We start from the raw sequence: 72,089 nt of genomic DNA, 5'->3' as shown, positions 1-72,089 counted from the left end.
TAGTACATACCATGTTCAAAGGACAGTGAAATCCTTTGCAACTTGATTTTTAGTTCCTATGCTGGCCTTGCAAGTAGGTGTTCTTACTTGTCCACTCCTACCTGTTTTACAGAGGAAACTAGGCCCAGTGAGCAGTGATTTGCATCTGAGAACACCAGAGTTAGAATTGAAATACCATTCTGGTTTACTCCAACTCCCTCTCTTCATCCACCCAGATTCAAAAGATTGTCCAGGGGTCCAAGAGTTACGGCATTATGTTAAACAGTTGAGCATGGCAGTATCTGATGCATTTGGATGTTGGTGGTGATCTTCTTAAAACACCCCAATCCCCTGAGAACCCTTGTAATTATTTTGGAAAGACACTTAGGCATGGGATCTCATGTAAGTTAGTGGAGGTAAAGAGTAGTAGTAATTTGGTATTAATATTAAAGCAACTCTTTTGAACTCAGCTGGGGAATCTTGAGATGGTTCCATGATAAGAAGGACAACTTAGGAGGTGAACTGGAAAGTGTGGGCTCTAGAAGCAAACTTTACCCAGGCTCCTGCCCTACCATCTATTAGTCCTGTGACTTTGAACAAGTAAGGTGACCTCCATGAAATTCAACTCAACTGTACAACAGACTAAGCATCCTGGCTTCTTAGGGATCTTGTAAAGATAAGTGACTCATGGGTGGTCAACATGTGGCCTGGTGCTTGGTGTGGGAGGCCCACAATACATAATGGATTCCTGCCTCCAACAGGGCCAGTGATAGACTTGACGGGAATTTGAGGTTCCCATTTGTGGTGAGGAGGTGGGGGGAGAGAGAGACATTGAGAGAGAGAGAGATGCTGCTGTTTAGAGCACCTCCCAGGAAGGAGAACTTATACTTCTCTGCCTTTCACTGCTCTTTAAGTCTGCTGCTCCTAGATCTGCTAAACTAGAGCAAACAAACTCAAACTGGGAGTGACAATGCCATTGTATAGCAGATGTCCCCAAAGGAAAAGGATGCCCAATTCTCTCTGTAGCATCTTCTCTCCATCCCTTCCCTGCAACAAAAATGGCCAGGAAAAAAAATGACAATTAGATAAAAATGAAACAAAGGCAAACTAGCACTAGGTTACTGGAATTGGCGGGGAGGTGGACACTAGCAACTTCTACATGCTACTGGGTCTTCCTGGCAAGTGCCGTGTTGTGCTACAGGGTTTTCATATGAGCCTCTTCACCCACAACCCTCACTGAGTGTCTGAAAGTGAGGTGCCAGGCATGCACCAGTTTTTTTCCTCGGGAATCCCAGTCTCTTCGGCGAGATACATACCTTAGCAGATGGTAGCTCAGAGTAATTGCAGACAGCCTTGGTGCCAGTCAGGGAAAGCTTCTTGGAGGAGCTACTCTCTTCATTAAAAGTCAGAAAATGAGTAAAAGCCAGGTGATAGGTAGAAGAGACTTTTTAGGCAAAAGCTATACCAGGTGTGAAGGAGGGTGGACACACTGAGCAAGCATGAGTTGAATGAGTCACTGGAGGACAAGTGAGGACAAGTATGATGGTTGGAGTGAGAGTAGGGGACAATGTGAGGCTAGAGAGAAATTCAGGGTCCAGGTTATAGAGAATTTGGAATTTTCCCCCCCAAAGCCCATCCTGGAGCAATTGGTAGAGTTAAGCTAGGAATGGGATGATCATATTGGCCTTTTAGAAAGAGATCCTTGGCGATGATGGATAGAGAACACATGAGGCAGAAACCAATTAAGAGATTTCTATAGGAATCCAGACCCAAGGATGACAAGTCTTGAGAACAAAGGCTATGGCCATGACGATAGAATGAAGAGGTCAGATTCCGGAGAGAGGGTGTAGCACTGGTGGACATGGTGCCTGGTGGAGCGTGGGTATGAAGGAGAGGGAGGAGTTGGGTTTCTGTTTTGTGCAGTTGGAGAGATTGTGAGGCATCCCCAGAGCCAGGTGTGTGGGGGAAACCAATGACTTTAGTTAGAAACGTGTTGCCTCTAAGGGTAGCTGGGGATATTGACATCTGGATTTGGAGCTCAGCAGAATGCTCAGCGTTCAGAATGTGAATTTGCAAGTTGTTAGCACTCAGGGTCTGGGTAAGGGAGAGTATATGAATAAGAAGAGAGAGGGGGTGAGGAATAGATACTGAGACGAGGCATTTGGGTTGGGCAGAGGAAGAGGAATGGAAGGGGAGTGAGATGGAAGTGAGGTGGGAGTGTTATGTCCCAGCAGCCCAAGGTGGAGGGGTTTAGAGCAGGAGGGCTGGTCATCACTGCCTGCTGTTTCTTTGAACATCATGGGAAGACTGGTGCTATTTGGAAGAGCTTTAGGCTTCTCTCCATCCCAGGTAGAGCATCCTACTTGACCCCCACTCCAACCTGGATGGGAAACAGCTGAGGTTTCTGTAGGGGAAGCTGCTACGGGCACTTAGCTGAAAAGGGAGGAAGCCTTGTCTGTGCCTCCTTCTCTGGGACTAAGTGGAGATTGCAGTCTCCTAATAATTAGAGGCTCGAAGAACACCCTTGGGCCTTGACATCCCCATAAAGAGCTCCACAAGCACAGTGGAGCTGGTGACTATGACAAAACAGATGGTGTGACAGAGATTGGAGTTACTCACTGGAGGGCTTATATTACCTCCAAGAATGAGGCTGTAAACAATGCAGCACCACTTCCCACCTTCCAAATTAGCTGGAAAAATAAAAGAGAATGGAGCGTTACTATAAGCAGCGGGCTCTTGGGGAGGCGGCTTCGGCGATATGTCATGGGCAACATCTCATCTTGCCTGTCTTGGGGAGCCCGGGCTGATGAGATGCACCGAACATTATTAACGCCACTTTGCGGAAAGTGCTGCTCACTCAGACTAATGCCTTATGGCATTTGCTGCTTTCCTGGGTCTCCAAAGCTGGAGAGAAAGTCCTGAAATAGCAACTCAGAACTGGTCGTCAAGGCAACAGAATCCTTCAGGATGCACTGTGAGGTGCTGTGCTTGGCACTGGGAGGGGATGAGAGAAAAGGAATTGCAAATGCAGATGCTACCCTCCGTGAGCCTACATTCTTCTTCGGAAGACAGGTTTTTTTTTTGTTTTTGAATCTCTCAGGGCAGAATTTTCCTACCTAGGTCCCAAGGAACACAAGTCCAGCAAGATATTAAGTAGTGTTAATAAAAAAGAGAGTTGTGTGTACAAATAATTTTGCAAAACACACTGGGCAAAGTTAAACATTGCTATGCTTTCTGTAGTCTTTACAAAGCTCATGTGTGTTGTGCTGTTCAAGAGGGAGAGATTGTTTGCCACGTTTCCCCAAATTGTCTGACGAAGGAAATGCTTGTTCACAGGGCATTTCAGAGGATTAATAAACTACAGAATGGCTCTGGGGACCCTGAATTAGAAAGTAATACAAAACAGCGTGCAATTAAATTTCTACAATGTGTGGAACAGCTCTGGAGTACAATAGAATTCAGAGCAGAGAGAGTTGGTGCTGGCTGGGCAAATGGGAGGCTTCGTGGAGGAGAAGCTGAGCTGAGTCTTGCAGATTCTGAGTGAAGGATGAGAGTGGGGAGTGCACTATTTGGGGCATGTGGATGATTATTCTTCTGGAACACAGAGAGCCCTGCTGGGGGAAATAAGGTGCTGCTTAGGGTTCCACAGGTCATATATATACCTTATTGCCAGCAATTGTAAAAGGCAAAACCTTTCACATGCTATTCCTGCTCCTGCTATGACCTTCGGCAACGCACATTCAGTTGTCACCTCCTCCTAGCAGCCCTCTCATGCTCTGGAATGAGTTAGCTCTTCTCCACTCTGGTCCGCTTTTTTTTTTCTTCAAAATACCCAAACTCTGCAGTTGCCAGTGTCATCCATCCATCCCTGATTCTTCTTTTTTCTTTTTTGAAATTTTTTAATTCTGGTAAAATATATAACATAACTTTTTGCAATCTTAACTATTTTTAAGTGTACAATTTAGTGGCATTAATTACATTCACAATGTGATACAACCATCACCATTGTCTAGTTGCAGAATTTTTCATTACCCTACAGAAAAACTCTATTAAAGCAGTAGCTCTCCATTCTTCCCTTCTCCCAACCCCTCGTAACTTCTAACTTACTTTCTGTTGCTATGAATCTACTTCTTCCAGATGTTTCATATAAGAGGAATTATATAATATTTTTCCTTTTGTATTTGGTTTCTTGCATTTAGCATAATGTCCTCAAGATTCATTCATGTTGTAGCACGTGTCAGAATTTCCTTCCTTTTTGTGGCTGAATAATAGTCCATGGTATAAAAAGACCACATTTGGTTTGTCTATGCATCCATTGATGGAACTTTTGGCTCTCGTGAATAATATTGCCTTGGACATGGATGCACGAGCATCTGTCTGGTGCTCTCTTGTGCACTGTCCCTGCTTCTTCCACAATGGTGGCTGTGTCCTATCCAAACCTGTTTATTTGTGTGCTGGGTTTCCCATCTGAAATGTGAGCTTTCAGTCAACACGTCTTTGTTCAGCCTTTCCTATATGTTTGACAATTGGCTTGGCACTGTGGGTAGAGTGATGTACAAGCTAGAAGCCCTGTCATTGGGGAACATGCTTAGAGCTGTTCTGCCTGCCCGAGGTGCACATGCAGTGTGTACATGGTATGACATGATACTAGCTAGGTGGTGGTCAGAGCTAAAGCAGGGATTAAAAGTACCATGAGGATTGGACAGGCGCCCCATGTTGGGGAGAATACTCACTGTCGTGTATGATATGCTATAATGTTTTGCAGCTCAGCACTCAGTATATTCACCCCAACTGAAGGAGACATGTTGCAATTTTTAAAAATTGGTCCCAAATATTACTTAATGGAGGTACACTGTGTCTCTTGATCAGTCTAGAGCTCTCTCTGTCTCTTTGTGTGTGTGTATGTCTCTCTTTCTATCACTTACACAAACATGGACACATGTACACACATATGCACGCACTAGTCACAGACATATACACTCCCTCTCTCTGCTCCTCTGAGTCCATAAAGAGTTTTCAGATAAGGAAGATTATTGGACTTCGACAAAGTTTGCTTAAGAATCTCCTGAGAGGCCTGGCAGCTTAGGCCCAATTCTGCATGAAGCCACTCATAGGGGTTGTGTGTTTCTTCAGATTCTCCCAGCCCAGAGAGCTCTCCTGGACAGTGTCATGGGTACTGCTATGCAATGCTTCTGTCTCAGGGTCAGCAATTATCACTTAATTACCTATTTATCAGGAGGCGATGTTGACAAAGCTGGGTAGAGCTCAGCTCACACACTGAGCAGCTGTGAGTCGAGGAAGCTGCCTCTCTCTGCCTCATCTCCTCTGTAAAAGGGAACTGGAATGCTAACCCTGTCAACTTGCCTGGGCAGTACCCATTAGCTCCGAATATTATTGCTGCAATGGTTACTGTGAAAGTAGCATCTGTCTATGAAATGACAACATGCTCAATACTAAGCACTAAACTGATGTGGGAAGAGACAAGTCTGGTGTGAACAGAGAGGCCAATTCAGGAACCCTCTGTCCCAACTGAGAGGAGTCTGGCTTGATCATGTGCAAGCTGCTGGCCCAGCAGTCAGAGCAACTGAGGCAACACGCACAAATGTGTGTCAGAAGCCTAAGGTGCTGTATGAGTGCAGGCTGAGATCTCTGGTATGTAATGATTATTCTCCCCATTTCACCTACTTATTAGTGTCAGTGGAGGATGGCATGTCACAGCTCTGTAGAGCACAGATGAGATTATGCAATGTGAGGGCAACATTTTTGTGGCATTACTGAGACTTGGCAAGTGGGATAATACATGGCAGATAAGTCACAAGAGAGCTGATGTCATGCACAAGTGCTGATGGGAGCTGATAGGCTGTGATAATTCGTGTTGCCCTTTGCAAGCCAATATCCAGTGCATCCTCCAGGTGCATCCCAGGAGCTGGTCCCACATTTGTCTCTAACATCATGTTGCCAGACAGCAGCATGGATCAGATAATTGGCTCTCGGAGCCATGTACTGTGTCTGCATCATCTCTCTCTACAAGGGTCCAGGCAGCTTTGCATGACCCCGCAGCCTGGAGACTCTCACTCCCCTCTGTTCTACCTTCTTTCACTATGGACTGTGTCTCAAGCCATGTAGATATACTTTGCTTCCTTACAGAGAAAGAGCTAACAGCTGAGATGCTCAGAGGAACATGGGTGCATCTTTCAGTTGAGGTCAAAGTGAGGCCAGCCCTGATTTGTCCTTAGCTTACCTCTCCAACCTTGTCTCTCATGGATCCTCCTTTGTCAGAACTCTGACTCACTGAATTATCAGCAGCTCCCCATTCCATGCTGTACCATTCCATGTCTCTGTGCCGTTACTTGCATTGTTCCCTCAGCCCTAAACACTGCTTCCCTCCATACTGCTTCACAAATACCACGTCAGCTTAAGTTACACACAAGTCAGGGAGCTCGTCCTGAGCCTCCCCCTTCAGGTGAGGTTGGCTACTGTCCCCGCAGGATCCCCACTGGATTCCCACCAGGTCCTATCTATCAAATGGGTTAGTATCTGTAATATCTTATTGCTTTGATCTGTTTACAGATGTGTCTCCCTGTCCCTTCACTCCTCCAAAATGGAGTTACTAGATGGCAGGGACCTTGCCTCATACATCCTAATGCTCATTCACTGATACGTGAATGAAGGAAATGGGTTAAGCAAGTGGGATGAGTGGTCTGCCCTGTCTTGTATTGACCTACCTTCTTCTACTCTGTTGTTATGTCCGTTGCTGTCTGGCAAAGCAGAGGAGGGATGACTCCCTGGAAAGGCAGTGCACATGGAGAAGAACACTCTGGGGAAATGCATTGCTTCCTTTTCATCTTGCTGACGGCTGGCTTTGCTACAAGATGGCTGTGCTTCCGTCTCCTCTGCCAGATGGGCATGTTTCCCAGGGAGCAGGAGCATTTCTCACATGTTTGTCAGGCTGATGGGTCTTTGTCTGTTGACGTTCTGCCCATGTCCTTGGTGCAGTCCTGCCTGGCATTTGGAATTGACACAGTAAACAACAGTTGGACCGAATCAGTGACGCTGATTGGCTGACTTCTCTGTGCTTGCTTTGGGTTTGGGTTTGGTTTGCACATCCCCTGGGCCAACAAGAAGAAAGTGGGCAAGTTGAATGCTGTTCTGCCTCCAGTTTGGCTCTAAGGTTAGCACAGCCAACGCAGGCCAAGTTATTCATCAGGATGAGAGACAACTGTTCTGGCTCAGAATCTGAGTGAGCTCACCTTTCTCGAGTGATGGTGAGATGGCTCCTGGGTGGGAAGTGTTTCACACATCCTGTCTCATTGAACTCTTATAAAACCTGTGAAATATAGGGAGCCTACTTCTGTATTTGAAGAAACTAAATTAGAGATGTGAAGTTTTAGGACGGTGGTCAGAATCAGATATTCTCATTCAAATTTCCTATCACTTTTTATTAGGCAATGTGTTTTGTGTGCCTTCTTCTCCCCCCTCCAAATATATGGTAGGCATTAGTGACTTCTAGGCTTAGAAAAACTCTTCTTGCAATGTCTTTCTTGGGATCCGAAATGGCCCATGTCTCAGCAGGCTATAGATAAAGATGAAGACATATTAATATGAATGCTCAAACTATGCTACAGTCTCTCCTTGACCTGTGAAATACCACATTCACAACCTCTAATCTGCTCCCTCTAATGAAGTCCCTGTGCCTAGGATGTGCTTATGTGTTTTCTGCCATCTCACCTTCCTTGCCTGCAGTCCCCTGTGCACAGATCATCTATGAAAGGTACCTCTCCCACTTCTGTTGCTAGTGCCTTCATTGAGAGTCTGCTCTGCTGAGCTCAGCCATTCATCATTGGGGTGCCCTCAAACCTCCTGGACGCCGAAGCTATATTGAGTTCTCCTGGCTCTCTCCAGTGTTGTGGCAGAGCTGGTCCTACTGGCTTGTGAGAATTGTGTACATCTTTCCTCAGCTCTGAAGTTAATGACATCATGTTGGTAGCTTGAAATTGGCCACAGTGGGTGTATGTGTACTATGGAAATTAGCAATTACTACATATCAAGGCTCCCCATCCCTAGCCCATTGTTTACATTTACACATCACTGTCTCCTCATTGCTGCAGTTTTTGTTCTGCGCCTTGAAACAGCACCGAGGTACCTGGAGTCTCGTGTAGCCCTCCGTCAATCCTGCCCTTCAGCTGCAGTGCTATATCAGTCCCTCGCCTTCTCTACAGAATTGGGCGACATGACAGCACTTCCATCTCTCCTCTCTTTCTCCCTTGGGCTTCTGTGAAAAATCCTGCAGCAACAAGCCCCTTTATCCCTCCTCCCCTTCAGTCAAAATGTCCCCTACCCCAAATAAAATGAACACCACCCCCAGCAAAACAATGGCCCTGGTGCATATTTTAATTAATGCATAGGGGAGAGGAGTTACTTTTGCAAATCCCAGCTCAGGTTTAGTACTGACACCTATGCAGATATATACATTTTTAATTTTGATTGCTCAAGAAACAAAAATAAAATAAAAACCCAACCTTGTTTTAGTAGAGAAAAAAGACACTGGGGTCTCAATTTTGAAGCCTGAGGTCCAGTCCTTACTCCTTCATGACTAACTGTGTGCCCTTAGGTGGACTACTCATGAAGAGGCTTACTGATCCACATGTGCCCTCAAATGTATCGGAGTAGTTTAAGAGCTAAAATGACCAGTGCACTGCAGTGGTTTAGCTCAACATGCTCATGTCTTACTTACATAGCTGTCCATTTAGTGGGATGGGGAAAAGGAGCGAGGGCTGGGTGTAGAAGATTTTTATGCTCCAGCCTGTAGGTGGCAGTCATGGCTTTCTTTAATATTCCAAGGGCCAGAATTCTGTCCCATGGTCCCACTGCAGGAGGTCCAAGGAAGAAGAGATTTGTGAGTACCTGCATCTCTGCCATGTTGGGGAAGCACTTTCCTCTCTGATAGCAGCTTCTGCGTCTGAAACACAGAGGCTTTGATCTATGAGATCAGCAAGTCTTCTTGCTTTAAGAGTTTCTCAATCTCTTGTTTCATTATTACTGAACGAAATGAGCAGAGTTCTCAAAACAGATTTAGTTTGCTTCTCATTCTTGGCCTTGCTCCCCAATGTCTCTCACCATGTTAGAGGCAGCCCTTCACCCACGAGTCTGTTCAAACTGCTAATCAAAGTATTAGTGCCCATCATAATCTTTCTCGAAACAATGTCCAGACATGCCTCTCTCCTTCGAAATCTTCTGAGAGACCAAATTTGAACTCATTTCATCAAGGCCAAATGTCAGTCAAAGAAGAAATCTATACGAAATTTTAATTGCAAGATGTTCGGTGCAAATTTAATGAGTGAAATAAGAGATCTGAGAATTTCCGCATTCTCGGTTCATGCATAATGTTGACTTAAATTGGCTCTCTGGAGGTGGAGGGAATTGCATTTTTAGAATTTACACACCGAGAGAGCACATGGAGTGGACCCTGAAGGTTAAGGTCATAAATCAGAATCATTTAACTGGTTTTGAGTGATTGCTGTAGACTGTAATGGCGAGAATAGTCACCAGTGATTACTGTGCCCCCGATTATTGAAATGCTGCTCAATATTCATAAATCAGTGGTCATTAATCCCCCAAATAGTACCTGTTGGTTTTCTAAATAAATTTCAACCTGCTAATGGAGATTGAAAGAGGCTGATGGGCCCTAGTTCAGAACTGAAACAAATGAGGGCATCACTTTAACAGACTTGGAAACATGTCTTTTTGGAACGCGAAGTCACTTGGGGTAAAGATGTCCCGGTGAAAGCTGCTTTTTGCTAAAGAGAGGCTATTCAGGCAGTTTCTCCCAATGTTCGTAATTTCTGTAGACAATGGCCTTGATGTATATGTCTCAATCTCTGAAATTTTGCTCAGAACTAAATCAAATGATTGAAAAGCTTCAATTCGATTGCTAGCTCATCCCTGTTTACCCACAGTAATTGGAAAATAAATGCACAGCACAGCAAAAGGCCATGGCATTTATTGGTTAACATGGGAGCAAGCAAGGGAAAGAAATTGCAATTGGCGTGTCAGTCACTAGGGTAACAAATTTAGGAAGAAATCGAGAAATAAAAATGAGCATGAACTCGTAGGGACATGAAACTGAAAAGTGATTTTATTACCGCAGACACTTCAAGTCTATGTTCATTTTCTCTTTGCCTTGTTTCTGGGTTGGATTCATAAATTATATATTATGGTGACCAGACATCAGGATAAGGGCATCATGTTGACTAAAATAATAGGCACCACTCTGTAACTGTTGCATTTTAAATCTGGCAGAAATTGTGATTTGCGTGTGAGTGTGTGGAAGAAATGCCATATAGATATGTTTCATGCCTGGTTTCACCTTGAAAAAATGGAGCTAAAAAAGGGAGTCTGGAAATAAATGTTTTTTCAAGTGCAATAGCTCAAAATAATAGCACAGACTCTTTTAATTCCAAATTTCTTAGTCATTGAGAATAGAAACACACATTTTAGTGGCAAAACCTCTTGTATCCTTTCTCTCAGTTGAGGTAACTGAAGACAAGAAAAGACAGAGGGCTTGCCCCTGGTTGACAGATACAGAACTAAACTCCAGGCCAGTTGCCACAAAAAAGAGCAATAGCTAAAAACCGTAATCCACAGGAAGAGTGAATGTAAACACTCCAAGCACAAAAGTAACTTAGCAATAAATGTGAGGAGTCTTACAAATGCCCATATTCTCTAACTCTTTTGGCATTGAATCCATTCACCCCTAGCACAGATTCTCATTTCTGGTTACTGATCCCAAGGAAATAAGTTGAAATGTAAAGAAGTTCATGAAAATCTTATTTTATCACATTTGGAGCAAATTACAGGTCCAAAGGTAGGGGAATATTTAAGTAAGCCTTGGAGCATCTGCTCATGGGAGATTGAAGAGCATTTAAAATAATGCTTCAGAGAACAGAAGAGCAGGTGACAACATGAGGGGAACATTACGGTAGTAGAAAAACCAGGCTCCAAATATGCACAGCCAGGGTGCCCACACCTATGCAGAGATGCACGGTTGAGCAACTGGAAGCAAATCCAGGAGCAGCAGTAGCTCCTCTGGGGAAAACTTTTGCAATATTTCGGTTGGTGGAAAATTCTTACTGGGGAAGGATATTTCTAACCTGATTTATACTATTTAATCACAGTAAGAGATAGCACTTGAAGTGAAAAAAATTGTTAACTATTTATAAAACTCTTTTCCTTAAATATTTTAAATTATGAAACTAATTTTGTAACAGGGTAGCATATATAAAAAGGGGAGAATAGAAATAAAGGGAATGACCCATAATTTCACTATCCTAAAGAAATAAAATAATAAAAGACAACTGACTAATAAAAAACAATTTGGCTGAATACGTGTTCTTTGCCTGAGTCTGTTTGAGGCCGCCCAAAGGTTACCAGAGAAGTGACCTTTTCCAGACTCTGTTGTGGACCCCTCATTTCCCACAGGATGGGGTCCAGAGTTGTGGGCAGCCATGCAGGGCTTTTCCTCACTGCATCTCCATTAGTTCCCCAACCCTGATCCTGTTTTCGCCTCTTGTCCATGCCGCTCTGATTGTGGGGAGTGCTCTACCTTGCCCTTGGCCTCCTGACAAACTCCTCTCCCTCATTAGAACCCAGCTAAATGAGTTCATGATGCTTTTGCTCACCTCCTATCCCGGGGCTGAGTGAGTGCTTTCCCCTTTGCATTCTCAGCCCTCTTATTCACCCTGTGCAATTCTTAATCATGTTTCATTGTATTTATCTGTCTAAATTGTCTCCTCCACTAGACTTGGGTTCATGGACTTAGGAACCATATCTGACTCTTTCCTGTGACCCCAGCACATAGCACCATGCTCAGCCCATTGTAGGCACACAAATGAGGTTTATTTTGTTTTGTTGCCATTTTTCTGACCAATCTAAACAATGCTCTTTCAGAGTACATTTTGTGAATATTCTGATGATAGAAACACAGTTTGTCTGTTGCAGACATAAATAGTCCATACATAGTCCATAACAAGATATTTATATACAATAGTTTAACCAATCTTTGATTCTTAGACTTTTAGCTGTTTTAGGCAGTTTTGAATCTTTTCATTTTCTTCCCCCTTCCCTTCCTTCTTTTTTGCCTTCACAAAAAAATGGGTCGCCACGCACCATGCTGAGTGACCTATGAACTACCTCTATGCACATCTCTGATGAATTACATAGCATAAATACCCAGATAGGATTTTTAAAAAGTATTTTGAGAGCTATTACCAAATTCCCTCTGGTGAATACACGGATATCACAGCCACTGTTTTACACTCTATTGCAGAACCATGTACACTTTTTATTTGAAGAGAAGGCTAGATGTCTTATTTTAGAAAGAAGTCAACTAGAAGCCAAACGATGTCTCTTAAAATAAATTTGTCCCCCAAAACTCGACTTCCTGGCTCCCTTCCCACTGAGTGGGAACTTGTTCTGACCACTCTTCCACATTGTGTTAAATCCACTTTAGGGCAGGTCTGCTGTGAGCCACAACCACACTGACTAAAGTACTAAAAGGACTATTTTCTCCTTACAAATATGTACTTTTATGATTGTGTAAGTAATGCATGTTCATTATAGAACTTTTTGGCAAATAGAGAAAAGAATAAGAATGTAATAAAAACCACTCATAATCATACCATAATTTATATTTGGGAGCATAAATTTCAGGCCCAACAATACATTCAGAATCTGTGTGTGATGTCACCTGTGGAATTTATATGTGTTCTTGTCACCAACTCCAGGTCATTGACTCCACCCTAAATTTCTATGTGATGTCTTTGCAAGTCACTTACCCTTTCTGTTCTTACATTTTCTAATTTGTAAAATGTATGGGTTGTTGAGATTCCCTCAAAAGGCTCTCTCAGTCCTAGAAATGCTATGAATGCACAATGCTGTGGTTCTAAAAATAATCAGATTCATGGCTTGTCTGACATGTGGGCAAAGTTGGTAACCGCCTATGTGATCAATGAGGTTGCTCAAACACACGACATGGCCACTCTCCCCGCCCCCCCCAATCCATGTCTATCCTTTTCCACTTGTGTTTTCTCTGATAACCCTCATGCTATTATACTTCTGCACTTTCAATGAATCTCTGTGTATGCACAGTCTAGACCCTGCTGCTTTCTCACTAATTTGCGTCTTCAGGTTCATAGATGGGATTGATTTGGCTTTGACTTTCTGGTCTTCAGTTCTGTTTAGGAATGGGGATGTCACAGTTACTGTTTTTCACTCTCTTGGATTGATGCTGTTGCCTTTAGCAATGACATTTTCTTGAGAAAAGTAGCACATTTCAGACAGATTTTATCCTATGAAAGAGATATTCTGAGATGCTGGAAGAACATTACCTTTCTGGGAAAGAAGCAAAGAAGATTAAAGGGGGAAAAACCACATTTCTCAAGAGCCACATTCCTTCTTACATGTAAAAGACCCTGGGCTTCATATGTCTCAATGCTTAGGCCAAAATTCCACCTGCCTGGCCAGGGACCCCTCTGACAACCCCAGGAATTCACAGGTTTCCAAAACAAATAGTGCTGGGTCCCGAGGCCACAACCCTTAGGTCCCAGAGCTAATGAGCTGAATCGATGCCATTGGAAAGACATGAGTCTTAGAGTTTTAGTCTCCTGAATTTTCCCTTTGTTTTTGGTATCATGTCTACTTGACTCTGGGCTGTAAATCTTTATAATCAAACGTTTTAGCTCTGTGATCTTAGGCATAGCCAACTCCTCTCCCATTTGTCTTAGAGTACAGTCATTTATTGTACAACTATTTACTAAACACTTGCTATAAAAACAGTACAATATTAAATATTAAAAATTCAGCAGTGAATAAGAGGTTCTTGATCTCAAGGGAAAAGGAGTAAGGAAAGGCATTAAACCGTTTATTGTACAATGAATTGTTTGACTCCCGGAGGTGAAGGGAAGCTGAGTATAGAGGTTTAAGAGCACAAATGCCGGGGTCAGACTTGCAGGCATAGATTTTTAGCTTCAATTCTTAGCAAGTGCGTGAAACTTCTGTGCCCTCTCTGAGGCTCCATGGCTTCATCTGTAAAAGAATTTGCAGCAGTAATACCTATCTACATTGTGAGCACTGACTGGAAGAATCCTTGTAAAGTATGTTCCTTGGTACATTCAATTAGTAGGTCCTCAATAAATGTTAACAACCATTAAAAGTCTTGGGGAGTCAGTTCAGATCTTGAGCAACATCTTCGAATAGAAGTGCTGGACCATTTTGGCAGTATCTATGAGTTAGGTGGCTCAATACAAGTTTCTGAGACACTGAGGCCATCACTGGTCTTGGAGTACAGTGCTCTGGTATTGGCTTTTCTCAATGGTTGGGAGATGTACTCCTCAGTTTCATTCCTAAGTTTAAGCCATTTGAGTGTCCTGGTATAACCCCATTTGGGGCATAGGGTACTTGCCAGATGGAGGGCTGCCTTCTGACTTTCTGGGTGAATGCTTATGCTGTGGCTTCAGGAATGGAGCAAAAAGGTGTGGGGAAACTTAGTAAGTGCCCCCAAAGTTTGAGGAAAGTTGAAGTGTGGTGAGGGACTGCAGTTGGGGCAAGCTGCCTGTCCACCAACTTCTGGGCAAGAGTATGTGTTCCCCACAGGCCAAGGACACTTGGAGAAGATGACTGGGCTGGAGCTATCTTGAAAGGATCCTAGCTAAGAGGACCACATATCTGGGTAAAGAGACCCAAGGAAAAAAAAGCAATGAGAATCGAGAATCTGCTGGCCACAGGCAGAGAGGCAGAAACAAGAGGCTGTCAGGAAAGTGCATGACCTGCATCAGCAAAAGGTAAAACCTTGAATTCTCTGAGAGAACCCATGCAAGTGGCCACCAGAATGGGAACCACCAAGTGGATCCCAGTCATGTCAGAAGGCACAGCCAAGAACGTTACCCAGTATTCGAGTGGCTTTTGCGCTATTATTTCTCCCAGCCCAACAGCAGTGAACCCATGAATGTCTTTCCCTATTCTCCCACCTTGCTCTTCTTCTCCTTCTGTTATACTCACTTTATTGCTATGCACTTCTTCAGGACAGGAAACAATATCAACTCTAGACTCAGTTGAGCTAGATCTCTGCCCTGAGCCTTGTGTCTCAGGCGGTTTCATGCTTTACAGTGACTTTCTCAAAATTTTTAAGTTCCTCTCCAGTATTTGGGACTGATTGGGCCTATCTATGCCATCTGAGCAGGATGCCCCTAGCTCAGATCTGTCCCAATTATCCTGGTCAGTAGAAACCCATACCTGACATTTCCTAAGTTCCCTTTCTGTGGTTGGAGCTGGGTGTAGCCAGCAGTGCCATCCAGGTGGAATGCTCATGCTCAGACTGGATCCTACATGGGTTTTAGATCTTATTCCTCCCAATTGATGTGCTATTTGGTCCTTCCCTCATATTTAGGCTTGACCAGATGCCCCAAGGAGCTCCAGGAATCATACCTATAATGTCATTGACTGGACTTTAGGTCTGGGAGGGCAGCCTGGCAAGCAGATTGCTCCTGCTGGTCAGTATGTTTCTTTTATGAGACAGCACAAGGTCAGGAAAATGGTTGCTGACTTGCTGTCTTGGGGTGACTCTCCACTTGCATCTGATACAGGTCAAAGTGGGTTCAGGCTCCAGGCTATCAATGGTCCACCACTGACCCTTTGTCTTGAGCCACACATGTGAGTCCATGTGTTGACATTTGTCCATCTCTGTTCTAACTGTGGTGCTACTTCTAGTTTTCAGCACCCACAGGTGGTAAGAGTGACAGCAGAAATACTGTACAACAGACATGCTCTTGTTGATGGCACCCAGGGCTTTGCACCAGATATCAAGCAGCCCTCTGTGGGTAGATGTGCCCATTTTTCTGAGGGCTTCCAAGACCATTGTTCTGCAATGCTTAAATGTCTTTGACTTCAATCAATATTGGAATGTTATGCTTTCCTGGGTCTGTCTTTGTCATTGCTGTGAGAAGGGTAGGTATTCTTTGCAGGAATACGACCATTGTTCTCAATCCATCTCAGGTCCTCATTCATTCTCTTTGATGGCGGGGGCATGAAGAAGGCAGGGTAGTGGTCAACTCCAAGTGTCATCAGATTTGGAAATTATAGTCTAAAGTGTTCAAGACATGTTTGGAAAATGCAATGTTCTGCTTTTAAACTAATAATTTCAGAATAGTATTTTTAATTTTTTTGAGGAACCTCCATACTGTTTTCCATAATGGTTGTGTCAATTTACATTCCCATCCACAGTGTGTGAGGGTTTCCTTTTCTACACATACCAACACTTCTTATCTTTTTGTTGTTGTTGTTGTTGTTATTGTTGATAGTCATTGTACCAAGTGTGAGGAGATAGCTCCTTGTGGTTGTGATTACATTTCCCTGATGATAAGTGATTTTGAGCATCTTTGTACACAACTGTTAGTCATTTATATGTCTTCCTTTCAGAAGCATTTATTCAGGTTATTTGTTCACTTTTTAATCAAATTACAGTTGCCCCTTGAATGGTATAGGTTTGAACTGCATGGGCCCACTTATACATGGATTTTTTTTTCAGTGAGTATATAGTTGGTCCTCTGTGTCTCTGGGTTTCACGTCTAAGAATTCAGCCAACTGCAGATTGGAAACATTATTTTTAATACAATCTGGAGACGTGGAGGGCTGACTTTTTATATTGTTCTGTGCCATTTTATATAATAGACTTGAGCATCTGGGGATTTTGGTACCTCTGGTGCATGCTGGAATCAAGTCCTTGTGGATATTAAGGGATGACAGTATACTGTAGTTAAAATTTGGGGGAGTAAAGTTATACATGGATTTTTGACTATGTGAGGGATTAGTGCTCCTAATTCCTACTTTGTTCAAGGGTCAACTGTATTTATATTTTTGCTATTGAGTTATATGTGTTCCTAATATATTTTGAGTATTAACCCCTTATCAAACGCCTAGTTTGCAAGTGATTTTTCTTATTTTGTAGGTTGCCTTTTTACTTTGCTGATTCCTTTGCTTTGCAGAAGCTTTTTAGTTTAATGCAATTCACTTGTCTATTTTTGCTTTTGTGGTCATATGCAAAAATTGTTGCAAAGACCAATGTCGAGATACTTTTCCCTACGTTTTCTTTTAGTAGTTATAACGGTTCAAGTCTTCCATTTTAGTCTTTAATATATTTTGAGTTAATTTTTGTATGATCCGGTAATTCCACTGCTGTGTATGTAGCCAAAGGAAATGAAGTCTGGATATAAAAGAGGTGTCTGCACTCTCATGTTTGTTGCAGTTATCCACAGTGGCTAAGATATGAGACTGACCTAAATCTCTGCCTACAGACAAATAGATCAAGAAGATGTGACACACACACAGAATGGAATAATATTCAGCCTTATAAAGGAAGGAAATCTTGTGATTTACAACAACATGTATAAACTTGGAGGACATTGTACTAAGTGAAATAAGCTAGACACAGAAAGACAAATACTGCATGATCTCACATGTAAAATTGAAAATAATCAAACTTACAGAAAAAAGAGTAGAGTGGTGGTTGCTGGGAGAAATGGGCAAAGAGTATGAAGTTTAAGTCATGGAAGATGAGTGAATTCTGGAAACCTAACCTACGGCATGATGACTACAGTTAACAATACTGTATTATATATTTGAAATTTGCTGAAAGTGTAGATTTTAAGTGTTCTCACTATAGAAAAAGATAAAAGGAAGAAAATGGTACTTATGTGAGGAGATGGCTGTGTTAATTAGCTAGATTGTGGTGATCATTAAACAATGTATACAAAACATCATTATGTATACCTTAAATATGTTAATAAAGCTCAAAAAATTCAGAACAGTAAATTTAACAGAAGATGAATCATGGTCCATAGTGTATACTCTGGGTAAAACTTTTTTTGTGGTTCTTCAGGCAACATTGAACAACCTCTGGAAGAGTTGCGGAAAGCAGTATCCATGGGAGGCATCACAGAGGGTTAATGCAGTGTCATGGGTAATGATGGACTAGCACTCAGACCTGAGTATGGCAGAGACAAGAGGATCCACATTGTTTTGGTGCAAACAGGCATTGTGAGTACTAAGATTGTTATCATTTCTTGCAGTGGGAGACATGAAATAAACCGGAAGCAGTACATGCGACAATCATGAGCAGGTCCTTGAGCTATTGGAGTGTTTGAAAAGAACCTAGTCAGAAACCTCCTTCAACCCCTATTTCCTTCCTGTGATCTTGGGCCAGTTGGAAAATATTTCTCAGGGACATGAGAGGACACATGGTATGGTCCACAACCAAGACCTAATAAGACTCATTGGCTATAGGCGACTGGCTGCTGCACAGGACGCACAGCTTGGAGTGTTTGTTTGTTTGTCAGAAGATGGACTGGGATAAGAACCCCCCTGAACCCTTCAGAGATTCACAACGGGGCCATTAATTCCCTCCAGCACCTCCATATGCCCAAGACAAACTCTGTGAAGCTCAGGCCAAGCCCAGTCCAAGCCCATTTATTCTTTTGCTTTGCTGGTGGCTGGGGGGTTCCATCATGCATATGGCAGCTTTATTGAATACTTATCATGTGTCATTGTTCTGGGTACAGAGGATATAGCTATGAGAAAAACAGACAAAAATTCCTAACCTGGAGGAGCTTGAATTCTAGCAAAGGGAGATAGAAAACCAATAAAATAAAGAAGCAAAATATATTGTATGCCAATTGTGTTAGTTGTAATGAAGAAAAAGAAAGCAAGGAAGGGACAGGAGTTAGTAGATGAGTAGGGGTTCTATTTTTAATAAGATGTCACTGAAAAGGAGACTTGAAGGGTTTAATGGAGGAGCATTCCTGGCAGAGTGGACAGCAAGTTCAAAGGTCCCAAGGCCAAAGCCAGCCCAGAGCAATAGAGAATAGCAAGGAGGCCCTGTGACTGGAGCAGAATGGGCATGGGAGAGAATGGTGGGAGAGAAGGACGGAGTGGAGACAAGGTCCAGGCTGTGGAGATATCTAGGCCAATGGCTCTAATTTAATGCTGCCCATCAAATCACCTGGAGAGCTTTCAAAATCCTGATTTTCAGACTTCACCTGATACCATGATCCTATTAAATTCGAATCTCTGGGGTGGATCCAGCAATCAGTATTTTCACAGTCTCCCAGGAGATCCCAGTCCTGCACAGTGAAGACTGAGAACCAGTGTTTGAGCCACTGTGAGGGCTTCTGTTTGCAGCCAGAAGGGGATCTGGAGCAGAAGGGCGGCCTGTGCAATCCCTGGGTTTGCTGAGTTGAGAACAGACAAAGGCGGAAGCTAAGAGGCTCTGAAGGAAGCTGCGTCCCCAGTGAGGACTGTATTTCTGAGGACCAGCTGTAGACACAGAGGAATGAAGCACATCTGGGGATGTCTTAAAAGGACCCCTAAGAAGCCTGAATGAGGGGCAGCCAGGGATTGAGGGGTGTGTACTGAGCTAACTGGTCCTTTGAGGAAGTGTGGCATCACCCAGGCCAGGACAGTACAGTAAGAGGCCCTGACTGGGGATTTCAAAAACTCAACAAATCTGTCTTAGAAGAGGAAGGGTTGGTGACTGTGGGCCCCCCATATCCATAAGGCCTAGGAACTGAACCATCACTGTGGGGGGTATGTGGGATTCTGTCTACACTGCTCTGACCCTGGAGGGATGAGATGTGAAGCTGGGCTGGGAGGGCAGAGGGGAGGGGTTCTAAGTAGATAAAAGTGTGGAATGTGATTATTGATCTTGACCTGATTGTAATTACGTGATTATTATACTAGGCAAGATATTTTCATGATTAAGGTGAGACTTCCTGCTACTGAAACTGACTTGTATGGTGAAGGCTGTAGACTGCAATGATGTCTGGAGTTAGCGAGGACCAACCACAAGCCGCAGGGGGGCTATTTAAATTTAAATTAGTGAAAGTGAAATAAAATAAAAACTCAGTTCCTCAGTCATATTAGCCACATTTTAAGCGCTCAATGGTTACACTTGGCCATTGGCTACACTGCCAGATGGTGTAGACATAGAACATTTCCACTATCACAGAAAATTCTAGAAAATTAGAAAGTGCTATTCTAGAGAGTGGGCTTGAAGGGGCCAACTGTGGAAGATTACATGAAGCTGATTTCTGTTCCCACTCTGCTGAGTCTTGATGGGTCAGTGTTGATTGAACTTGATAGTTACTTAAGATTAGGGAGGGATTATTTATTTTTTAAAGCAAGAGAGATGAGAGCATGTTAATATGATGAAAATGAAAGACACTGTGGAAAGACAGGAGTGATATGGGGGTGAGAGGTGTGATCACAAGGGCAAGGATGATGAGCATCTGTCCTTCCAGAGGCAAATGGGACTGCAGATGTGCACCTCCTTAATACTCAAACGCTCTGTAATGGAACCTATAATATCCAGGAATTGCATTTGCAATACCTTCGCTGCATTGACAGAGCCTCACTCAGGACATCTAACAAATTATTGTCAGCATATGAAGAGTCCATGTCTCAAACCATTAATTTGAGATCCTCTACCCAATCATAGTTTTTTTTCTAATTATAAAATATGAGCGGCATATAAAAACTATATTTATCTCTGCAGACATATCCAGAGAAAGACCGTGCATCAGGTGGAGGTTGACTTCTGTGAGTTCTCAACCACAGGAGCTGTGAGATTAGTCTTTCTGCACATGCATGTGTGTGCCATGGCAGTCAACAGTAGGGGCATGATGTAATTCAATATCTTCCTCTTCAGGGCTCATAGGGTGGGGAGTGATAGGTGGGAATGTTGCTGAGCACCACCATGTCTGGATTTCAGGTGGAAACACCCTCTTGCGGGTGGGGACAGAGCAGAGAGCTGCAGAAGCAAGGCAGCAAGCACAGTCTCTACACCCAGAGAAAAGCTACTCCTGCAGGAACAGGGAATATGGGGGTCAGTTCACAGACTGCCTTGGGCAGAAGCAGTTTAATCAGCTATACTTTGGATGAAGTGTCAGTATGCATAATATGTTTTGAGCCTGTAGACAAGCCAAGATATAAGGTGATTCTGCAAATCATCACAAATTTCTGGTATAAGAGAGGAGCCCAGAGACTGAGCTGGCTTGGAATAAGGAGGGCCTTGGAAACCTTGTAAAGGAGCCACAGTAGTATGCAATGCAATGAAAAGAGGCAGGAAGAAAAGAAATGACTCTGCTATCCCCAGTTAGCTGGGAGTTGTCAAGTCTTCTCCACTGAGAGATGAATTTTGGAAATAAATGTCAGAATCCACCTCTGCATGTCTAGGGGTATCTGACTCTTGGTTCCTACCACTGAGTCAGGCACTTGAGGGTTGGAAAGAGGAGAGGGGAAGATTATCCTGGGGACTTGTGCACACATCTTTAACTGGTTGTAAATGTGATTCTGCCTTTAACTTGATATTAAATGTAGTTCCCATTCCATATATGGGTTCAAGCTTTCTCTCCTCTTTAAAAAGTCTTAAGTCAAAGGACCCCTCTAGGTTGTGAAGTGTACGTCTGGCTTCAGTGGAATAGCTATGTTGTAGGGGAGAGTATGTGGCAGGACACGGGCAAAGCAGTAAATAGCCCCACCCCACTTTCTTATGTTTTGCTAGAGGGCAGGTGCCTGAGGACATGGGCCCTGAGGCAGAGGGCCTGGGCTGGGATCCCACCTGCTATTTAATTAGGTAGCCTTGAGCAAGCCTTTCTGCCTCTGTGCCTCAGTCTCATCAGATGAGAAATGGGGACAATGATCAAACCCATTGTTAAGGTCTTGTGGGAATTTATAGGAGTCAGTTTGCATGCTGTGCCAGACAGAAAGTCGGCATTCCTTAGACAGCAGCTCTCATTTGTACCATTTTTATTACAGCCTCAGCCTATCAGCCTTGAGGCTCAGAATTTTGGAGTGGCCAGTCTCTCATCCTCATAAGCACCCATGGTTTGACATCCCTGAATAAGATGAGTAGTTACATTGGGAGGAAGAAAATAATTTGGAGCATGAACTCTGTGTAAGGAGTTGTCGAACAGTTTTGACAGTTGTATTGTGATCAAAGGTGAAAGTTCACTAGTGTGCAAGAATCGGTTCCTACTTTTGTGTGAATCTCATCTTGAGCTGCAAAAAAAGGAGGCAGCATGATGGGAAAAGACCCAAGCCTTTAATCCTTGCTCAACCACCAACCTATATATATGACTTTGAACAGTCACCTAACCTTGCAGGGGCCAGTTCCTAATTTGCAAAGTGAGTTTATTGACCAGGTGGCTTCTCAGGATCCTTCTTATTCCGTGATTCTGTTACTCTGTGAAATGGAGAACACAGCCTCAAATCTTCTGTTTGAATGATGAGCTTTATTTCTTTATGGGGGAGGGGAAGTGTGTCTCTTTTTCTTACTTAAAGAGTAAACGCATACTATGATACAAAAAGATTATTCTCCTTGAAAAAGAAGAGAATGTAAAACTTTGGTTTATCATTTTTCACCACTTTGAGTTAATATATAAATGTATGTAAACTTTTCTAAATTTTGACACTCTTTCCTAGCATTTATGGATCACATAAAGCAAAAATCTATGCCTGAAGCTCTTGTATCTGTAATATGAAACAAAACAAAACAAAACACTAATCTCACAGCAGGAACATATAACCACTTTTTTGTGCATGTTTTATTGAAGAGATTGACTAGGATTTGGACTTTTTTAGAGTCTCTAACACAGTTTAGTGGGAGTGGGGATAAAATTATTTCAGGCCCAGATTCACATTTCTGAGCATGACAAAGACATGCTGTCTGAGAGTCACAGTGCCTCTAGCAGCACACCCCACTCTGGGAGTCTCAGTTACCCTAAAAAATCCCAGCATCTTGGGAATCTGTCCAATTTTTGACACACAGTTCTCCTTTCTTCCTCTTTCTTTCTTCCTGTCTCTGCGTCTAGTTGAGAGTATCTGGCCCTTGAGCTGAGTGCCCTACTTAGATTGTCGTTTCAGCTTTTCCTTGCACCTTGGCTCCATAGTCTGCCATTCCTGCCCTGTTTGACCCTCACTCTCACCCCTAAAACCTTCACAAGAGTTCACTTACTCAGGAGAGCTGGGAACACTCACTCATCATCTCTGATTTTCCTCTTATGGCTGAGGTGCTCTCGATTTCATACCTGGATTTGGGTGAACAGTCTAGCCTAGAGGACCCTGGGTTCCAGACCCACTGATCAAGAGAGTGGTATATGGTCAACCCTGAGCTAAAAACTGAAGCACTGTGTGGGCCACTTGTGGAGGGAGCATGGTAAGGGGGGGAATATCTCCAGCTAGATATAGCCCTTGGCAAACTGCTCCTTGGGGACCAGAGCTCTAGCCCCTGACTTGGCACTCGGGGGCCATCCTCCAGGGTTATAAGGAAGAGCAGGTCCAAGAGTTAGGTCACCTTTTCTCAAAAAGTTAAACATGGAATTACTGTGACTCGGCAATTCCATTTCTACGTATATGTTCAAAATAATTTAAAACATGTTCAAATAAAAACTTGTACATAAATAGAAACACTATTTAAAATAGCCAGAAGATGAAAACAACCCAAATGTCCATCAACTGATAAATGTGGATAACACAATGTAGTATATCCATGCTATGGAATATGAGTTAGGCATAAAAATGAATGACGTACAGATACATGCTAAAACATGGATGAACCTTAAAAACATTATGCTAAACAAAAGAAGCCAGTCGCAAAAGACCATATATTATATGATTCCATTTGTATGAAATGTCTGGAACAGGTAGGTCCATAGAGACAGAATGTAGACCAGTGGTTGCCAGGGGCAGAGGGAGGGAGGGATGAGGAGTGGCTGCTAATGGGTATGGAGTTTCTTTTTGGGTGATGAAACATCTTGGAACTAGATAGAAATGATGGTTGTACAACATTGTGAGCATACTAACTGACACTGAATTAATGGTTAATTTTATGCGATAGAAATTTTACCTCGATGTAAAACAAAAGACCCCAGTCTGCACTGAGGAGTGGGCAGGTACTCTGAGAAACCAGTCATATTACTGAAATGAGAACCTGGAACGAACATTATATCAGGAATGATGTTACTTGGCTACACAAGTAACAGAAATTGGGTTAACAATAGCTCAAACAAATAAAGGTTTATATTTCCCACTCGATTGGAAGTCTGGGGTAGGTGGCCCTGGGATGCATGATTAGACCATGCAAAATGAAAAAGCAGATATATAATAGTATGTACAATATAATTCCATTAAAATGTGTAAGTGTGTGTGCACACATGCATGCACAGAAATAATGGTAGTTATCTTTGAGTATCGTGGGTAACTTCTCAGTGAGTTTCAGCGTTCTCATAAACAGCCAACAGTCATGTAAGCAGTTTTAGAAACAAATATTTAATTGACAGAAAAACCCTGAACTTAACTATTTACTAGCTGTATTATCTTAGGCAAATTACTTAACGGCTCTGAGCTTCAGTTTCACATCTGCAAAATTTGCATAATAATATCAGCCTCTTAAAATTGTGGTGCAGATGAAATGAAATAATATGTATGAAAGCTCCTGATCCATACTAAATGCTCAGTAAATGCAATGCCTTTCATTTTCTCTAGTAAACTCTCTCCCTCTTATCCAACATGCACACAGGAGAGGGTCCACTACTAAGTCATTCTGTTTTACAACAAATCTAAATTAATGTCTTTTTTTTCCCCCTCGGATGGGTTTTATTCTAAGATTGGGTGTTTGTTGTAAAATGGAATGTTCATTTCCATAATTTTCTGTTTAAAGAATAATTGGAACTGTTTTCCAATTTGCAGAAAAATTAAAATCAATGCACAGGTATTTTCTCAATTTTAATTTTTCTACTCCAAAACCATATCAGAAATCCATTCTTAAACATTTGTCTCCTACTACTGAAATGTTCATAGCAGAAACTTGCAGAACTAGAATCTGAAGTAACAAAATCACATTTGGTTATTTGAATAGACCAGGATTTCTGCAAAGCCCATGCTGATTCTGCAGGTAGAATGTTATGGGAGGCACTTTATCAGAAGGAGTGTTCTCATAGGCGGAGGAGTGAAAACTGGTTCCCTTCTAGTTATTACAGGATGCAGCAGGTGCCAAGCTGAGAGAGATGCCATTAGCTAGGGTGCTAGACACGCTGCTTAGCACCAACCTGCCTGACCAACTTCGCAAGGAATCGTAGGTGAGCTTTCTGGGAATAGGATGTATGATTGCACCGTGCACCTTGGGTTATGCAATCTGGGACAAAAACAATACATTGAAAAATTGGCAGCCCTTTTTTTAAGCGGAGCTACAATCTCCGGCAGAAATTAGACTAAATCGACAATTCCCATTGATTATGCTTTTTAAAATATCAAACTCCACCCCAGAAAACAAGTTATTTCTCCTCCAGACAATGTAAAAGTGGCTTATTGCCAGCTCTCTCCTGGGGTTCATTAATAACCTCGTCCTGGTATTGGTCAGGCCTCTGTCTTGCAGGCCCTGCTCAGTCACGAACCTCATTAGAATCTGGGTCTGTGCTCCTGGCAAACAGCTGCCGCTTGCACTTGAAAACTGTTGGAGAGAAAAATGGTCCCTGCAGTTCCTATCAGCCTTAAACAGAAACATCTGCTCCTCAGGAGTCTTTTGCTGGCTCGGTTTGCAGGAAATGCGTTCAAGGCTAGGCGACAGCACTGCCTCCCAGCACAGTGACATCAGCCAGAGAGAACTGCTGTGGGCGACGCTGGGCCCTGGGAATAGTCTGCCTGCCAGGAAAACAAAGCCTGAGCCACACATTTTATAAAGCTTTAAAAGCACAATCCTGGCTTAAAAGGAGAAATATTGCCAGGTGGTGAAAAGTGCTCCTGAAGAAAAAAGCAAATAAATAAGAGAAAGCTGATTGAATCCAGGATTTCTGAGTCTTTTGTTCTTTTTTCCCTATCGGCCGAGCAACAAATGAAGATTTCTGGTGTGGAGGCATCCGCTGAGACCAATAGTTTTCTCTTATGCAGCTTTATCTGGCATCTAACCACATTTCTCTGTTTTTAGGCACAGATTAAATAAGAGGACATAGGTTAGAGGCCTGGCCCAGACATGGATACATAGTCCCTTCCTCCTTGTTCTCTTCTTGAGGCTCTTAAAAAGACCCGGATCCTAAATTATTTCTTTCCTTCTGCTTTTGGATGAGGATGCTGAAACACCAAGAAATTAAGGGCTTGTTCACACATCCATTGCGGCATTTGTTAAGTCACACAAATCATGGGCTATAATCATAAAATGTTATATTTGCCTTCCTATCCCCTGAAGTTGGCTCTAGGGGGTTAGCCCTCTCACTGCCCACTGGTGGCCACATGACAAGGCCCCACAACTCCTGTGATCCTGGTAGGGAAGAAACACTTTCAAGGCTCAAACTAAGTGATAAAACAGAATCCTAGTCCTATGTAATAATGGAAAGCCACAACCCGCTTTAAAGTTGGTCAAAGCCCATGTTTCCAATGCTGAGCCTGGTGCCAACAGGGAAGTCAGGGAGGGACGGTCATCAGCCTTTTTTTTTCTCTTCTTGCTTCTTCTCATCCTCATGATCTTTCTACCAGCAGCTTCTGACCCTACAAGGTTGGGGTCTGAGGAGGGAGAGGAGGTAAGCGGGAAGTCACATCCTGTGTGCCTGGTCCTTGAGGGCTATGATGTCACATTTTTGCCCCTGCAGTGATTAAAGAGATGTTTTCTTATGGGTTTTTTTCTTTTCACCCCATTTCTGAGGAACTCTCACCTGTAGTTCCCTTGATAGGAGCGATGCATCTTCCTTGAGCCTGTCTCTTCCTCCTTATCTGGCCCTTCTATTTCCAGGGGGTACCTCTAGCTTCTCTCTGCTCAAGTCCATTGCCCCTCTAAGTGGCACTGTTTGATAGGTTCCAAAACCACGCCTTGTCCATGGGAGACATACGTATATGTTTTGTCCTGACACGCCAGGAAAAGAAGAACCGAATACCACCACCTTGGCTAGGGTTTGTGGATCAGCTACTAGCTAATCCATCTCTCACCCTTTATATTTCTCAGATAGGAAACAGACACCAGTCCTTAATGTCTTCCAATTTAGATGACATGTATTAAGTACTCTGGGGGCTTCTCTTGAAGCCCTGTAGCCCCACTCTCTAAGCTCAAGGTGGGGTACAGGAACCCTGCAGTCCCTGCCTTAAATAGCAGGGTTGGGGGTGGAGGAAGATTCACAACACTTCAACAACTGGTTCTAAAAATCCTTGCTTAGTCTCCTTATTTTGAAGTCTTTGACACCAGGCTTGGGTTAGGAGACAGTGTCTCCTCCCCTGGGAGGTAGGGTTGGGGTTGGGACGGAGCCCAGCTTTCTCTAAAGAAACTGTCATCAAAAATCTTCCCTAATCGCTACTCTTAACCCTTGGCATGGGTAGAAGGTTCAGGAATTGTTAAACTCATAATATTTATGGAGCTCTTTGGTAAGTGCTGTATATGCATTGGATCTTCTTTGGAATGGGCTATCCATTGTCTCTGGTGCCTTGGCCTCAGCAGCATATTGTTCTCGAATATATTCGCCTTCTTGTCCTTCCCCCCGCCCTCCCCCCGCTCCCCCCCCCCCGCCCCCGCACTCCTGAGCTCTTGGTAGGGAGATTCAGGCTTGGTTAATCTCTATCTTCCACACCAGCACAGGGTCTAGCATGTGCTAAGTGCTTGGTGAATCCTTGCTGACCCAATGAATAAATACCACAAATCCTCTTTCACCCAGTAACCAGTAATTTATTGAGCGAAGAAAGTATCAAACACTGGGCTCTACGCTGGTGCAGAGGGAAAGAGCCTTTAGGACACAACCAACAGTGTGTTTTCAGAGTGCTTCCACTCTCGTTGTGATGATTGCGTTACTGGATGTAAAAGCATTAGCGAGTGGCTGGTTCCAAGTGGGGGAAGTGAAAACAGAAGATGAGCCTGGAATGTCTTGGTACCAACATGTAAGAAATTGCTTTAAAAAAAATGACAGGGCCACATTAAAAGGACATGGGAACCAGCTTGAAGGAGCTATCAGTGACCAAATCTGAGACAAGCTGAGAAACAAAATAGTGACAGTAATTGATTATAATACATAGCATAAAATCAATACCTATGTATCCATACTGACATACATGAGTAAATAATGGAAAAAATACGCTGAAGAGAAGGGAAAGTGCTTCCCTACAGTAGGATTCTAACTGTTGACTATGGAAGGAGTGATGGGACTAGAAAAACACCAGAGTAATAATTTTTTCAGGTAAAAATCACTGAAGGATGATGAAATGATTAGGCAAAAGTATGATAAGAAACAGGATGTTCACATAATCTCAAAGTATCTCCATCCAAGATACCTACTAATTACAATGAGAGAAACAGCTGCTTTACAGTGGGGAAGCCAGCAGGTCCCACTTTGTCAAGTGACCAAAGTTAAGGCCACTATGATGAGACACACAGTGATACAGGTGTATTCTGATCTGATGTACTGAGAAGGGCACAGCATCACTTTGATGGTTTTCTTGCCCACAGATACTGAATTTAGACAAATTTGAATTTGGAAACATCCTATGAAATAACTGGCCAACATTCAACGAAAAACATCAAGGTCATGAAAGACAAAGCCTGAGAACTGTCCGAGAATTGGAGGAGACTGGAGGAGACACAACAACTAAATGCAATATGGGATCCTGGAAAGGATCCTGGACCAGAAAAGAAACATTAGTAAAACAACTGGAGACATTTGAATAATGTCTGTAGATAACTCATAGTATTTTGCCAATTTTGATTCCCTAACTTAGATAATTCTAAGATGTTAACATTTGGGGAAGGCAGATAAGGGTGTATGGAAATTATTTGTACCATTGGTTCAGGTTCCTAAAAAATAACTCTGCATTTATTTCAAAGTTTGAAATTCAAAAATAAAATTTAACAGTTAAGTTTCACGTAGTGACATCCACTGGCTTTTGCCAGCTGGCCTTGGCTACCTTCCAGGTTCATCTCCCACAGCCCCACAGCCCTACTCTTTACTAACCAGCGTGAATAGTCCCCAAATTCCAATTGCAAGTGAAGACTTAGGTCTTATCTCCCAAGTGATTGTTTAACAGCCAACATGATTTATTTTCAAAAGTTAGTTTCTCTCTCTTGAAGCTTGTCCCAATCTTGACTTTTTCAAGCATCACAGTCCAAGATGAAGTGGGTTTAACAACACGTCCACATTCAGAACCGGATTAGGGCCTGCTGTTGTTTCTCATGGCCACACGATGTCACTGTTGGTACTCTGTCTTGGATACTCTCTCAGGCTGGATACATTCCAATCTCCACAGAGATCCCTAGAAATTTCTGAGAATGAGCCGCTACCGAGTCCCCAGCTTGCTTGAAGGCTCTCCAGGCCCAGTCCCCAGAGGTCGTTGTCTTGGGCACAGCCCTTTCAGTTCGCATCCATGGGCTCCTTCCAAAACCCATCTCACCCTGGAAACATGGGTTTGGGCTGGGGGCCAGTGTTTCACAGTTCATGGACCTTCTGTCTACTTTTTCTCCATGAACCCTCACTTCTAAACACTCCGGATATGGAGGCCCTCACTCTTTCCTACTCCAAAAGGAGACTTTCCAGAATGAAGCCACTATAGGATACTTTCCAAGTAATTCTGAGGTGCTGGCACCTACCTTCCTGGGAGGAATAGCAGTTTCAATATTATCCTCTGCCATCTCCCTCATAAGACGAGAAAAAATTGAATCTTGTGCCACTTCATTTATTCACTTTCCAACACATATTTATCAAGTGCCTGCTTTGTGTTGGGCTCTGTGTTAGATTCTAGGAATTCATAGAAGAGAAAGATACAATTCTTGATTGCAAACCTAGGTGCAGAGGCCATGGAGGAAATCAAGAGAGGTGAGGGCTGTCTAAGGATACAATACAATAGTACTCAAAAGGAAAAGGCCGCTGACTGAGTCAACCACAGAGAACAGCCCTCGAATTGAGTCCTGGAGGACAAAGGTACTGTTTGGTGTAGGAGGGCAGGAAGGACATTTGTCTCAGAGGAACTGCAATTTAGAAGACACCATGTCTGGATTTGAGGCCCCTGATGTGTTTCCGCAGCTGGCTTTTCAGCGCCTCCGGTGTCGTTTACCTCACTGTTTATTTTTTCCATTTTGTTCAGCTGCATCTCTATGCTGATCTGTTAGTTCCAAGAGGGAAAGGAGCTTGTCTGCAATGTGACTATGTTCCCAGTGCCTGAGACATGGTGGATTCTCAGTTTACAAAAGTGATGAATTAGAGAAATGGCTTAATATATTAGTGGCAATACAGGTAGTGGTTCCATCTGGCTGGAATGACAATGTTTGGGGGCCCGAGATCGCCAAAGATGGGTCCCGTAGGACCTGTGTGGTAGGCTGAGGAGTTTTCACCTCATCTTGAAGGCAATAGAGAGCCTTGAGATATATTGAAAGGAAGAATAACAAGATCACATTTGTGTTTTAGGACTAACTCTGCAGCAGAATGAAGGCAACCTAGGGGGAGACAATGGGAGAGATAGTGACATCTGTAGAAGGGTCTCTTTGGAGTTGAGTGAACAGCAAAGAGGTCCTGTATCAAGGCTGTGTGGGGCTGAAGAGAAGGGCATGTGGCAGACACCGCGAAGAGAGCTGGGGTGACAGGGTACTGGTGTGACAAAGAGAGCTCTGGCAGGATCTGACCAGGGCCATCAGCTCTGTCATTTCCTGCAAGAAGGCTTAGCAGAGGATAAGCTTATTTGGAGGAGAGATTAGTTTGTTTTTGGACACTTGGAGCGGGTGGTGCCTGTCTATAGGACATTCCAGATGAATTGTCAGTCAAAACGTTGGGCATGTGGGTCTGGAGATGAAAAGGAATACGTAGCTGGTGAATAGAATTGGGGACTTATCAGAATAAAAGTGGAAATAAAGCCATGGGTATGAATGGCGCCATCCAAAGGGAGAAGGTTGTGGATGCTGGGCACTCTGGATGAGCCACAGAGCTTATCAATAGGGGAGAGAAAGAAAGACCCAGACAAGGAGACTCAGAGAAGTAGGGAAATCCAAAAGACCACGGAGCTATAGAGATCAAAGAAGATGTTTCTAGAAGGAGAGAATGGTTCACAGGGCCAAATGCAGTTAGCAGCAAGATGCAACCAAATAAAGACTGGACACTGCACACTGAGTTGGCCTCTGGTGGTCCCAGTGGAGAGAGGTGAGGTGAGGAATGAGGAGAGGGGAGGTAGTCACTGTACTAACCACATGGACCCCTCTTTCTCCTCTCTACTTCACTTTGGTATTTCCACCCTGGTACACTTACTTGTCATGAGCGTGACCTCCATTTTTCACCTCTGCATCTTTCTAGGCTCATCTCCAAATTCACCTTTTCTCTGTATTCTGCTTCCTAGGCAGAATTAACCCCTCCTTCATCTGTGTTTCTCAGACACTTTATTACACCTCTTAGGGACGCTGTTGAATTATTAACATGACTTGAATGGTGAGCTGTATCTATGTGTAGTCTATAATCCATGTATTTATATGTGGATGTCCTCAGTGTCTTTCCCTCCCTTTGGCTCTCACTCTGACCCTCAGGGTCATTCTCTCCTGCTGCCTCCTCATATGGTAAAGCAGAAACAGAGGCTTGGAAAAAATGCCTTCTTGGGTGTGGCAGGAAGATTCTCCTGGGAGAGTGGGCATGGCTGTTTTTTACTGTCTGGCTGAAGTTACCCTGGGCCTCAGGGAGGGGAAGGAAGGAGGCCAGGAGAGTAGGGGGAAAGGGTCTCAGAATATAAAGTGGATGGGGGTGGGGGAGGGGAGGGTCCTGACTGTCTTGTGTGAGATGGAAAGGGGAGCCTCACTTCCCATCCTGATGGAACTGAACAAAGAGTTGCGAATTTCCTCTTGAGTTCTGAGTTCAAGAGGGGCTCCACCATACACAGGACCCTCTTTTGTTCAATGAGTCAGGGCCTCTTGAAAGCCAGGGGCTGCCTTTCCTCTCTTTGTTTCCTGGGGGTGCTTGGTAAATATTGTTGAATTGCACTAAAAGGCAGAACTGAGACTCAGGGCACTTGCTCGTCTGGCTTGCTTCCTCTGCCAATGAATCACAGTCTATTTTTATCATTTCCTTCAACAAAGACACCAGAAGTTCAAAGGAAGGGTATCTGGGAATTTAGAAAGCCTCTGCAAAGCCCTCAGCTTCCTTCAGGATAGGGATAAGCCCACCCAGGAGGCCACCAGGTGCTGCCCCCTCTCTGGAGACTCTCCTCTGAGCGCTGTCAGTCAGTGTAACATTTCACACTGCCATTGATTTTTATGTCTTTCTACACTAATTAGACATGTTATTACTAATCTTTGGTAATCACCACAAGGGGCTTGTGGAAAGTCTCTGAGATTTCAATCTAGATTAAAAATAAGAAACATTATCACCTCTGGGAAAATGCAAAGAAAGCACATGTTATTTTAATGTTTAAATCAATAAAGCTGTCCTGCTTCTGTTTTGTGCTAGTATTGATGAAATTTATAAAAATCCTGTTTAAATTTCCTTCTGTCCATCTCATCTCCACAGGGGCACCCAATTGATTTCTCAGAGGGCATCCAAAGTGGGCTACGGAGGAAAGGCTGTCACAGACTCTCGTGCTCTGGGGCCTGATTGCAGAGACTAGAGGGGGTGGGGTCAGGCAAGGGGGCTGCAGGACCTAGTTTCTGCTCCTTTATTTTGATTTCCATTGATTCCTCTTATTAAAGAAGTGTTTGAACCCACAAAAAAAGAGAGAATCCTTTCTTCCTTAATTAATCTCTCTTCCAATTGCTAGATTGCAAACTTTGATTGCAAAACAACCTGCCTGCCCCAGGCAGATTAAATCATGTGGGGGCATGAGGTAGGGAGGGGAGATGAACATCTTAACCAGGGTCTTGTCATCGGGGAGCAGAGAAAAGAAGTTATCTTTGAACTAAGAGAATGCAATCTCACACGGTCTCTCAAACAATTGAAACTAATGTGTTGACATGGAAAGAGAAATGAGCCTCCTTGAATGTTCTGTAGAGACAGACTGTAATTTGTAATACCTCTAATCAGAATTGAGGCGGCATATGGACCTAAAGTGAAATAAAGCACAGTTAACTTTTTGCCAGACATAGTTGGGGGAGGGGAGCAAACATATCCATATGACATTGCCACGGCAATGTTTTTGGCACCAGCGACAGAAACAGCTTGTGCACCAGGAAGGGTGCCACCATGTACCACAACTCGGGAGACAGCCTGCGTTTCCATGCCTGCTGTGTGAGCCCAGAGCTGTACTTAGCTTGTTGGGAGGCCGCATTTTGCAGCTCTGCCCCACCTCCCCGCCTGGGAACCCCTGATCCAGGCTCAGCCATGTTGGGTGTCTAGTACAGCAGAAGAAACTATTTGGCTGTTGGTGTGAGTCCAGCTTTATTCCTAGAGGAGGATCTTATTTTTGAAACTCCCAGGGCTGCCGAAGTGCCTCTGTTATTCTGCCCTGAACATTGTTTTACTCTTTCTTCTACCAGACTGTGAGCACCTTGATGGTAGGAGCTATGCGATAAAAACGATGGTGGAAGTAATTGTGATGATAATTATCATTACTATATATGAAGCACCTGCTGTGTGCCAGTTTTGACTTAGGCACCTGACTTCGCTTTTTAGCTGTTCACTTAATACCCTAATAAGGTAAGTGTCTTAGTCTGCTTGGGCCGCTAAGACAAAATACCGTAGACTGAATAGTTTAAACAATAAACATTTGTTTCTCACAGTTCTGGAGGCTTGGAGTCCAAGATTAGGGTCCTGGCATGTTTAGTTTATGGTGAGAACACTCTTCCTTGCTCGCTTATTGTGATGTGCTCACATGGTGAAAGGAGAGTGGGAGAGAGGGAAAGAGGGAGAAAGAGAGAGGGAACACTTTCTGGTCTGTCATTAGGGCAACAATTCCATCATGATGGCCTCATCCTTTATAGCAGTATCATTATTGTCATTTATTAATCAATAAATTAAAGTTCAGAGAGATTTAATGACTCCCCTAAGGCCACTCAACCATTGGGTGGCAAAAATGGACCCGAATCCCAACTTTCCACCTCAAAGCTGGCTCTTTTCCCTCCCGGCCACACTGCCTCCTAAGCTGAGCCCGGTCCACCTCTGTGCTGGTCCTCAGTGATGCTGTTTGAAAGATGGACCATCTTATTTGATTCTGTGACTTCTAACTGCTTATGATTTGACCTATTCTAAATTGCATCTTTAATGAAGTTCCTCTGATGAAAATATTCTACAGAGCCCCCACACCTCTTCTATGAACCCTAGTCTCACTCAGAGACTTTGGCTTAATCACCTTTGTTCACAAGGAAAGGAAGACAGCATTCATTAGACTCATATTTCCATCATCATCACAACCTGTTTTTACAAATGAGGAAATAGTTTCAGAGGTTTAAAGTGAGTGACTTGTTCATGGTCCTGTGCCTGTTAAGTAATCAGTCCATGACTGCAATCCAGGGCTGCCTTCTTATGACTTGACATCACTGTCTTTAGTAGCCAACATGACATTTTATGAGAAGACCAGGGGCCCTAGGCTTGATAAATTCCAGAGAACCCTCATTCCCTGCAAGTTCTTGAACTCAAGTCCTGCATTTCTTAGCCTGGTGGCACCCCAAACATAACACAGATGGGCTCATGCAACTAAAATCGGGCCAATAGGATTTGTGTGGAAGTCCTTCCAATCGAAAGCAACCTAAGGCCCTGAACTTCCTTTATTCCCTGTCCTATGCTAAATGCAGATGCGGAAATGTAGCAACTTCAAATCCAAGAATGAAGATAAGGGTCTGGGTCTCTGTGGGTCCTCATGGTGCAGGTGCTGCCTACCCTTCCTGGGCCATTATGCAGGAGAGAAATGAACCTCTGTCTTGTTAAAGCCATAGCATTCAGGGGTTCGTTGTATAGCAGTTTGCTTGCTCTGCTCTCCTCACTCCTCCTCTGCCTTTGGCAATGGCTTCATTCAACCTTAAGGTAATCACTAACATGACCCTGCTCTCTATCCCTCACCCCCACAGATGATGACATGGCATGAAGGCACTAGAGTCATGCTTGAAAGATAAAAACATCCAGAAAATAAAATGATTTCCATCTCAGTGCACAGAAAGTAACCAAGATGTGTTGAGCACTTACTAATTTCACACACTTTAACAAACTTTATGACTAATCATGTTACTTCTCTATGTTAAACTCTTCAATGACCTTCAGATGAAGTCCACACTTGGCTCCCTTAAAACCTTTTTGAATAAAGCAAGATAGAGCTAAAACATCACATTGGTTAAAAGCACAGACTCCTTATTTTAACATATGAGACCCTCCTTAGCTGGGCCTGTGCCCACCCCTCCCACTCTACTGCTACCTTTCTTTTTCTTTTTCTTTTTTTTTTTTTTGCCACTTCATCTTCTGGCACATATCTTTACCCTTGCAGGGACCTCAGCCTGAAATGCCAGTGACATCTGGTCTACCAGAAGGCTCTAACTCATCCTTGAAGATAAGTTCAACACCTTTCCTCCATGGATTCTCCCCTACCTCTTCTGTTCTCCAGCACCGTTGATTTTACCCATGGCTACTGACCACTATATTGACTCTACTACACATAATAGGACTGTGGCTCTTCATTCTAGCATCAGTCCCATGCTAGAATGTAGGCTCTCCCAAGTCAAGAGCCTGGTCTTATGTGTTGCTTTGTGTGGTTCCTAGCATGGTTCTTGGCACCTGAAAGGATTTCAGTGAATATTGAGTGAACTTGTAATCCTAACAGCAATTACATGAGGTCCATATGATTATCCCTATTTGTAATGATAAATTCTGACTTTATCAGAATGAGTGCCAGATTTGGGTTTTGAATATGGATCAGTCTGATGCCAAAATCTATGATTTTTATACCTTACAACTGCCTTTTGGTATCCCTGCCTAGTAGAGAGTGATTTCCTTTCAGAGAGAGGGATTTTTCTGGATTAAATGTGTCTAGAAGTCTCTCTCATCTTAATGCAGGTTTATTCAGAACAAGACAGAATCTCCCTGGCTCATGGTAAAACAAATAAAAAACAGTGGCTGTCATTCTCCAATAGCCCTCATCTGCATAGCTCCCTGAGCACGTGGTCCTCACAGGATCTAGGAACACCCCTGACTTATGTATCCTCCCTCCCTCCCTGCTCTTCTCTCCCATTCTCCCTCCTCCCTTTCCCCTTCTTCCCTCCCGCCCTTCCTTCCTCCCTCCCTCCCTCTTCCTCTTCCTCTTCCTTCTTTCTCTCTGTCCTTACCTTCCTCCTTTTTGAAGAGCAGAGCACAGAACTGGGCTTTCCCTTATGCAGTCCTGATCTGGGGAAAGTAGGTTTATTTTGGGCCATAAGCAGCAAAGAGTGTGTCTTGCTGCAGCCTCCATTTTGGGGACTTAGCAAGTGACGCATTTGAGCTGCATCCAACACACCAGCAGATGGGGCCTGTGGCTAGTTTGGCTGCTATCAGCCCTGTGTTTGGAGCGTCTGGAAATTGGGAATGGCTTTCTCTTCCAGCTGACTTTCCTTTTCTCACTGAAGACTGGTTTCAGTTTGCTTGGGGTCCAGTCTCACCGGCCTCCAAGTGTTCTAGTATGTTCTCTTTCTAAACCACCCTGCTTCACGGTTTCTCCAAACCCCTGCCTTGATTTTCTACCCTTTGTTCCATCACTCCAGCTTTGTCCCATGGGCCTGCTGAACTGGAATGTTGGACATAGGACACCACCGAGGAGGTATAAGTTGGGTTCTTTGAGTAATCGAAACAACTCAGGTTTCCTAGAAGACACTACCACACACACATACACCTCACTGTGGCTCTGGCACACCGTTAGTTAATTATCTGTCCTGTGCTAGACTGCAAGCTCTCTGAAGGCAAAAACCTCATTCATTGCTCCGTGTGGGTCTCAGCACAATTCCCAGCACCGGGAAGGACATCAATGGATGTTGGGTGATAACTGCTATCCCAACACCAGTCCTCTGAAGTCCACCTGACTGGACTCACTTATATGCTAGTATTTGAAAAGTAACCTTTGGGGAGGGAAGGAAGCTAGGACTCATTCAAAAAATGCAATAAAATTTTACATTTTTTTTTCCTAATATGTACCTATGCAGATTATAATATGCAAAAAAATTTTTTTTAACAAATCATAGTTCTTCCTATGTGCCAAAGGCTGTGCTAATGCCTTACTGATAATTCTCTCTCTAAATTCCTACAACAATCCTTTGAGAAGGTACTCTGTTTATCTATTTTCTTTTTAATGAAGAAACTAAGGTTTAGGGAAGTTAAAAGCCCCCAGTTAAAGGTGGCTAAGCTGAGGTTTGAACCCAGCTCTGCCCTACGCCAGAACAGAGGCCTTCACTGTACTGATTCCCTCCCTACAGCACTAGCCCAGCTGACATCTCCAGGGCCTTTGATGCTGTGATTCTTTTGCGCTGGAACTGGGAACAGAGCCCTCCCATGAGAATGCGCATCCAAGCATGAGAAACAGAGGCTTTAAAAGAGTGCGCTGTTGTAAAATTTATTCTGGTGCCAAAAGGGGGTCTTGAGAGGGATTTAAAGAGCAATTGCACCAGCTCTTATGCTTCACTGATAAGCTTGCCTGTGAACTGTAACATATGCAGCCCATAATGAATAAGAGAGAGATTTATTAGTGTATGTCATATTCAGTTAAGTACTTTATATGTAAGACAAGTATTTCACTTGTACATATTACATTTTCAATGGGTTTTCAATCATTTTCAATAAATTATTTTTAACTCCTTGCATTATATTGATGGTAAATTAATTACAACAATTACAAGTCAAAAACCCATATTGTCCAATTATAATTTAATTCATTTTAGCTCTTCTCTTTGAGTTTGGATAAAAAGCTAAAGCACTTTAGAAAATACTGTAATTTCTCTAGAATCCTGTCTTGTGTTCCACGTCCCTGTGGTGGTTCGAAGACGGGATGGGGGTTCAGCAGGACGGTTTGCCAGTTCCCCAGGCAACACCCTACAGGGTTCAAAAAGCCAGCCAACCTGGGTTCAAATCTGGATTCAACAATCTTCTACTTGTTGTAACCTTAGATATGTCACTGAATCTTCCTGTGCCTATTTTCTCATCTGGAAATGAGGTTAATGACAGAGTCCCTGCTTCAAGGGGCTATTCTGAGGATTAAATATTAGTGCAGCTAATTTCCCCTAGAGCACGCGCGGTTAACCCCAGATAAATTTTGTTGTAACTGTCATCCAATCCATGAGGGATGCTTTTCTGGAGTACTATGTGAAGACAAATCTCAAGGCCTAGCTAAGCTCAGCATAGAGAGTGCTGAGATCGATTAGAGATGTCTGCCATGAGCATAGCAGTTGGAAGTAGTGAAGGTAGTAAGACTTAAGCTCTGTTAAGGCAAGAGTTGTGCTTTATTTAATCCCTCCTTTAACCTCAGTATCCAGTTGAGTGCTTGGTCTATGCCAGGCCAGGTGGTGGTAATAGCACTAAGCCCTTATATCTACCTTTGCTTGAGGCCAGTCCTACCCTGAATTTCTCAGTCACTGAGCCATTGAATTCCATTTCTCTGCTTCAGTCAGTTTAGGTTGGGTTTTCTGTCATGGGGAAAAAAGCTTCTTTTTTGCAGGGTTTTTTTTTTCTTCTTATTTTATGGAGTTAAGCTTATTTTAATTGCTCCATGCTCATGGTATAAACATCCTTACAAATATTATTTAGCCTTAAAAAAGAAGGAAATTCTTTAACAGGTAATAACATAGATGAATCTTGAGGACATTATGCTAAGTGAAATAAGCTGTCACAGAAAGAAAATACTACATGATGCTGCTTACGTGAAGTGCCTAAAGTAGCCAAATTTGTAGAGACAGAAAGTAGGATAGAGCTGTTGGGGTAGGGAAGAATGAAGAGTTATTGATTAATGAATACAGGGTTTTGGTTTGGGAGGATGAAGGCATTCTCAAGATGGATGGTGGTAATGGCTGCTAAACAAGGTAAATGTATTTAATACCACTGAACTCTGTATAGTTAAAAATGGGGGAAAAATTTTTGTGTTTTATGTACTTTACCACAAAAATATTCATGGTCAAAGAGAATTAATTAAACACCTAGGGGATGAGGTGTAAATTTCCATTCTCTTCTGGGCCAATCTATTTCAGGCTCCCTGTGCCAGGTGATAATTTCAATCCCTCTTGCTTTTTCTCAGCACTCCATGTTGTATTCATGCCTTTGACTTTCTAATGCTGTTCCTTTTGCTGGAATTCCTTCTCTCCTTCTTCACCTACTTCACTCCAATGTGTCTTCTGGCTGAGCTCTGTTGTGATACAGTTTGTTCTGCCCATGTTGTGTGTCCTCACGGGGACTCTGTCTGCTTCCTGTCTGCTTCTGGACCTGGAGCGTCTCCAAGCCCTGTTGAGTGTCTTGTTAGTCTCTACAGCTCTTGGGCCCAGCACAGAGCAGATGGCAATGGATCACTGGAGACCACCTGGTCACAAGCAGAGAGCCTTGGTGGTGCCCTGAGAGGTGCTCTGACTTCAGGGAGCAGAAATTTCCAGAATGGCTCTTCCTTCCTTTCTCTCAATGATAGGGTTCACTGAGATTCCTGGTTGTGAACAAGGGTGGACCAGGTCATTTTCATGCAGTTTGACACTAATGAGAGCCCCAGACTGCATGAGCAGCTCTGCCCCGGCTAGGCTTTTAATCTCCCCATTATACCAAGCTTAGTAGGCAAAGACATTGGATGCCTTGGCCCAGGGCCAAGAGCACTGTCAGCCCGAGACTGACCCTGGAATGGAATTAAATCCCATGCTAATTTTTTTTCAGTATTTCCTTCCCCTGATGTCACCAGCAGATGGACAATGCTTTCATTGTTTCTTTCCCTCTTTTTTTTTTTTTTGACAAGAGTCTGCTCTCCTGCTAGACTCCCAACTAAGACAGAGCAAGAGAAAAACAGAAGAGAAAAGCATAGAAAGAAGAATGGGAAACAGGATATGAAAAAAAGAAAGAACTTGAGAGCAGGGCACAATGGACTGTTGAGATTCTGGGATAGGTTCAGAAAAAGATGTTTATTTGTAGGGGGGATATTTGCATCAAGGGTCAACTGGATTACGATATATGCTGATTAAAAGAAATATCTTACATTATCCCATCCTGGAATCAGAGGGAAAGGGAAGGCTCTATTGTGCAACCTGAGACCAGTCTTCCATTCCACATGTCCCTTGAAGTGTTTACTAACCATTGCATTTCCTTTATTCAACCTGCTGCAATGTGATTTCCCTCTCTACTGTGGTTTAATTGGTGGAGTGTGTAGGAGAAAGCAAATATTTGTGCAGCTCAAAGATTGCTCTTGTGATTAGAAGGTAATATCTTCCAATGTTCACATCTGAATTGTAATACACAGGCAGGGGAGTCAATTTGCTCTGGGATCAATAGGTGTGGTCTCAATTGGCAGAGAACTTGAAGCTTTCTTTTTAAAATTTTATAAAATAAATTTATTTATTTAAATTAGTTTCAAGTATACAGCACATTGGTGGGACAACTCAATCTCTCCAAGTCTGGCTGAATTGAACACGGCAACTAGGCAGTGGTTTTGTTTCCAGGTTGATTGTTTTTCAGCTCAAGAATAATAAAAACCTTCCCAATATCAATCAGCTTGGTGTTCATCTTGCAGAAACACAAGAAAAAAAACATGGTCTCTGCTACCTGGAATGCTGCTTCTGCTGGTCAACTTCCAGGCATCCCGTGAAGTTCAGGAGAATGGACACCTTTATGGGAAGCCTCCTTCCACTGTCATGTGGGGGAGCCCCTATCCACTTTACATCCCTGGTGCTCACACTCTGCCAGGTCTTGGAGGTGGCACTTATAATGTTGAACCACAGTGACCATTGTGTACATCGTGTGTGTGTGTGTGTGTGTTGTTGTTTTTCGCTGTTGCATTTTTTATGTTTCTTTGGTTGCAAATAGTAAGAACTTACTGGAGCCACATTATAACCTAAAGGAAAATTTATTACAAGGACACAAAGGTACTTTCAGAGTTTTGGGAAGGAATTCACTCAGCCCTTAAGAAGAGACCTAGCAGAGAATCAAATAACAACCAGGATCAGCTTTCTCTATGTCTTTTTTTTTTTTCTATGTTTTCATTTTCTTCTTGCTCTCTTTGATGACTGAATCCTTCTGCTTCCTCATCCCCATGACAAGTGAGAGGTAAGCCCCCACAGAGTCCAGGCCATAGTCTATATTAGGGGTCAAGGCCATAGTCTATATTAGTTCCCTAGGGCTGCCATTGCAAAGTACCAAAAATTGGGTGGCTTGAAACAACAGAAATGTATTGTTTCATGGTTCTGAAGGCTAGAAGTCCAAAATCAAGGTGTTGGCATGGCCATACTCTCTGAAGGTTCTAGGGAAGCCTTGCTTCTATCTTCTAGCTTTTATCACAATTTTTAGTGTTTCGTGGCTTGTAGCTGCAACCCTGCAGTCACATGGTCATCTCTTCTGTGTTTTCGCATTGTCTTCCCTCTGTGCGTGTCTGTCTTTGTGTCCAAATTTATTTTTTTGATAAGGACACCAGTCATACAGGATTAGGACCCACTCTAATGACCTTACTTTCCCCCAAAAATGTCATATCCTGAGGTGCCGGTAGTTAGGAATTCAACATACTTTTTGAGGGGAAGAGGAACACAATTTTACCCATAACAGAATTCAAATGTGGCTGCCTGTAAGGATCAGCTTGTTGGCTTGGTAGACATAATATTATGTGGCCTCTATGCTGGGGTGCTGCTATGCATAACAGAGTCTCCACCAGCCCTTGATGGGGGTCAAGGATTATGCTTGTTGCAGCTGTTGATTATGCCTGGAAAACAGTAAGTACTTAACAAGGGCTAACATCTATGAAACCTTTATAGTGAGCTCAGTATATTCTTAGACGTTTACACCATTAAATCAGGTCAGCTCTGAGATAGATACTACTTTTATCCTCATTTTGTAGAGGAGGAAACAGTCTCAAAAAGAAATGGTCTAACTAGGATTTTAAGCCTGAGAATATGGTGACAAACTAGATTGAGTTGATTCTGAGTGGTGAGTAGAGGCAGACAGGTGAGTGTGAGGGATGGTTGGTTTCTAGATGGGGATGGGCAAAGAAGACATCTGTATCAAAGGTTTCATTTGCGAGGCCAGCCAGTTTGCTCAGACTTTCTAGTACAAATGCTTTGCTGCCACTTCGTGGTCCAATATCAAACACAGGATGTCTTCTACAACAAGCCTGGAGTCCTTCACTTCTCATGCACAGAGGGTTTGGGTTCCATGAGTAACAAGTGTCCTATTTTCTCCTGATCTGTTCATCTCTGAGGTCTGAGCTCTCAGTTATGGTGCCGTGCTGCTCAGTATGCTCTTTTTGGAAAATCCAAGGGTATCATGCCTCCCTCCTTACCTTACCCTAGGTACCCTCTTCCTGAAGGTGTCACTAAAGCTTCCTCCTAAAGTCTTCTTGGTTCCTGAGATAAGTTTCATCAGGGCAGGCAGGTACTTAGTAGCCACAGCCTGCCCCCAGGTGGGGTTTGGAAAATGGGCCTGGTGTTCAACTGCTTCTTATTCTTGAAGTCTACCTCCTGTGCCTCATATTTCAGTTTCCAAATGGAGGTGGTATCCCTGCTTGGCTGAATTCCGATAGCTGTTCTGTCTTCATACTTGGAAAGAAAGCAAAAGGAAGAATGCCTCTTGTTATCTGGACATCGATGGGGTCTTCTCATGGACAGGATGAGTGTCCACAAAACTTAGGGTTTCACTTTCTGTCTCTGGACACCAGATGCCACCACTGGATGGGATACTCTGGGACCAAGACCTGCAGTGCTCAAGCTGAAGCTAGTCATGAACTTGAGCAACATGTTTGGAGCCCCAGGGGCTCGCATGGGGCCAGTGCTTGGGTTGGATGAGTTTTGCACTTGTGATTCCACCCTTGACACTAACGATTAATTTCATACCTACTTGACATCTGGCTCTGCTACCTCTTAGGATGACCTTTGGATATTATTTAATCTCTCTTTATTGATTAGAGTTAAGTCTAGGAAGCGGAACTAGATATATTTGGAATAAGAAATATATTATAGGAATTAACCTTTAAATTCATAAGAGGAGTTGTAGGATCTGAGAAATCGCTAACTAGCCTTATAAAGCCCTGGTGCTGAGGAGGTCAGGCATATCCAGCTGCTGAAATGGGACCATATGAGCAATGGGGACCTCATGTAGAGGTCTACTGGAAGACACTACCTCTGAGAATCTGCTGGCCAACAGCTGGCGGTAGGCAGGTTCAGTCACTGTTGGTCAGCAGAGTTAGCATTTGGGAAGAAGAGCTGGATGTGGAACGAAAGATAGGAAGAATAAGCTAGAATCTGCTGGGCATTTCTGTTTCTCTTTGTCACCAAATCTGACTCTGAAATCCTTCAGAGAGCAATGGCCCCTGTTTCACTTTGCTTTTGTCCCATTAAACCTTGCACAACTTCCTCTCGTGGCTGTCTCCAACTCAGAGATGGGAAGGAGGTTATGGGAAACATAGTCAACACAATCGACAGTAGAATGATCCAGCAAACTCTGAGTAATTTTTTTCACCCGTGAAATAAGGATGATAATGCAGAGTTCATTTGTGGATTAAATGAAATAATGTATGTAAAGCCCACAGCAATGATGATAACAACAGAATATTTGTATGTTTGGGGTATCATTTCTCTACCCACCATCTGTTCAGATTGTCTTTATCCAAGGATATGTTGGCAAAGGAGAAAACTTTATAGGACAAGTCATCTGATTGAGTATTTTATTATTATCATTATTATTACTTTTTTTTTTTTTTTTTACAGATATTCAGCCTGGAGACCTAACCAGAAAAGCCCTCTCCTCTCAAGTTCTTCTCTCTCTCTCCTTTCCTCCCAGCATGGAAACATTATCCTCTCTTTACCAAGCAGAGCAGAAAAAATGACACCATGGCAGATGAAAAAAATATGAAATCTGAGGAAAGAAGAAAGATGGGGGGAAAGCATAGGGCTGTGGGACATGCAGAGTCTTCTCTGCTGTTTAAGTTGTGGTCACTATAGGTGTATGGGTCCATATATGTGGAGGAGGGTGCCTGGGAACAAGTTAACTAAAGGGAGGACTCCCACACCTGCTCCCTCATTGCACATGGACTCTGTAGAAATTGGATTTTATTGCTTCAATCTACAGTGGAGGATGGCTGAACCTGATTAATCTTCCTTCCAAAGTGACACATGTTTAGTTGCCTTCCACACGCCACCCCCACCCTCCAGCCCAGATTATGAGCAGATGTTGGACACTGGACACCTGGATTCTTCTGGTGTGGAAGACAAGGAGGTGGACAGAGCCACCAAAGTGCAAGCAACCAGTCAACAGTAAAGATGGGTTCTGTTGCTTATCTATAGACGGATTATCAAGGGAGAAATTCCTGATCCTTAAGTGACATGTACCGTGTTTCCATTTTCTTAGATTCTTTATATATGTAGTACAGTGTCTGACAAAGACAGATGTTTGATAAATGGTGGCAGCCAGTGACCTTCCTACTGGCCCTTTTGCTGAGAACAATATTCAACAGGTATAAAATGGGGTGTTGTTGGAAGCCCCAATTCTGCAAGGAAATATATTTGGGATAATATGGTAGAATTGCTAGTATATTTTCACTGTCAGATCCTAATAACTGGAGGTTTTCTTACCTCCAAAGGCAACATAGAATACTACTTCTTGGAAAGAGGTAGACAGTGTTGCACTCAGCACAGGTAATAGCTTTCAGCCTGAAGTATTTCAAGGGTTCAGGGTCATCTCAGAGAAGACTTCGAAGATATGTCACACAAAGAAAATTTTTCATAACATCTTACAGATCATCAGGACTTTCAATGGATGTCCTGTGTGTATGTGGGGGGGGGGGGTAAGAGAGAAAGAGAGAGAGAGAGAGAGAGAATCTGACTGCATTCTGGATGAAATTTTGGGTGTTGTTACTAAGGTGAGTTAAAATAAACTGAAAATAAAAAAAAGAAAAAAGAGAAGAAATCTAGAACTCTTTCTTCTTTTTCAGACAAACTCAGATTCAAATGAGGACATTTGATAAATGTATAGTGGTCTCTAACATAGATTCTTTTAAATACTATAGATAGTATTTTAAATACATGGTAGATAAAGACAAAAGTGTTCACTGTTTAATGGCAGAGGTTAACAACAATAGAATTTGAAGGAGGAGCACTGCTGGGTAATTTTTTCAGTAAGCAGCAAGGAGTTTTGGTTCTAGATGACATTCCCTCCAACTTTCTGAACTCACTCATTCATTCATTTACTCATTTCACACTCAGGTACTGAGTAGTTTTTATATGTATTATTGAGTAGCATCTATCGGTCTCTAAAAACTTGAGAATGAATAAAAATTAAGGACTACCCTCAAGGAGAATAGAGTCCAGTGGAGAAGACAAGTAAATGCTGTGTTCCCTTGAGGCTAATACTCAGTTTCTCTCTTGGTAGACAAATGGACTCGGGGTCAGAAAACAACTACTTATAGGATATCTTTTGTAGGTGGCCCTAATATGGGCACAGAGAGGGGACTCATTTTAATAAGACTTAAGACATACTCTTTGTCTTCTAGAAGCTAAGGAGTTAGATAGAGGAGTTAGCAGTCGTATTCGTAGTAGTCACATACAGAAACCATATGAGAAATGGCACCAAAAATCTGACAAAGGACATTAGCAAAAAACCTTATGAGTCAAACACCATGTCTGGCACATACATAAAAAGTCACTAAATTGGTTTGTCAGGAAGGAAGTTGGATGGAAAGGCGGCTTGTAGAAGGGAGTATTAAAACCCATGTGGAAGGAAATATATGATTTTGTTTTCCTTATAAAAGTAACATTCATGTGATTAAAGAAAGTGGTTTGGAAGGATATAAAAGAGAGTGTACAGAAACAAAAAGGAAGTCTTTCCCACATCCCCCCTAAGGCTCACAATACAGACTCAACTAACTTTCAATGTTCAGTTCTACTGGCTCCCGTCATAACCCTTGGGTGAAATACTCCACGACTAATTTTTAACCTATAAATGTAGATAGTTCATACTTCTGTTCTTTCCTTTTCCTCCCCCTGCATCACATTATCATTTGTAAGTTTATAATACTTACATTTTCTTTTGGAATTATAGAAAAGTCTTCTCAGCTTTGATTATGTCAGTATCGTTTGCTGTAGAATTGAGCAGCATGATTAGACTCAAGAAAAACCCATGTGATCCTATCATTAGGGTTGGCAGTTGCTGTGATAAAAGCCACAATTGACATGGAACAGGAAATGAGGATGGCAGTGTCTTAGGGGTTATGCAGTGCCCAACAGGTGCACACACAATTGTGGTTATTTAAGCATGATACAAAAATACTATTTTTTTTCTTTCTATTTATATGTCTTACGTTGTTTCACATGGCTACTTAATTGTTAGGATATAAATACTTATTAAGTTGTTTGACCCTAACAAACCAGAATGTTAGGTATTCCTTTTGAACTAGGGGTGCTATTAAATAAGTTGCTGAGTCACTAAGAGTGATAGGAACTGGGAAATTTTGGAAGTCTTTGATATAACCTCTGTTTTAGAAAATTCTCTCTGGGTACTATTTGGAGAACAACTGGAAGGAACATAAGAGCAGAAGTAGAGAGACGAGTCAGGAGACACAACAGTGGCATGAACTAGGAGGAGACTGAAGAAGTGCAGAGAAATGGATGGACTCATGGCATCTTTCTCAGAGAGAGGTGACACGATTTGCTGCTGTGGGAGGTAAGCATGGAGAACAGGGTAGGAATTGATGCCATTAGCTGTGATCATTTGAAGGCTTAACTGGAGCAGAGGCTCTGCCTCTAAATGTACTCACATGGCTATTAAAGGAGACCTCAACTCCTTGCTGTCCATTGGTGACAGGCCTTGACTCCTAGCCATGTGCATCTGTCCATAGGGCCGCTTGAATGTCCTTGCAACATGGTAGCTGGCTTTTTCCAGAGTGACTAATCCAAGAGAGAGCAAGGCTGAACCCACAATGCCTTGTAGAACTTGGCCTAGGAAGCAACGCACTGTTCAGTCTGCCTTATGCTATTGGTCACACAGATTAACACTGCTGCAGTGTGGGAGGGGACTACACAAGGATGTGAACACTAGGAGTTGGGGATCATCAGGGGCCACCTTGGAAGCTGCTTTTCACACCTTCATTGCCAGGTATGCCACTGGTTCAGGGGCAGGCTGCAGTTTCTAGAGAGGTGAGTAGTTGGGGAACAGCAGTAAAGAGCAGACTCACTGTATTAGGCAGGGTTTTCCAGGGAAATAGAACCAATAGGATGTATACATGAATATAGAAAGGGATTTGTTATAGGACATTGGCTGAAGTGATTATGGAGACTGAAAGTCCTAAGATTTTAAAGGTAGTAGGTAAGCTGGAGCCTCAGGAGAGACGATGGTGTAGTTCCAGTCTGAAGGCTGGCAGGCTTGAGACCCAAGAAGAACTGGTATTTCAGTTCAAGTCCAAAAGTAGGAAAACCAATATCCTAGCTCAAAGACAGTCAAGCAGAAGGAATCCTCTTTTTCTGGGGGAGGGTCAGCCTTTTGTTCTATGTGGGTCTTCAACTGATTGGATGAGGCCCATCAACATTAGGGAAGACAATCTGCTTACTTATTCTACTGATTCCAAAATTAATCTCATCTAAAACATCCTCACAGAAACATTCAGAATAATGTTTGATCAAATATCTTCGAACTCAGTGACCCAGTTGAGTTGACGCATAAAATTAACTATCACACTCACCCATATAAGTTTTGCTTTCAACACAAGGAACATCCATCTTTCATGCTGCAGTTTTTATGCAGAGTGGCTCCTCACCATCCACCCAGGACCCTCAGGGGTGTTGGTGAACTACAGGGAGAATCTGCTCACTGAATTTGCTCTTCAGGGCACTGGAAAGGTTATGTTCTTAAGGAATTTTTGACCACCTGACTGGTGCTTACAAATGTTTTAGGAAACATCCAGAACTGTGATCTTTCACCTTGGGTACAAATCACAATCTCCTGGGGAACTGTAAAAAATACTGTGGCTGCTGTCTCACTCCTAGTGATTCTGAACTGATTGGTCTGGGAGGGGTTTGGGCATGGGGATTTTTAAAAGCTCCTCAAACCCTGAGAATCACTGAACTGAGTGAGAACCGTTCAGAGCCTCTTGTTTCTATGGGCAAGAGGCCATGAAGACAGCATCCCCATCTCCTAAGTACACAAGCCTGCAGAATGCTGCTGCCTCCTGAAGCCCCTGGCTCACTTGACAGGCTTTCTTTTAGCCCTTGAATCACACTTCGGAAAGTCAACCAGTTGAGCACAAAACATAAATCAGAATCTGTTCCTCCTTGTCCTAAAGCTTTATTTTTCCTCCTTAGCTTCAAAGAAATTGGTTCTACATCACTTTTAGACTCTACTGACTCAGTTAAATGCAATCTTGACTAAAGCAAAATTGCTTAATTAGACAATAATATCAGAGAAATTGACCATTATATCTGGTTATTGACTTTTCAGATGGCCTGTATTACCATTTATATTTTTGCTAGTTGGGTTTTTAAGCATGAAAAGAATTTATTGAAAGATTGTTCTTAGAAGATATTTTTAATAACCTAATGGCTTTTTAATTTTCAAATCATTTATATTCATCAGCTGGAGCCAAGAAAGGACTCAGATTGACTCTCAGTGCATGCCTCTTCCTTCCTCTTCAGATATTAACTGGTTATACTTGGATATAAAGCCATGGGATGCAGGATTCCCCACCTTCATTTATGATGTCAGAAGCAGTACCTCATAAAGAAAATGAGCTTTGGGCTAGAAGCCATAAAAATTATATTTAAAAAGTTGCTATGTATTGATTGACTACTCTGTGCCAGCTAATTTCTGTATACTGAATAATCCTCTCAATAATCCTAGAACACAGATATTACCATCATTCTTTTGTAGTCTGGGAAATGAGGGCTCGAGTATGAAGAATGTCATCATCGTCATCATCATCATCATGGCTGATGCGCGCTGACAGGTGTGCCCTACATCCCACTTAATACTGTGTCTCAATATAATTTTAATAGTGCTCCTTTTTACTCTTAGAATACCCCAATTTGGACAATAGACTAAATTGTCATTGTGCTTACTGGACACTTACCTGGTGCCAAGCCCTGTGCTGAGCACTTCACATGTACTACTGCATGCAAACCTCACAAGAGACAATGGCTTCTTTCATTGTCTCTTCTTTATAGATGAGGAAACTGAGGCACTGAGAGGTCAAGGTCAAGTCACTTATAATGATCACAGAGCTGAAAAACAATAGAGCCAGGCTTTGAGCTGAGGCAGCCTCACTCATGCCTATTCCTCTTTCTGTTATACAAAGCTGATTCTCAATCAATATCAAGATTTCAAAAATTCAGACCAAGAGAATGTTCCGTGAAACTGTTTATTGGGTGAAAATAGCAACAACACTATTATATAACCATAGGAACATTGAATTGTTTTGTTATGGCACAACTTGGTTATGATGAATAAGCTGCAGGAAATCACATTTCTGTTGTTAGGATCCTTAGAGGAAATAGACTCTTTATATTGAATTAGCAAGGAGAATTCGTGCTTTGAAAGCCATGGGGCAGCTGGGCAAGACGTGCATACATTTCTTACTTCCTACGAGCTTAATTAGACAAACTTGATGATTGCCACCAGCCACAATTATTCCTGGGACCTCGGACTGCCTTGATGCAAGTATAGAATCTAAAACAAGGGGGCTGAGGCTTCTGATTCTGTGCACGGCCACCCATAACTAAAGCACTGTAAAGGAATCATGGATGAAGTGGAGTGTGTTTGGATGAGGGTGACCAGCTGGTGAGCAGGAATAGAAGGCATGACTTCCAAGGAAAACCTGGGGGATTTGTGGCTGTTAAATCAGAAGAAGAGAAGACTTGGGGTAGGGAACAGAGAGTGTGCACTCAGGATTCAGAGAGATACCATATCAGACTTGTTCTGTGTGGCCTCAGGGTAATAACTGATGGAGAGATAGCAGTTGCAGGGAACAGCAACATTTCCATCTCTGCAAATGTATGTGGTGGCATCTGAATGGCTTCTGTAAAAGAAGATAGAGGGATATCTGGCTGGATGGAGTGGCACCAAATTTAGCTTTCTGTCTTTGTAACCTGTGGCATTCCTCACCTCCGGGCAGTATGAATAGGCACAGAAGACTTGGAACATTCTTGAGACCAACAGAAGAAACCTGGACCCCTATTTTCTCCCTGTGACTGTTCGAAGTCCTCACTAAGATTTGTGCAACTTTCTAGTATTTACTCTCCTTTGACCGTGAGCTCTTCTCCCTTCATATCTGTTGCCATCTTTCCTGTTTTTGCAAAAATAACCTCTAATTGAACATTAGGCATCTCATCCTTAAAATATCTTTGACAACTCATTACCAGGGAACTTTTCTAACCTTTGATCATAGATCACTCCCTATTTTTCTCTTTATTTTTTCCTTTTTTCTCCATTCTTTTTGGGAGCAAATTTCTTATGTAAGGCACTTTGGATAACTGTGTCATCGCTGTATCCCCTACTGACATTTAAGTTCTAACACAGTGGTTTTCAAATGTTTTTGACCATGACACATAGTAAGAAACACTATTATGACTCAGAACACTCATATAATACCCTTATTAGCTCTAATGTACTAGGTCTGATATGGTCTATTCCATGCAATCCGATACTGTGCTATCCTATTTTGCCCTACCCCATCCCATTCCATTCCATTTCATTTCAAAATTTTAGTCATGATTCACCAAATTGATTACACAATCCACAGATGTATCAGGACTTGAAAATTTCAAATCACTGCTCCTACCTTTTTTTAACTCAAGTGATTTGCCAAGTACCTTTCTGTTACTGTTTTGCTTATGTGAGTCCTGGAATGCAAATCTTTCAAAGCAAGGTCTTGCTTTTGAATTCCCCATGCTAATTAGCTCATTCCTAAACACATGGGAGGGTAAAGTAGATGCAGCATTCACTGATCAGTGAAATAGTTGGGCCCGCTGACCTTTGCTGAAATCTGAATATGGCTGTCTCAGGACTGAAAGCACCAGGATAGGTACCATCCACAGCCCCGTTGGAAGATGGGCGGGGAAGTCCTTTGTAATTGAAAACGCACTCCTCAAATTCTGGTTTATTCAAAAGTGTTAGTTGACTGAATTTGTACTGGACATTGTGCTGGGCTCTCCTGAAGAAACCAGAAACATGAACTATACTCCTGGTTTTAGAAACTCGGGAACAGATGAGAAATGAATTTACAGCACAGTGCGATTAGAGTTGTGCCAACAGCATGAAAAATGTGCAGTGGTGACCCAGAGTGGGGCAGCACCGGGGATGTTATTTGGACCTAGCCTTGGAAGTTGAATAGGCATTGCTCAAAGGGAAGGGAATTTGAGGCAGAAAGAACAGCATGTGCAAAGGCCATGAGACCTAACAATGGTGTGTTTGTGGAACGGAGTTTAGTTTTATATGACTGAAGTAAAGGACAGGATGCAGAAAGTGGTGAGAGATGAGAGGTTGGGGTCAGATTGTAAAGAATTTTGAGCTTGGACAGGAAGCTGTCTAGTGGCTGTAAGTGGGGAGTTCAGAGGGTGGACCGAAGGTAGGGAGGCTCAGGGAACATGGTTGGTTAGGAGATCAGGGAACTTTACTGTCTACAACTTCACCTTCTAGGAAGTGACATCTGGCATGGCTATCTTGTTTGTGAAGTCATCAGAGAGTTTCTACAGTAGCAGTCAGGGCTGTGCCTCCTAACGGGTGAAATTTAGAAAAAAAAAATTAGATCTGGTAGTTTCCTTGGAGGATCTCAGCCAAGAGCTGAGGGCCCTGCATAGTCCTGTCAACTTTTCTGGGAGGGAGGAGAAGAGAAGAAGGCAAGATCTGCAGGGCATGTTGGATAAAATGGTACAAACATCAGGCTGCAATCTCATGTTGAATGAATGGACAGTGATCCTTTTTGTGGTGTAAAGGATCTCGATGATTATGCAGCAACTATAAGCAGTCAACCAGAACTGGCTTAACCACATGCAGCCTTGATTTTTCCAAGTGAGGGATTCATAGGATCACAGTGTAATATCGAGAGAGAAACAGAGGACTCATCAGTCTGATTGTTCCTAATTGCCTACTGTGGGGCACTTTTTAAAGAATAGTTGATGGTAAAATGAAAACCTATATATCATAATTATATACATATTAGACTTAATATTATATGGTGTTTATATTATGCTATATATTACATGATGCACTAACAGATGGCCCTCTTTTCTTTCCCCATGTTCCATCTGAGCGTTCATTTGTTTGTCTCAGTCCATCCCCAGAATTTAGGGCTCAGCCTCTGACTTCTACAGCAGCCAGGGAGAGCAGGGAGGGGTGTCTCGTGCTGCAGCCAAGCCCCTGCCTGGGAGTGCCACTGTATTTGGGAATGTGGAGCCGAACTGGGTTCCTGACTGTGATTCCTGCCCTAGGCACCAGTGTGAGGCTGGTTTGCAGCACTTCGGTATCTGCTTATCTGTATCATGGTCCAAGCTGACCCAAAAAATGAGCAAAGGACAGGCTGGGGGTCCATCACCTCATGACCCAGAGATTTGACCACAGGAAACAAACACATTAAGAACCACTACTGTTGGCCACTGCATCTGCACGGACGCTGCCAGGACTGAAGTTGAGGTCTGACATTTTCACACCCATGCCAGGATCTGTTTGCTCAGATCCATGAGATCCATGGCATTTTGTTGTCTTGAGGGAACTTCACAGAGGAATAATCTGGCTGACAGATTATTGGAAGGGCCCACTAATCTAGAAAGCCAAGCCAAGCATCATGAAACATGAGCAAGGCTACGAAGTAAACATTCTGAACAGAGATCGTGAAAAACAGGAAAACTCTGTCAACACAAAATTGCTCTCCACTCTTAGCTCCTGCAACACTCAGACAACTCACATTCTACATCAGGTAATGAATGAATCATTATTAGAAAAGAGAGGAGAAATTAGCCTGTCACTGAGACAGCCACTTTTAAGCCAGACATATCTGTCCTAGAAAGGCTCTTTCTCTCTTTTCCTTGTTCATAGTTGGATTATGAGACACTCAGTTTGACAGTTGCATATTTATGTCCTTCCCCATGTATAGCAGCTGTAATCAGCAAATGCCTAAAATTACGCTGCTCTTACATGTTAACACAGGGAAATGGCTTTGTTGAATAAGTAATGGCATGTAGGTGTAAAGGGTCACATGACTTAGGAGAAGGTGGGCCTTCCTGATTCCAAATGAAGTTGGCCTTTTCACTGCAACATCCCTTCCCTCACGGCAGAGACGAGAGCCAGGGGGACCTGGCTCGTCAAAGTGACAGACAGATGATCCTACTCAGAATACCTCCTTCTCTTCTGAGCATACCATTGCCCTAGAGTCAAATTTTGCAGTTCTTTTCCATGTGGCTTTTTCATTCAACTGACCTTCATAGGACCTATCCCACCAACCCTCCACATACCAGATGTCTAGGGTTAGCTGGACTCTTTCTTTCACATTTTAGTGGCAATTTTAAATTCTGTCTCAACATTAGCTGCTTCTTTAGCTCAATGCTCAAAAAAGAACAGTCTGAGATGACAGATAGGCCATAGTGAGAGCTATTGACAGCTTTGGAATTGGGAACATAATGCCTGGCTTTGGAACTGTTTGTGTAGCTTTGAGCTAGAGTGCCTATTATTAACTTTGACTAAATTCCTGAGGCCTGGGGGATAACATGTTCCTTCCTTTGCAGTCCTGACCCACTTTAAATTTGTTAAACTCAGGACTCGTTATGAAAATGGAGAATAGCGTCGGCTTCCTGCCTTCCTTCTCCTCTAGCTGATTGAAGCTGGGCCTCTGTGAGCGGCCATTCTCCCACACGAGTGTTTCCGATCCTTCTCTTCCATCCCTTGTGTCAACTCCTGAAAGACACTTCCTTTGGCTGTATCTGTACAGGTTGAATTTATTCATTCCATGCATTTTTTTGAGCTGAATTTTTAAAATTTATTTTCAAATTCTGAAATATTGTTTAACTTACAGAAAAGTTGAAAGTACAATCAAAACTATTTTTTTTCTTAATTAATAAGAGTAAGTTGTCCTGATGTTCCATTACTGCTAGATATTCTCGTGCGTAATTTCTCTGAACATGTATGCTCTCCTGTAGAACCATAATACAGGCATTAGAATCAGAAAGTTAGTATTAATGCCCAGATTACATTCAAATTTCACTGATTGTCTCAATTACACCCTTGCTAGCCAAAAACATGTGTTGTATTAGACTGTCACATCCCTTTTGTCTCCTTCGGTTTGGAATGATTTTTCCTCAGTCTTCCCTCGACCGTCATGGTCTTGACATATGAGCTATCTTTTTAATCCCATCTCATTCTCAGACTTTGGTTGGAGAAAATCGCTGTCCTTACATAAATATTTTCCTTGTCCTGCTTCATTTCATCCTAGCCTTATTAATAACTAGGGATGAGCACTGGACTAGGGGCCCAGAAACTTGCTCTCTTTCTGCTTTGGTGATTCCCTTACCATGTTGTCCCCATGAACTGCATTTACTCCTGATGAGATCTCAAGGGCCGCTTTGCACCATCGGAGAAAGAAAGTGCCCACAAGACTCCTCGTCATGTCCACTATTGAGAAGCTGTTGAGGATATGCTTCATTACACAGCACAGTGGCCACTTCACTTCAGTATAAAGAAAAAATACTTTCCTTCAGTAATTCTTTTCATCTCACAGATATTAACTGCTTAGTCTTCATCTTTCACATTACTTATGAAATTCATTGGTTTATCATAGTAAGTATGTGGGTTGTTTTGATGTTTTCAACTTATGACCACTGTATCCCTCATTTATATTTACTGTTTCCTCCATTTTCCCCCTTGATGTTATTTTTATATTCTTTTAAGATGCTTTATTATCAAGATAACAGGTGGGTATAAATAATAAATAAACAATGCCAATATACAATATTTCACACTTCAGTTTCTTGTATCTGTAAAATCAACAAACCCTCATCCTGCTCCTTGGGAGATGGCTGACACCATGCAAGCTCAGTGTCATTCTGGGCAGTAGACTGAGACTTCGACTCCATTTGCCAGATTCCTAAAATAAACTTCAGTTTGGGATTTATTAAGCTATTTCTCTAGCCATGGATGGAATTGTGATTCAAGTCTCCATCATGTGGGGGCTATAGATATCTCCACGCCATCATTTTTTTTGCAGGTATCTATTCTCAGTGATAACTGTCACCATGGTGTTCTGCTTGGAGCATGAATATGTGTCAGTCTTGTTTAAGGCCTGAGTTTTGCATTCTGTTCAGGAAAGGACAGGCTGAATGATAAATAGACACATGGCCAGCCAGGCAGAGCCAATTGTCTCTTCCACAGAACTTTAATGGCAGGAGTGCCAGCACCTGCAGTCCCCAGAGCAGCAGCAGAGCTCTGATGTGTAGATTCCCAGGCTAGACAGTGTCTGGAGGCAGCCAGAGTTGTGGGGACTGCATATACAGAGGCAGAAGCAAGGATTCACTTAGGCCTATGAGTCAGAGCAGCGCGCTGGGCCTGCCATGGACTATGAGCACCCAGACAGCAGTCCTTGACCTTTGAACAAGACTGGTGATCTTCCCAGCCAAGTAATTGGATTGTTGAGGCCTTTCTCATAAAGCTACAGATGGGGAGAAGTAGGTTAGTGAAAGGAGGGTGCATTAGTTTCCAGTGGCTGCTATAACAAATAGCTATACACTGGGCATCTTCAATAACAGGAATTTATTCTCTCACAGTTTTGGAAGCTGAAAGTGTTAAACCCAGGTGTCAGCATGGCCATACTCCCTCCAAAGGCTCCATAGGAGCATCTTTTCTTGCTTCTTTCAGTTTCTGGTGGCTCCAAATGTCCCTTGACTTGTGGCCATATCACTTCAACCTCTGTAATGATGGTCACATGATCTTCTTTTGTTCTGTGTCTGTCCCAAAACTCCCTTGCTTTTTAAAGGATATGTGGGATTGTTCTAGGGCCCACCCAGATAACCCAGGATGAGGGCTTCCTCTTTAGATATTTAACTTAATTACATCCTTTGCCATATCAGGTAACATTTACTCTTTTGCCATATAGGATGATATTATTCACACCTAGGGATTAAGTGTGAATAACCATCTGGGGATTAGGACACGAATATGTATTTTTGGGGGGACACCATTTAACCCACTATAGAGGGGAAGTCTTTGATCTTGTTGGCAGAATACAAACATGAAGCTAGAGGAGGGTAGAGCTTGGGAACACAACCAATTTAATGATTTAAACTGTGCATTGAGTATTTTGAGCGCACAGTTTGTATAGTTTTAGATCTGGTGAGGACAATAGTCAGGTGGAAAAAAACCAGTCCTGGTGCTTTCTTTATTAGAGATTCTGACAGCCTTTGCCATCATTGAAATCATTCTCTATATCAGAATGCATTCCTGAAATATAACATTCATTAATTAGATCAATATTTATTGAGCATCTTTATAATAATCCAACTAGTTACATGTTATAAGCAATTTCATTTATTAATTTAATTCTATGTATTAATTAATTCTATTTAAAAATGAGTGTCATGTTTCATTTTTGTTTTTAGTTGTAACAGGTTGGCCTTCTTTGGTTACCCAGTGAAGACTGCAACTTGTCAAAATGTAGCCAAGAAGATCTAACTTGTTTTTGTCCAAGCTTTACCTCCCAAGTCACCCCAACTCTTCCTTTGATTAGAGTGTTTGGATCTATGGCTTGGATAGTCACATGGCTTATATTTAAAAGCATCCTCCCTTTTTTTTGATAAAATTTTTAATTGATTTTACTTTCTCTTTAGACTTTTAAAGTAAGAAGCGCATGTTTAACTGGCATTTCATTAAAACAACAAACTTATTGCACTGTATTTGCTTCATTTTGTTAAGTCCCTCCAATTATACACATTGACTAAAAAATTCTTAAACCACACCAGAGAGAGAGGGTGGGTATTATCATCCTATTATCACTGGTGAAAAGATTGAGTCCCAGAGAGATATCCCAGGTTAGTGCCTCCCTTGTTAGTGGCAGAGCTGGGACTGGAATTCAGGTCTCCTAAATCCTAGGCCACTGCTAGAAATGTCACAGGGCTTCTGTCATGTCATCTTAATCTTCTGTAAGAGTCTGAGGGTTTGAAAATGCCTCGAGACCTCACAGTTGGCTAATAGTAGGGATAGACAAAGAGCAGAGAAATCTTCCTGATTACCGACTTTTTTAAAAAACTGATTTTTTGTTCAGTTCCAACACAGACAGCATCTTTCTTCTTTGGACCTATGTTAATTGACTGCATCTACTCTGCACCCCGCTCTCCCCCGCCCCTCCGTAATCTCTTCTCTGGGCCTGTTTACTCTTGGGCACACAGGTGGAAGGGTAAGAATGTAGAGAGCTGAGGGTGGGGATTGGAGCTGGTGAGAAATCTTGGCTCTTGCAGGGCACACTGCACCCCGTACAGGTGACCTGGGTGCTTCCGTATTTCTGTGCTGAGCAGAAATCTCTGTCTCGCCTATTTTACTCTATGCAACCCCATTTTTTTTACATTATGTATATCAATTGCATCAAAGAAGACTTTTTGTCCCAGGTCTGGTCAAGGCACTGATTAAATGCTGGCCCTAATACTGCTTGTATGAGTCTATGATTATGCATATGAGCTGACTCCAACATACAGTTCTTTTTGGAAAGGAGAGATGCGTTATCCTGAATAATTTATTGGAACCCCTTTCCAACACAAAAACAAGAGTTGAGTGAGCTCACTAAGATTAAACAACAATTCATCAGGACATCTTAACTCGTCATCCCTGTGTCACATTCTGACTCCTGTCACATGGCCAATTGTTGCTTAGTGCAGTAAATTGCTTTTAGGGGAGAAGAAGGAAGGCTTTTCAGGCAATATTCTGAATTCTCAACAAGAAAGTTTGAGCCACATTATTTATGTGGATAAACAAACAGCTGAACAGATAATTTGATGGGTATAGGAGGAATTCTTTGTACTTACTCCTTTAAAAGCAAATCTTTTAAAAATATATCTAAAAATAACCACCTTTATTTTTAAAAGTTTTCTTCTTGATTTTCTTTTTAATTTAGAAAGAATAAAGGTTAAGACAATATAGAGAATATCTTAACAAATGGGAACACACCTACTATTCATTATGAACAAATATTGGCTTTTATCATAATTGTTTTAGGTGTCCAGAAAACAAAACAGAAGGTAAATTTGAAGTCCCATCTGTATCCCTTCCTTATATAATTTCCCTCTTTCCACAGAAGCAAACATTATCATACCTTGGAAGGTAAACTCCCACTTCATATTTATCCATAAACTGTATATGGATTGATTCATATGTTTTAAAATGTACATAAATGTCATTAAAGTATGCACACTGTATGTCTTTCTGCAACTATTTTTTACTCATGGTTTGAGTTTTGGTAGCCATCCCTCTTAGTTCATTCATCAGTTGGGTTTTGGCAGTTATCCATATTGACATATGTCAATTTAGTTAATTTATTTTAACAGTTTTAGTAGAAATATGTAATTTATGGATATGTCCAAATTTATCTAGACATTCCTTTTTTTTATGAGCATTTAAATTTTTTCTAATTTATTGCTGTTATTAACAAGGCTGCTAAAACATTTCTTGAGCTCATGAGAAATTTTCTCTAGTATAATCTTAGAAGTAAATTATTAAGTTTAAACTTTACTACTCACTGCCGAGTTGCCCTAAGGGGCTGTGTTATAATGCAGCTCCTACAGTGAGGTTTAAACTTTCCACTTACCATTTCACCACATTCTCACCAAAGGTTGCATTGTGCAATTTTTTTCCCCCCAAAACCAAACTGAGTCGAATTCAGCTTCACAATATATGCCCTAACAAGGCTGGCCAACTAGGGGAGAGAAATTCAAAGTACTGTAGTTGGTGATTTACCAGAAATTACAAGACTTCTATTAGTCTCTACCTGGCTCAACATTTCTCTCATACCACAATACCCAACTTGATCTTAAAATACGTAGGTCACCATTTCTCCTTGAATTTAGACTAGAGTACACTGAAGCATTACCTTGCTTTGGTACTTAACATATAGGTCAGTGAAAACAATGAATATTCTGACCTTTCTTAATGGGCATGTCCATAAGTGCTCCTGGACAGCGTGTACCTTCTAGTGTCCATAGCCTAAATCCAATCCTGCCCATCTTTGTACTTTTCTATTGACCCATCCAACTGTAAGATTCTAAATTTTTAACACTCATATTTACCTAGCCTTAGACCATTTCTACAGTTTCTGGGTGGGCAAAGTCATGGTCATTATAAATCTCCACCCCAAGAAACCCTGGCTATCACCAATAGATTATTGTTAAGCACATCTCTGCTTTAATCACTGTTTTAATTGCCAGTACTGAAGTTACTTGCCGATTGCGATTAGGCTTACATTTACAAACCAAAGAGAAAACAAATAGCTTCCAGTTATTTTGCAATGATTATCTTTTGTCCACTAACAAGAACCTTATTTTATTGCCCCTTCCTTGCAAAAATAAATAAATAAATAACCCAGAGATGAAAAACCAAAACCAAGTTTTTTTTGTTCGTGTCTTGCATTTGAAGTACTCCTCGATGACATCTGTAGCCTAGACTCTTTGCTATAGTTCTTAACCACCACACAACTGCAACCAAACGCTTTCCAAAGTGGTTTCCAACCAACCACTTTTCCCTCTCTGTCAGTTTTACAGAGGCCTACCCATTCTCTTAGTTTCTTATTGTCATCAACCTTAATTAGGTTGATTTTGTGTTCAGCATAAAGGGCCTCCACCAACTTGATATACATAGACTCATCACACAGATGAGCCTAGGCTCATCTAAGGCTTTGGTAGCTTTGTGAATTCCATGTGCTAGGCCATTGTGGATGAGAGCAGTCTTCGGCACCTCTTGTAAAGCAGTATTAAAGTCCATTACACCCTCCAGCAGCAATGCCTTCCTCAGCCACGGTAGTAGGTTACGGGAGGAGCCGAATCTTGAAAACACCCAAGCCTCACCTTTGTACTACTCCATGGCAGCAGGGAAAGAGCTGTGCAATTTTATCTAATTGTTTTTATTTGCATTTCCCCGGTGATCATGAGGACATATGTTTATTGTCTACATTCCTCCATGTGAACTGCATTTTTTAAGCTTTGTCTTTTTTTATATTTGCTTTTATCTTTTTCAATGATTTGTAGAAACTCAGGATATTAATTTTTGTTGGTTGTATAGACTGCAAACATTTCCTCTCAACCTGTTGCTTTCATTTTTGCCCAAATTTCTTCCATCTTCAAGAAACTTAAATTTTGATATTTAATCTATGGATTTTTCTGTTTTTTTTTTTTTTTAAAGTATGTAGAAATATTTTTTATGGTCAATCATATAATTATTTCCCAATATTTTACTCTAATGCTACTAAAGTTTACTTCTCATATTTATATCTTAATCTACCTATAATTTCTTTAAATATTTATTTGTTTGCTTGTTTTTGGCATGCTGTGAGCGGCTATTACAGTTTTGGACAGCTTCTTTTCCAGATATCTAACTGTTTAAATCACTATTGGTTGGGCTTTCTATTACTTGTAGCTTAATGCATTCTAACTGCTACATTTATGGTCTCTATGTACTCCTAAAACTCCATTTGTATGTATCTTAGAGCTTATAATTTTTTTCCATTCTTCTTTTCTATTTTTATTTTTCTTTCCTTCATTTTGGAAGTTTACATCAGCTCCATCTTTCATTTCATTAATTCTCTCTTTGACTAGCTCTAATCTCTTGTTTAACCTATCTATTAAGAATTTTCCCTCAATCACTGTATTTTTTTATTTCTATAACTTTTATTTTTTTCTAATTTCTTTTTTTTTTGTTTCCATTATGCCCTTTACATGCCTGATTGACTCTATTTCTTTCTTCAAATATGTACATTTTAAGTAATCTTATTTTAAAGTGCCATTTATATTGACCTATTATTTGTGATTCTCTGGGTATGGCTATTTATTGTGTTTGATGATGATCTCCTACAGCATTAGATTTCTTCAAGAGTTGTCTGGACCACATCTTCAGTGTGAAGTATTTTTCACACAGGTGGTACATGTCCTGGCATGCAGAAGCTTTCTTACGTGAATTTTTGTATTCATTTCTGTTGGGAAAAGAAGGAAAATTTTAGCAGCAAACTTTTACATTTACATCTTGGCTTAGGTTTTTGCATTATGTAAGCAGTTTAAGAATGTTCATCTCATACTCTCAGGCAGTGTAATTTGGTAGATATCTTTCTTAAGGGCCATGGGCTTGGGCCAATGTATAAAGTTTTTCTAATTCCCTTTCAAAAGAAAGAAAAAAATTCCTGGTTCCTGGTTCCTGTTAAGGGGCTCAGACCTAGCTCCTATGCCAAATATGGAAAGTTGGCCTCAATTCCAGCCACCATGGAGGATTTAAAACCTCAACCCGCAAGGCACATGTCTGGTTTAGTTACTCCTGTGGCCATAGAGTTTCAACTCATACTTGCTGTAATGTTTCTGACACCTGGAGTTCCTCATTTTCTTTTGAGCTTGTATTTTGAATTTTTAAAATTCATATGCATTATGTAGTATTTCTGTATATTTTGAGAGGGAGAGAAGTTTCATGCACGAGCACAGCTTCCATTTTAACCTGGAATTTCTTCCAATTCTTTAACGGCAGCTTCCAAGTTACACATGGGTCATGCTTCAAATATTCATTTGTAAGGTAATAATTTTGAAGTCAGAATATATTTTTCCATGAAAAGAAAGTGGTGTGGTGATTAGATAAATTATGCAAGCTTTACTGCTTAGGACAGGTGAGCAAAACATTTGGGTTTCATTAGCTGAAATCCAGGTTGCAGTCTCGGGGTACATTCTTTACCATTCGAAATCTAGTTTTCAGTCTTGCAGATTCAGAAATGTAATTTGTTTGCACACCAATTGTGGATCCATCTCTCAGGAAAAGACTCATTCAGATAGCAGTCTGAGGTGTAAAATGAGAATGCCAATTTTATAATTTATCATGAGAACTATTAACCGTTGAGGGATTGGACACTTAAGACCTCTTGCAACACATGCTCTCCCTGGAGGCAAGCTCTGTAGGAAGCCGCGTAATAATCAGGAGGTCTCCTATTGAACATGGAATCTAATCAAAGGGGTTTTAAATTATGTAATCTTGAAAGTTTAATGGCCTCGGGGCTTGACAGCTTGCCAAAGCCACATCTCTAACAGGGGCCTCGCTTGCCAGTGAGACCATTGCATTTAAAGCCCATTTAATAAGGTGTCCTGTCCTCTGGACAGAGCTTGGGTGGTCACTGCTAAATTTTTTTTCCTTTCTTTTCTATGCTTCCACGGATGAGTCTATTCTTTCTTTAGATTTGTTTATATCTTTAGTCCAGTTTATTTGGGCCTGGGAGTCACTCTGTTTTAATGTGATTTTGAAAAGCTCTTCTCCGATTCACTCTGTATGATTTCATAGCTTAACTCTCAGTGTGTAATCTTATTTCTAGCTTCTTGGTAGGAAGGAAAGAGACCCACTCACAGCTGACTCCTTTCCTCCCATAGCAATGCCTATAACTATTATTTTTTTTACAACTTTGTATTTAAAAAATTTCAAATTTGCAGAAAAGTTGGAAGAATAATTCAGTAACCACTTATATGCTATAACCTTCACCTAAATTCAAAAATTAATATTACTTTGTTGTGTTTGCTTTATATTTATGTATATAAACATTTCATTTTGTTTGTTTTACTGAACCATGAGGTCATGCAACTTAACCAATTAATAAATAAGCTTACATCTCCTAAGCTAACTATATTCTCTTGCACAACCATAGTACCATTATCACACCCAAGAAAAGAAATATTAATTTGTATTTCACACTCAAATTTCCCCAATTGTTCAAACAAGATCTTTCCTTCAAGCACTATTATTAGTAATATTTTTGAGAGAAAAGACTTTCAGAGTTTGAGGTGTCAGGATTACCTTAGCCTGTCCTCAATGCAACCTAAGATAGATGTGTTCTTTCTTCTTTGCTCCTCCCACTTCAATTAGTTGGCCTTTGAAAAGGACGATCACACATGAAAAAATTATAACATGATTAAGAAGGGAGAGCCAAATTATAGGTAAATGATGGAGATATGATTGATTATCTTATTAAATCTAACGAACTATATATATTCATTCAAATGTTTTCCAAATACATTCGGGATTAAACTTTTATACTCAGGCATTATCATTCAATAGGTGAAGTCAGAGGTAACCAAAGAGACATATTGAATGAAAATCCCAAAGCTCTACCTGCTTCATTTTACTGTTTACAAGGATTCTATTGCTCAGTATCACCAAGCTTCACTTCATGATGGTGTCTGAATGCATCTATGTTTAAAGAACTTAACACAACCTGCCTCCAACTGTCCTAGGAAATATTCTGCATGCCCTGGACTAAGACTGAGAGTATTGTAGAGTGCCCTAGGGCAGCACTTGTTTTCAGGATGACAGACCTGTCTCCTGAGTCTCAAGCAACTGGAAGATTATTCTTCCTGAGAGAGGATAACTATATTTTCTGCATATCATTTTTTAGAAAAAGATATCCAATGGAGCTATTCAGTGGATGCATGGAATATAGGTATCTCAGAAAATAGAAGTCTGGGTGGCAAGGATAGATAGGTTATGGGGTGGGGGGCACCATTGAGATAATGCATCTCCTTTTCATCTCCCTCTTATAAATAATGTTCTTGTTGACCTCATTTGAAGTCCCATTCTTAAAAATCTCCCATTCTTCCCCTTAAAGTATACTTCTGCATATCTTTAAGCTTGGTTTGTTCAAAGCTTGGTGAATATCACGGAATTCTCAACCGGTCTTGTGTCAGGACACATGGAGGCTCCTAGTCACCACTGGGGCAGGGCTGTACTCCAGTTCAGTATTGGATTGAGACCACCTGCATTAATAGGGCTCAACTATCTGGACTGAGAACTGGGACCACCTTTGTGTCAGTATGACTTTATAAATTGTGTCAGGAAATTCTTGCCTAGAAAGACAAGACTGTAAACCAATAAATAACTTCACTGCTTGGATCAGACTTTCTCAAAACCAATTTATTCAGGCAATAAATTGCTCACCTGTGCAAACAGCACATTTACCAAAAAACTGTATACATATCCAGACTTGCTTTAAGACTTTTACATTGTTGTGTCCAATAGTCTTAGACTCTTACAATATGAATTTTGCCCAATGTAAACAGATCTCTACATTGAAAGACCCACCTTAAGTTACTTGAAACCGTGCCCCCACCCCCATCGCCCCACATCTCAGAAATATCTGTCTCTACTTTTGCCTTCTCGTTATCTCTTGATGATCTAGTACCTTTGGACTTGCAGGCAACCACTGCCTGGAATGCTGGAGATGCTGTATTTGCTACCTGTCCTGTCCTTGTCCCTGGGGTTACTTCGAAGCATCTTTAATGACTCACGTTTTCTGTCATACACATTTTGGTTGATTCTTAACCTTCATTTCTAATCATTTTTTTTTCATAGAGGCTGCACATTAAACACTTGTAGATTACAGCATATTTAAGACTTATGGCTATTACAGAGCAGAGTGAAAACTATGGATGGGGTCAGAGCTTCTAAAGCATTGAAAGTGCAAGGATCTAGACTAGAGCATATTGGGCAACTGGGGTGGGGATCTGAAAATTGGGATAAAGTAATATGGGATAATAGGACAAATAGTGGGCAAGATTGGAGCTTAATTAGAGCTTTTTGAATGCTTAATGAAAGTAACTTGAAAAGGAAGTAGACTGAACCTGCTGTAGCCTCCTGTTGTTCTCCATACTCAGAACGAATGACCCAGATTTTGAGCATTGAAGTGATATAGCACTGTTGTGTGATTGTCTCCACAGGGCCTTAAAGTTTCACCTTTCTCCTGGGGATGAGGGTAAGCTTCCTTTGACGGGAATAAATAGTCCCACCTTTAATCGTAGACTTTAGATTTCAGGGAGAAAGTGTTTTTTGGCTTTAAGGATTGTAGAAGTGAACTTGTTTTATAGTCTTGGGCATGGAGACTGAATGAATTTCTACCGATTAGGGGATGAGATTTTTGGTTATGTGATAGCAGACCAGGTACAAGTCAGGATGTGTCTGTATAGTCTGTTTAGTTACAATAAGCTGCTATCTGTGTTACTTTCCCTTTATAGTACTGCCAAACCTTCTTGGCAGTTTCATTAAGTCCTATCCTCAGAGAGAATTTGGCAAGAGCCTCTCATTTGGGCTGGAGAAAGTGGTAAAGTTGAAGAAGCAAAATCTGCAATCCTGAGATCACAGAGATGATAGCAGCAATAATACTGGGAAAGACAGCTGTGTCCATAAACCTAAAAAGGGCCACTGGCAGCATAGGCAACATGTACAGGGTGTGTAGTCATAGGTGGGATGGTGGTAGGCTAGTGAGGCCTGGGATTGGGTGCTAGAGTAAAGGGCCATAAGGAAGGGACTAGAAGCTTTGGACAGGCTGAGCATGGGGGTAGAAGTTATGAGAGACAGGCATTCTTTCTTCTTTTCTGCCCCATGTGTCCATGCCCCTCCGCTGCTACCAAGAGTTGGACTGATGGCCAATCATAAATTTCATATATGTGAACCACCCTTTTGTATAAATCCTACAATGGGTGGGATACTCTTCTTGGTGGCATCAGGAGACAAGGAAAGGTCTCAAGACCATTTCTATTATTGGTATTAAGCCAGGCCAATTCAGAAAAGCCACTATGGTGGACATTGTCACTGCTTGTCAAAAGTTATTTTCTACTCTCCCTGCTAAATGAACCCCAGCCATTCTGGGTGGCATTATTCCAAGACACTCAGTTTTTCAGCCTCCCTTGTAGCTAAGGGTAGATATATGACAGAGGCTGGCCAACAAGACATAGATAAAAATCTTCCAGTAGAGCTACCCTTTTACTTTTCCTTTCTTCTTTTTCCTTTTTTGAAATGATTAATATATGAACTTTGATTTCAAAGAGATTACTAGAGACATTAATTTATTCCATAAATATTTATTGAGCACCTACGAAGTGCCAAGCACTGTGCTAGTTGCTGGTGAATGGAAGCTTAAGACCATTTCTGCTCCTCTGAGACTTACATTGCTAATTAGAAAAGCAAATCAGTCAATAACTAATCAAAGAAGAAAATATTAGCTAACAATAAGCAACCAGATGAAAACAAATCAGGGAGGATTGGAGGCTGCTGGTGTGTTTGCAAGCAAGGAAGATTTTTCTGAAGGGACATCTGTCTGAGAATCTAAAAAACAAGAAGAGAGCAGCCATTGAATGTTGTTAGATATTTTACAGTAGAGCAGATCTCTAAGGCAAGAATGACCTTTGAGGATTTAAAGATAAGAGAAACAACTGCTGAGACTAGATGTGTGAAGGACAATTGTAGTTTAGTGAGTCGATTATCATGACAGAAAAGGTACAAGGGCCTTTGACATCGTGGAGTAAAGAGTGACAGCACCTGCCTGGGTCCTTAGTTTTGCAATTCACTCAGGTCTCCTGGTGACTCCCATGAACAACATGAAAAAATTCAGGCAATGTTGAGTACGTCTGTCTCTCTGCCCTGCCTCTTTTCTACATTGTTACACAAGATCTGTTTGCTAGGTGAGGCCAGTGTCAGATCTGGTCTTTTCTGAGCGCTTGGTTAGAGAAGGGCCCTCCTTGCTTTCTTCTAAAGGCTCACTTGAGGCCCAAAAGTGTTTATAAGAATTGTGTAAATAGGGACATGGTTTTGACGATATTTTCTAAACTCTTCCAAAATTGGTATTTAAATAGGACAATGATGTGGTGTTCTCCAGAAAGCTATTATTACTCTCACTGGATATTTTTTCTAAGAATAATAAAAAAATATTTACTAAGAAAAATGTGTATAAGTAATACAATTATTTAAAATTAAGATTTTTTTCTTATAAATTATTAATTTTTGTTTGAACAAGTTAGGTTATATCAGTTATAACTGGTTATATTACAAATTTCTTTAGGGTAGCGTTGTGGGTCCCAGGCCTGGCTGGTCCCAGGCCTGGCTTCAATCCAGGCTCATGACTACAGACACGTCCCCAGATCCGGCATGTTACATTAAACTCAATAGGGCGCCTGCGCCTAGCTTATGTAATAATGATTCAGCTTGCTGTACTATGCATGTGTGGCAGAATGCACTATTGTTCTTTGGCATATATAAGCCTATGTGGTCTCCGCAATAAAGGCTTGACTTGCAATTTCGCCCTCATGTCGATTCCTTGTGCAGTTTTTCAATTGGGCGTCTCACCACTGAAACCTTCCCTTTCAATTAGCTTGATGCTGACAAATGTGGTGGATTGCAAAAATGGTTATAAATTCTTCTCATGGCTGCATCCATGCTCTCCCCACATAGATTCTGTGATTTGCTTTGACCAACGGGATATTGCCAATGAGATTCAAGCAGAGGCTTGAAAAGTGTTTGCACACTGGGGACTGCCTTCTCTTGAGAAATCGTGACCATTGCTATGTGAAAGAACTCAAGCTAGTGTGCTCTGAACTGCTAGATGAGAGATACACGGTGCTGTTAACTTTGCCACCCCTGCTGAGAGCTAGCCAATCATCACCCACGAGAGTGAGGCCATCATGGGCCAGTTGAGCTCAGAGGCATGAGTGAGCCTATCCAATACTAGCAGAAGAAATTTCTCTTTGTGCTTTCACAAAACTTACATGTGATGTGGGTTGCAGAGCAGCCGTATTGTGTCCACAAGGCAAGAAGCACTCACTGAGGGATGGCTGTGTAGAAAAATAAGCAGAAACTGGGATTTCTAATTGTATGATGGAGCTATAGCACTAGCCTTGGAAAGTCTACCCCTGGCCTTTGTGTTATAATGGACAAAGCCAATGTTATTTTGTTCAGCCAGTGTAGATTGGGTTTCTGTAATGATATTCCTAACTGAAAAATTAGTTAGCTAAACATACAGTTTTCTTCGAAGAGGTTTTATCAAAGCTCTTTTCCACTCCCTCTGCTCCCCCACCAATTCTGAAAAAGTAAAGGAAAATGGGGGACCTGAAGAACTACAAAAGATAGCAGGACTCTCTTGGTCAATTTGTAAAATCAGAAGGGCTTTTGAGGTTGCAGGAAGCCAATGATCAGAAAGTGGGTTACTTATTTGGTAACCAAAATAAGATGAAGCCAGAAGCTGTTAATGTAAATTAGGTGTGGGGCCAGGAGACCGAGAAACAAAAAGAATGAGGCGTGGGAGTGTGAGAGGATGGATTCATGGGGAACACTTGGAGCAGGCGTACCAATTGGTCAAGGTAATCTTAACTATACGAATTGACGGCATGATAAATGGGGCCCTAGTAGACTAAAAGGCAAGGATCAACTAGATTCCTCTCTCTGGCTTGTGCAGTTGAAGTCTCCTCCAACTGGAGAGTTCTTGGCTTGTGGATGCTTAATTCAATTGCCCCAGGATTGTTAGTAAGAAAACACTGAGAGTGAAACACCTCTTCCATGCTCAGTGTTAGCCTGTATTCCAGAATGCACATTTCCCAAACATCTGAGCTTTTGGGCTCTGCCTCCTGCTCCCTCCTCTTGCCTTGCCTCCACTGTGCCAGGTCTTTCTCTCAGCATTTGATGTCCTGAAATATAGTCTCATTTCGCTGCCATGCCTCTGTGATTTACTGTGTGTGAGTATCACTGTGGAGCAAGAAACACATTCTTCATTTTCATACCTGACACATGAAGAGCCATAAAAGTAAGTCTCTAAAGTCAGACTCAAGGGCCTCTTGATTAAGAGTTAAATTGCAGATATGATTTACTCAATTTGAGCTTGGAGAAGCAAGGGATGCTGAAGATAATATAATTGGAAAACTCACGTTTCTACCTCTCTCAAGTGCACAGATACCTGTGGAACAAATACGGAGGTGCGGAAAGTCTGAACTTGACTGTGGACTGGGTAGGAGCCAATGATGTGAATGATTGCTTCATGTAGGTCTGTTTTTAGGGATATGCTAATTGGAAAAGTTCTCATATGTCATTTTCAATTAAGTAAAGTCAGCGGGAAGAGCTCAAAGGTGCAAGGAGAGGACATCCTGGAAGGAACAAGAGTTCAGAGACAAGAGTTATGATCTTGACTTTGCCACTGATGAGGTGTAGGAATCTTACCCAAGAACATGTGAATGTGTCTCAGCTTCTTTACCTAAAAATGAGGTGAGACTAAATTACCTAAGGATCATTTTGACTGACTTATAACAGAATGAGAGACAAGAAAAGAAATCCAGTAAGTTTAGAAAATATTTTTGATATAAATTTTACTATGAAGAGGAGCTAAGAATATGTCAGGAGTTAAAGGGCAATGAGTCAGGATAGAACTTATTTTTAAAATAAAAGATAATAGAATAATTTATAAAAATATGGGGAATAATTATAAAATTGTTGAGTGAATGTGAGAGAATGTAGAGCTCAAGTGACTTTGATAAAATCAGGGACCATTTATCCCCTGTTTCTCTGGATGAGAGGCAGAGTGTATGGGCATGGATGCCAGGAGACAGTTGGTTTTGATAATGGGAGAGAAAAGTAGTTCTTACCTGACAGTTCCTGTTTTCTTAAAGAAGCATAAAATGATGCTGTAAGCCCAGGTGGTTGAGAGGTGTTTTGAAAGTTTGATAAAGAAGAAGTTGTGATGGCATCTCAGAGAGTAAGAAAGTGAAATTATAAGGGTAATAGGGCAGGGTTGTTGGCCAGTGTTGAGCACCAATTTGAGATAGATGGTCACAAATTTAAAGTGAGACCAATTGTCATGACTGTGGAATTCCTTCCCCAGAGATGTTCAGCTTCCTGAGTGCAGGCACAGAGGAGGTAAGCAGTTGGCTTCAGTGAGGATCTGCCAGTTAAGTATCTTGCAGTGAGAGATGGGCATAAGAAGTGTTTGTAAAAAGGCCATTACAGCGAAGGATACGTGGAACCCAAACTGTGTGAAGAGGGAAGTGAGAACTTGAGAAAGGTGATAGATAAGGGAAAAAAAGTAGAATTAAATGGATTGGAACTGTGACAGTTATCAAAGAATTGGTGAACTGGTGTTCTAAAGTAAGTGGGCTGGTAGGTAGTGGTCAGGAAAGCACATATTTTCATAGGAATGTGAGCTCCTTTCTTCACGGTGTGTTTTGCAGTTTGAAGATAGGTGCTTGTGAACCTGAGATTGCAGTCCTGTCCAGGTACAGTCAGCCATGCCCTTTCCTTCTCCTCAGTTTTACACTATTTAAAGACTTCTGGTGAACAAGTGGACAGTGGGATAGATCGGTATTCTTACTATTGCAAAATGAAATCATATCACATGTCTTATTCACCAAATCTAGCAATAGTACATGCTGTCAAGTGTATGCGTTTTTAAAAGTTTTATTTTTGTTGGGTTAAGTGGATAATCAGTGATTTTCTCCATGCCCTCCTTATTATTCCTTGGTTCCTACCACCAATTGGTGAAGAAAGTGAGTGGCATAGCTGTTGATAACCCAAGCCCAGTGTAGTAGAGAGGAACATATCTAACATATGATATGTTGGCACCTCATTAGCATAGGGGAATCCTAAGATCTAAACAACAGCCTTGATTAGAAAGTTGGTGAGTACATAGGTTTCTATTCCACAGATGAGAGATTAATACCTGCCCTCTTGCTTTCTTCCTTACCTTTGAAAAATACCACTATTTACTCAGTTGCCCAAGCCTGAAACCTTGAGATCATCCTTGGTTCCCACTTCTCTTTCAACTTCCTTAACTGTCTTGAATGAATAAATAAGTGAATGAATGAGTGAGTAATGCACTTCAGTTTAGTTCAACCGACCTTATTGAGTACCTACCTGGGCCCTGTGGGGTAGGAAAAACACTATTGTCTCGCTCCTTCCCATTCCCACTTTCAAATGAAAAAATAATTCACTTTAATTATACAAAGACCTAAATAAGTTTCAGGATGAGCGTATACATTTACTTTATAAAGTGCATATAAACTTGAGTTCTTTAATTATACTTGACAGCATATTGCAATTATTTAAAGAGTACGAATCCATGGACGGCACATATTTCATTGTGAATACACTTGGGGTGATTATTTACCATCTATTGATGCTTCATACTTGCAACACCATGTATACATTTTAATTTCCAATTATTATAAAACTACATACCAAGACATTATTGATATAAATATGCATGATTGATGTAGGTGAAATTGATAATTATAGCTAATTATAAAATTGTAATTTAAAATTTTAAAAATAACAAAAACTTAAAACCATCCTTAACTCAAGAGAGTACTGAGGACACACAAATGCACACACACACACACAGACACACAGATGTTCTTTCTGAAAATTATTGCATTGCAAGGGATTGTACTTTGTATGTCTGTGCATACTGTATTTTCCAACAATGGACACTGCAATATTTCTGATCCTTTGATCTTTGTGACTGACTTGACCAACTGAGTGTAGGGAAAATGATATTATGAGTCTTTGAAGACTATGTCATAAAAGACAATGTAGACAATGTGGGCCTTGGTTCGCTCTCTCAGGATTCTTGCCACTGGAACCCAGCCACCACATTAAGAGGAAGCCCAGGCAACAAAGAGAAGCTTTGTGTAGATGTTTCAGCCAAAAGCCTCAGCCGAAGTGTGAGCCAGTGGTTAACATCAACCACTAGACATGTGAGTGAATGAGCCTTCAGACAATTCCAGCCCCAGCCTTCAAATGAGCCCCACTGATGCTGAGTGGAGCAGAGACAAGCTACTCCCATTGGTCTTGCCCAAATTACAGAGTTGTGAGCAAAATAACTGTTATCATTACTTTAAGCCATGAAATTTTGGAACATATGCATATTAGAAGCTTTGCAGTGTTGAACTGAATGGCAAACAAAATTTCTAATAGAGTACTAAATTAGGAGTCTTGGAAAACATAGTAATGCATGAATTTTAATTTATGACTTACTTGTGTCAATCATAA

At 41.8% G+C, this 72,089-nt stretch overlaps 1 pseudogene; it reads right to left on the bottom strand.

Moving 5' to 3' along the window:
• Positions 1-25,463: 25,463 nt before the first annotated feature.
• Positions 25,464-60,069, bottom strand: LOC107514983 (annotated as a pseudogene).
• Between the last annotated feature and the right edge of the window lie 12,020 nt (positions 60,070-72,089).

The sequence above is a fragment of the Rousettus aegyptiacus genome, unplaced genomic scaffold (assembly GCF_014176215.1).
Source record: "Rousettus aegyptiacus isolate mRouAeg1 unplaced genomic scaffold, mRouAeg1.p scaffold_m13_p_8, whole genome shotgun sequence".
Lineage (NCBI taxonomy): Eukaryota > Metazoa > Chordata > Mammalia > Chiroptera > Pteropodidae > Rousettus > Rousettus aegyptiacus.
The sequence above is the reverse complement of the archived record's forward strand: the minus strand, read 5'-3'. Positions and strand labels throughout refer to the sequence as shown.